At 31.3% G+C, this 60,948-nt stretch overlaps 8 protein-coding genes across 8 annotated transcripts; 3 read left to right on the top strand and 5 right to left on the bottom strand.

Moving 5' to 3' along the window:
* Nucleotides 1–1,659: 1,659 nt before the first annotated feature.
* On the bottom strand, nt 1,660–8,275 carry LOC113402705 (zinc finger protein 569-like). Its single transcript, XM_026643013.2, has 13 exons — nt 8,042–8,275; nt 7,676–7,810; nt 6,847–7,443; nt 6,639–6,772; nt 6,180–6,492; nt 5,815–5,948; nt 5,444–5,518; nt 4,796–4,925; nt 4,467–4,600; nt 3,795–3,897; nt 2,903–3,016; nt 2,333–2,446; nt 1,660–1,969 (listed from the first exon to the last, which is right to left on the bottom strand). The coding sequence occupies exons 1-13, from the start codon at nt 8,147–8,149 to the stop codon at nt 1,709–1,711; spliced, it is 2,352 nt and encodes a 783-aa protein (XP_026498798.2). The 5' UTR covers nt 8,150–8,275; the 3' UTR covers nt 1,660–1,708.
* A 481-nt stretch (nt 8,276–8,756) lies between these two features.
* Nucleotides 8,757–11,073, bottom strand: LOC113402744 (snRNA-activating protein complex subunit 4). Its single transcript, XM_064218763.1, has one exon. The coding sequence runs from the start codon at nt 11,037–11,039 to the stop codon at nt 8,808–8,810; it is 2,232 nt and encodes a 743-aa protein (XP_064074833.1). The 5' UTR covers nt 11,040–11,073; the 3' UTR covers nt 8,757–8,807.
* A 988-nt stretch (nt 11,074–12,061) lies between these two features.
* Nucleotides 12,062–18,742, top strand: LOC113402745 (DNA mismatch repair protein Mlh1). Its single transcript, XM_026643055.2, has 11 exons — nt 12,062–12,404; nt 12,503–12,566; nt 13,277–13,476; nt 13,884–14,154; nt 14,716–14,872; nt 15,211–15,294; nt 15,492–15,634; nt 16,339–16,889; nt 17,161–17,297; nt 17,791–17,916; nt 18,403–18,742. The coding sequence occupies exons 1-11, from the start codon at nt 12,292–12,294 to the stop codon at nt 18,702–18,704; spliced, it is 2,148 nt and encodes a 715-aa protein (XP_026498840.2). The 5' UTR covers nt 12,062–12,291; the 3' UTR covers nt 18,705–18,742.
* A 606-nt stretch (nt 18,743–19,348) lies between these two features.
* On the bottom strand, nt 19,349–26,737 carry LOC113402743 (DNA replication licensing factor Mcm6). The gene is made up of 14 exons (XM_026643052.2): nt 26,585–26,737; nt 25,921–26,344; nt 25,301–25,492; nt 24,848–25,020; nt 24,519–24,642; nt 24,277–24,415; nt 23,857–24,014; nt 23,597–23,749; nt 22,903–23,208; nt 22,590–22,768; nt 21,967–22,082; nt 20,533–20,664; nt 20,179–20,324; nt 19,349–19,516 (listed from the first exon to the last, which is right to left on the bottom strand). The coding sequence occupies exons 1-14, from the start codon at nt 26,674–26,676 to the stop codon at nt 19,400–19,402; spliced, it is 2,451 nt and encodes an 816-aa protein (XP_026498837.2). The 5' UTR covers nt 26,677–26,737; the 3' UTR covers nt 19,349–19,399.
* Nucleotides 26,738–29,078: 2,341 nt separating this feature from the next.
* LOC113402747 (glycerate kinase) lies at nt 29,079–31,981 on the bottom strand. The gene has a single exon (XM_026643057.2). It carries the CDS (start codon nt 31,904–31,906, stop codon nt 30,443–30,445), a length of 1,464 nt encoding a protein of 487 aa, XP_026498842.2. The 5' UTR covers nt 31,907–31,981; the 3' UTR covers nt 29,079–30,442.
* Nucleotides 31,982–32,763: 782 nt separating this feature from the next.
* Nucleotides 32,764–34,951, top strand: LOC113402746 (telomerase reverse transcriptase-like). The gene has a single exon (XM_064218751.1). It carries the CDS (start codon nt 32,769–32,771, stop codon nt 34,902–34,904), a length of 2,136 nt encoding a protein of 711 aa, XP_064074821.1. The 5' UTR covers nt 32,764–32,768; the 3' UTR covers nt 34,905–34,951.
* A 47-nt stretch (nt 34,952–34,998) lies between these two features.
* LOC113402742 (transferrin 2) lies at nt 34,999–42,368 on the bottom strand. The gene is made up of 15 exons (XM_026643051.2): nt 42,161–42,368; nt 41,847–41,969; nt 41,126–41,287; nt 40,539–40,672; nt 40,023–40,189; nt 39,628–39,772; nt 39,264–39,461; nt 38,832–38,931; nt 37,873–38,055; nt 37,441–37,611; nt 36,989–37,158; nt 36,641–36,784; nt 36,321–36,508; nt 35,685–35,844; nt 34,999–35,512 (listed from the first exon to the last, which is right to left on the bottom strand). Exons 2-15 carry the CDS (start codon nt 41,946–41,948, stop codon nt 35,242–35,244), a joined length of 2,295 nt encoding a protein of 764 aa, XP_026498836.2. The 5' UTR covers nt 41,949–41,969; nt 42,161–42,368; the 3' UTR covers nt 34,999–35,241.
* A 703-nt stretch (nt 42,369–43,071) lies between these two features.
* On the top strand, nt 43,072–45,103 carry LOC113402711 (cell growth-regulating nucleolar protein). The gene is made up of 2 exons (XM_026643021.2): nt 43,072–43,459; nt 43,725–45,103. The coding sequence occupies exons 1-2, from the start codon at nt 43,332–43,334 to the stop codon at nt 44,887–44,889; spliced, it is 1,293 nt and encodes a 430-aa protein (XP_026498806.2). The 5' UTR covers nt 43,072–43,331; the 3' UTR covers nt 44,890–45,103.
* Nucleotides 45,104–60,948: the final 15,845 nt, after the last annotated feature.

Genomic DNA, 60,948 nt, shown 5'->3' with positions numbered 1-60,948 from the left:
ACATGATTTTATTTTTACATATTCAATCAAAGTTAACTAAATAATAATACAAAAATGCATTTCTGTTATGCTTTGTTAATACCAACTTTTTCAAAATATTACATATAATACCTATAATTATACACCGATCAATAATTTATGGATTAACATAAACGAGTTTTTTATAACTAACAATAAAGTGTTTAATGAGATTTCTTTAAGAATAATACAAATTATTAAAGCAAGATAAGATAAAAATGTTTGCAATGGGTGTACATGTATTGTATAATATAAACCATAGTGTTGCATTGAAAAACAAACCCGTTGAGGGTTTGTCTTAATGTATTAAACATGTGTTGAACATGTTTAATATTAAAGTCGAAAAATATCTCTTTCTTATTTTATTTCGTTTTGATATGAGAAAAAAAAAACAATTAAGATGTTACTGAATTTTTAACACAAATAAATTAATAATTAACAAAAGTAATTTTATGACATTTTTATGTAAACTCAAATTGTTTTAATTATTCCTTAAAAACCTCAAGTGAGGAATGAGGAATCAAATAATACTAGTTGTACAAACATATCAACGGAACAAAAGTAATAATTCTTCACAATCTAATAATATCTTTACCACAGAAATATTTATCAAATACTTAGATAGCCGCGTGACATGTTAGTTAAAAATACTGGTGATAAAATTGTTTGCGTGTGGTTGGTCGAAAAGGATAGCAAGATATAACAGATTCTCAAACATGTAGAATAGAATAAAATCAGATCCAATAAAATCTGAACACGTGTTCTACGTTATAGAAACAGATTAATATACAGGGTTATTGGTATTTCGACGTATTCCCGTTAAGAGGTGATAGGGGTGACTATTTGCGATAATTTTAACCCCCATATGCATGATGCAAAAGTGAACTATTTTTGAATTATCGCGTTTTTTAGATTTTTTCAAAATAAGTCAATAATGCAACTTCAAAAATGTATTTAAAAAAAAGTATCAATTAAAATCTACTTTTTTCTTCTGATTTATAAAAACGATTAAACACTGGATATTTTTCAATATTTAAACAATAATTATCGGTCCAAAAAATGTCCATTACAGTCCAAAATCCAATAATCCTGTATAAATAAATAATTCAAAATAATTTCATTAGTATATTTAACTATTTAATAATTATTATTTTATAAACGCTATATCAATCCACTCTTACGTTTAACACGATTTTTTCACTAAATAATACTAGTCTTAAGTTACATGTAGTTAAACTTAATTTCTGAATCTTATTTTTCTAATAAAATGCAATTTTAAATTAATTATTTATAATAGATTGTTTGTTGTCCATTTCTTTATACATAGTGTTATGTAAACGAAAAATATATATATTATATTCATCATGTTTTTGTTTTAAGTGTTATTAAAACAACTTTGAGTTGTCTTAATATTTAGGGTCTGACTTCTCCTTCCTAGCAAAGCCTTGCGAATGACAAAACCATTTTGATATATATATATATATATATAAATGTACATATATTATCTTTCTCTCTATTGGATTTTACTGTCATTTTTCGACTTGCGAACTTCGAAATGGTTAACAAATAAAAATATTACAAAATTTTTGTTTCTCTTTTCAAACATCATCTCGATTGACCCACTAATATGGATATAGACATCCATAGTTCTAATTCTTCACCGCGATCGAAACGGTTACTGCACTTAGATCTAAGTCCCGCAAACTTTGTTGGTGGTGTCGATGTAGGCGCTGAGGTAGTTCCCGTGCGCGGAGTCCAGCGGCAGCTTGTAGCTGGGCGCGGGAGACGGCGGCGCGGAGTCCAGGTCGCGACGCCGCTTGCGGTTCTTCTTATTCCAGGGCGGGTACGGGATCTTCAGGTGCACGGTCTGCACGTGCAGCTTAACCGTGTTCTTCTGAGAGAAGCGACGATTGCAGTGCGGGCACTGATATTTCTTTTCGCCGGTGTGGACCTGGGAATACGGAACACAATTAAATTAAATAGTTACACTTCAAAATGACACAAGATTTTACTAGCGGTAAAACATAATTATCAGTAAATATACAATGTAAAATGTAAAGTATATTTTTTGGTATTGGTTTTTTTAGGAATGGTGTGCACTTATTTCGAAATACTTCTAAAATAAATAATATGTCAATAAATAGAAGAGTTTTAAACATTTACACTAGAAAATCAATATTTTATTTAATTTCACTGTGAACATCTATAATATTTTCTTTGTTATTTTTTGCCCAAGCGAAATGTTGAAGGGACTGTAACTTCTTCATTTTCTTTCATGGTCTTATTACAATCTCAGTTTGAAGATAAAACTCACAACAAGATGTCGATCGCGGTTATTCTGCATACTGAAGCGTCGGTCGCAGTGCGGGCACGAGTACGGCTTCTCTTGAGTGTGCGTGCGCATGTGGACTACGAGGTTTGCGTATTGCTGCAATGAAAGTATTTACTCTGTATTCGTGTTTGTTAATTAAAATTATAGGTTTTGGTTAGGTCTTTGTCAGAAACTTTAATAACGTATATTACAATGTATGTTTCATAATAACTAATATATAATTTATTCAGAATCTATGGGTTATGAAGGACACCACCCTTAGTGATTAGTCTAATACGTAGTGACAAGATCGTCCATACTTTGTACTGCACAAAGTGTTATCTACTTGTTATAGTTATGAAATAGAGTATAATTTTTATTGTATTTAAATTATTCTTTTTTCAAGATTTATAATTAATTTAGTAATTTATAAATTATTTCCAACAAAATCAATACATCATATTTAACTATTGAACATTTTTCATTCAAAACCATATAGAAGCATATTGAATAATTATAAGACACATTAAAGTAAAAATTAAATATGCAGAGTTGATGATGTGAACCGCTCACCCTGGTCTTATGTCCGCAGATGTCACACATGTACCGTTTGAGGTAGGGCGCCCCGGGGTGTTCGGCGTCGTAGTGGCGCACCGCCTGAGTGTCGTTCAGCAGGTACTTGTTACACTGACAATTTTGAACAGTTATGTGACATAAAATATATGTTGATAATGTGCGCTTCAGCAAAATAATACTAGTTATTGACTAAAAAATCTACAAATTGATATTTAAATAATTATATGTACAAATTGATTCTATGTTTTGTTTATATTTGTCATAGTAAATGATTAAAAACTAAATTATGCAAAAGATCAAAGGTTTCTGTTATAAGACCCATTACAATAATAAATAATACGAGCAAATAAGGGACTCTCCGTTGTGTGTGTCCAAATTGGAATCAATCGTATGTCACTTTAATAAAATAAAAACATGCATTAACGCGTCGCACATACCTCACGTGTCAAATATTTTTTTTTTTATAAAATTATTATTATTAGTATTTGCACATGGGCCACCTGATGACAAATGGTCACCACAGCCCATAGACATTGGCACTGTAAGAAATAATAACCAATTCCTACATCGCCAATGCGCTGCCAACCTTGGGAATATGTATGTTATGGCCTCTTGCTTTTTGGCGGTAAGATATGTAGGTGATCAGTGGGTGGTACCTGTACAAAACATTACCACCAAGTAATTCTGCCACCTGCATAACTGAAATTATTACTAACCCGTATTGAAGCAGCGTGGTAGAATAAACTCGAGCTTACCAAAGCCGAGCAATAGGATTTACAGGCTGCAACTTTTAATTGTTTTGTTAGGTGCTTAGATTCGATTAGCGTGACCTTGAACATGTGCGCAGAGGGTGTGTCGGTTGTGTCTCTAATGGCGGGCGAGTACTTACGATGTCGCAGTGCGAGGAGGTGGCGCGGCCCATGTTGACGACCCCCTTGTCCGTGAGCCGCGCGCCTTCCCCCTCCCCGTCCAAGCCCAGCTTTGTGATCGCTCTGTGGGGGGGGACCGCCAACCAAATTAGATATATGTACTTATTTATTACCACGTTATGTTTTTTGCTATCTGCGTAAATTAGCGGTATCTGTACAAATTGTTATGTATAACAACATTAAATTTTAAACTAAGTTAGTTATAGCATTTAGACTTATATCTGGTCCCATGCCACTAAAATAATGGAAATACGGGCCATTATTTAAGGCCCCTTAAAATACTAGAAAAAAAAACAACAACATTATTATTGCCAACAGCTAATAATATTATTACCAACTGCCAGTGTTGGCAATAAGTTTTCGGTGTATTGACGAATAAATGGAATGTGTCAGTTTTTCGTTATAAATTGGTAATGGCGAATATGTTTTTATTATTCTGACTTTAACACAAATAAAGCAAATATAATCAAATAGGCCTCTTAAAGTTACATGTTGTCATGTACGAACAATCAATCCAAGTATAAACATGAGCATGACACTCCAAATACAGTGCCAATATGACACTAGGGTATGTGTAAAATATTGTCTATGGTACGTAACGCATATGGTCATGAACCCCTAAATCAACTGACCGGTTGGTGTCAGCGTGCTTGTTGGAGGAGCCAAGATGAGTCGCGAAGGCATCGTCATCTCGGAACTGAACTCCACACTCGGCGCAGTACAGCGGATTCGATGTGTCCACTTTGCCTTCGTTTTCTTCCATTTCCTAAACAAAATACAAAAAAAATACTTTAAACAACAAACTATAAATTAAAGTTTTTTTTTTATGTGATAGGTGGAAAACGAGCAGGAGGCTCTATTACTCTACTGGACGAATATACAGAACGAACAAATGTTAATAAATAATACACACAATATATATTATACTTGTTTCTTAAATGTAAACTTCAACACTACTGACCTCCTTGCTATGAGTCTTTAGTTTGTGTATGTGTAGTCCGGTGACGCTCACAAAGCTGTGACCACATAAATTGCAAATGTTCGTTGATGGATGCATTTTACGGATATGCCCAAGCTTTGTAGACTCTTTACTGAAATTATTATTTTAATTTTTAATAACCCGCATGCATAGAAATGGTTTTTCTTACGACATTAAATGTTGTATTTAATTATACAAGATATTGAATATTATTGTTAATATATAAACTTTCATGCAAGTTCTGACAGGTAATGCTCATTTCAATGGCAGGAGTACAAATATATAAACAACTTTGACCTTGAATTGACACTATGTCAAAAAAAAAATACAAGCAAAAAAAAAGCTAAGGTATTCATTATAGATTTTTGAATAAATTACGTCTTGAATATCGGCGAATTTGTTATCAGAATTTTGGAAGTACTATATTATAGTTGATATAAGTAGTTAATTAGAATACAGTTGCTTTATAAATATAATATATACATATATATTATATATAGAATTTATACGAAAACAAGCATAATTTTTTTTTACGCATTTATTGCAATAATAATATGTTGGTACTCTTATTATTTATTAAACTTTAATTAGAATGAAAATAATATTATATTATACAAAATCGATACTTACGAAAATTCTTTTTTACAATGAGGACATGGGTATGTGACTTTTTTATGCCATCTGTAATGAACTTTAGCTTGACCCCTGGAAATAGAGACTTTGATAAATATATATATATGTACTAATATCGAAAAATTATTATAAAATTTTCAAGTTTAGTTTACAAAACAGACAAAACACATTATGTGTAAAAAAAATATTACTATAAATTAGTATCAACTCTTTTAAGATAACTTTTGAAAAAAATATTTGTGGTGAATTAGACAAAAACTGATATTAACAATTTCAAACAGGGATGCAATGCAAATTTGCCATGCTTGTGCGACATTGTGACAAAGCACTTAGTAATCATCATGGTAAAATAAAAAAAATTGTGCTACCTGTTAAAACAAGTGTAGCCACACATCTGACATGAGTATTTGAAGATATGACATCTAGTCATGTGCTTGTACATCTTCCCAGTACTTGGATAGCATATTTTGCAAGCATCACACTGTAACTTGCCAGAGAGAGCCTGGAAATATAAACATTTAACATTAAACATTATATATCTAAATATTATGGGTTATTCCTTATAAGTAAATCTTTATTTTATAAATTAAGACAATATAATGTTTGAAGTAAATAATTTAAAAATAAAATAATCAATCCAATTCTTATTATAATTTAAAAAAAAACAAATTACAAATATTAACAGGCAAGAATCTACGTGATAAAGACTACTAATAAATAAATAAAAACTTACAGGATCATGTTTTTTTAAATGTGTTTCAAATGTTGTTGCGACTCTAAATCCTTTAAAGCAGTATTCACACTTAAATGGTGAATCAATGTAGTTCTTTGTTTTCTGTCTGTCTCTCACCAAAGCATATTGTTCAGCCTGGCTTATGGCAGATTGGATGGGAAAATCATGTGGCACCTCCTGCTTCGTTCCCAATCGACGTATGGCAGACTTATTTTTTCTACCGCCCTTAGTGACTCTGGCTGTCCGAGACCAACTACCCTTGTTGGAAATCTCTTGAAAATGTCCCCAGTAATAATGTCTTTTTGCCGAATGTCTGTAATATAAAACTGACTATAAATTTAAAAAATAAATTGTAGAATTATAGTTGTTGTTGCTGCAAAATATTAATGATATACAACTAAGTTTCATTGCATTCTGTAACATTATATACAAACATAATGTATTTAAATATTTAGTTACCTATCAAAGTTAACTTCTGGGCACTTCTTACATATATACTTGTACATATGTTTCTCCGTCATGTGACTTTTCAAAAGCAGTTCAGATCTATAATAATATTTGCATAAAATACAGAAGAAAGTACCATTTATACTCTGAAAATGAAGGTATTGTACACATTAATACTTTGGGATATTTTTAAAGCTTATGTCGTATGAATATGGTTTACCATTTCATGCATCCTCATGTGTGCTTTCAGTCGACATTCACTATTGTATGTCTTCCCACAAACTTTGCATGAGAACTTGCCTTGTGCAAGCAGTTTATAGACATCAACGACAGCCTTAGCCTCTTTCACAGATATGGGTAAAATAGTTGCATATTCTTCCTCCAAATTCATACTGGCATCAGCTTGCATATCTATTTTATCATTACTGTCAATTTCAATCTGTGGTTCATCACAATCATCAAAGTGGTTATCAAAGAAACTGTCGTCGTTTTGTTTTGCTTCCAGGTCTGTGCTTTCCGTTGTAAAAGTTTCATAGTTCTTCAGTATAGGGGGATCTTCCTGTTTGATATTTTCTTCTAAGTCAATCCACAGTTTAGGCTTTTTGTTAGGCACTTCATATATTAACCTATCAGATGTAGTTCCATATTGAGTGATGGTTATGTTTTCTTGATGTTCTAAATCAACATAGCTTTGTTTGACTGATTTATGTTTTACATTTTCATACTTAGTTCTTGCATGGTCTGTAGCAAGATAGGATAGAGTGGGTTCAATGTTTAGCACACTTAAGTCTAATTCTTGAATTATAGACTTTGTTATCTGAAAAGGGAAGATTCTATTAAATTTTTTCTTTCAAATTTTATATTTATTAATTTATAATTAGTAATTATTTTTCGAACATAAAAAACATTTATTTTATGTTACTTAATTGGAATTATACATATGATAAATAGATACTTTTAAAATAACTAAAATGACCTAGCAAATAAAGTTTCGTTCCTAGCAAATATTTTTTTGTCAAAATGCCATACAAAATATTGTTGCTTCTCACCTTTTTATCACGACCTAGGATTTCCTGTAATGCATAATATGTACGTTGGCATTTATCACGAAACTTTTTAAAGTTTCTTACGTATGCCCCACACTGATAACATAAATACTCAGGTAGGCCATTTTGGCTACGAGTCTGAAATTAAAAACAAAGTTTAAAAAATATATTTACAGTTAAAAACCGACTTATAGCTAGTAGATTTCGCTTTGTTACTTAAACTCCGCGAAAACAATCTTGTAAAAAATTTAGAAAATCGTTGAAATTATTAAAGATATATAAAATAAGAATTACTGAAAATAAATGAAATATATAATTTTGGGTTACAAAGCTCTAAATACAACCTACAACAAATCAAAAACTACATACCATTAAACCAGATACTAAATTATATTCATGTCTCAGTGGACCTGTGTTCATATTAAACAATTTGACGTCAGTTTTCAGGCACACTGTGCATGCTTTTATGGTAAACATAGTGATTTAGTTTATAAACTATTTCCTCATTTTACTTCATTAAAATTAGTCCTTAGATGTTATCTAAATTATACCAAACACCGAATCCAAATATTGAAACAAATTTAGCAGTCAAAGGTGACAGATGACAACAATCAGAAATTTAAAACTTGAAGTTTCAAAGAGAATCACAGATACAAATTAATATAATTTTAAAAGTAAAACAAATATAATTAGTAAAATTTGCTGGAAAAATTGCGAATCTTCGGATAACATTACCATGTCTTCGGCCAATCGTCTCATCAACAATAGTAGTATAGATTATGGTTAACAATAAATTTAACTTAAGATACTTTTGCAATCTATACTAAGTGCTTTACACAGTAATCGCGCGAATTTTAAAATTTCATTATTTATTATGAACAAAATAAAAATACACTAACATTTTTATTAGACACATACTACTATTAAACGTAATAGAGTATTTTTTTCTGATATTAAAAAACATTTGGTTTTATAAAAAGAATATAATTTGAAATTGTAATTCTATAAAACAAAACACTTAGATCCAATTTCTGAAAAATTTATTCAACTTAAAATTGTAATTAATTCAATCCTTTATTTTTACAATGCTACTTGTCTGTTTCTGATAAATATGTTTTTCGTTTTTCAACATTTTTTAATTTGTTGACATAGCAGAAGCATAATCTTCCTTATCAAATACTGGATAATTTTCGGCATAACTTTGTGATAGTTGTCTTTCTTCTTCAGTGAATGTAATAGATGTGTCTGGATGTGTATTTGAAAGTAACATCGGCCATAGGAATAAGGCATTGAATCGCTCCATTAAGAGAAAAGCTTGCACTTTTAACATGACATTTCTTCTCATAACTACATTTATGTTTATTGTGTCTGCATGTTGTGTTTTAGTAGTAACATACGACATTAATTTCTTACACCCTGTTATGGTCGAATAATGTGGTGGAAGAACATATGCTAAAGGACCTAAACAGACATTTCCCCAAATGTCAGGACTTCCACTTATTTCTATACTAGTTTCTGTATTTTGTTTGGAATAAGACTTAACTTTTACTGTATACATTTCATGTTCTGGCTCTAATAAATCTCGATATTTTTTACCATATGAACTGTTTAAAAACTTTTCATTGTTCAATTTTGCCCTTAACAGAATAAGTATTTTACGTAAGTTTGTCACATTGCATTTTCTGGTACGACTATTAAAATTATCATCTGAAGAATCTGGTTCTTCCTCATCCAATTCAATTTTCCTTGCCTCTTCCAATTTTACACTTTCTGTGACAATATGAGCTATTATAGCATCTTCTATTACATTTTCTGGTGAATCTTTTGTGACCTTTTTACTTTTCTTATCGGTCACTTCCGATTGTATTCTAGTTTTTAGACTTTCTATAGCTCTATTTAAGTCATCAGCACAATGTCCATGACCTAAGCGTCTTGCTCCGCGTCTCGGAGCTTTAGCAATATCTACATTGGGATTTCTTCTCATCCATTTAGATAATGTTAAATACCTCGCTCTTATATGCACTCTGTCTTTTCCTGGGAAATATGGAGCAATACTGGAATAATTAGTGATTGTATCTTGATTTGCCATTAGCTGGACAAGTTTTCTGTCCTCCTCTATTGTCCATACTGTTGATATTCTTTTTTTAGCTAAGACCTGATACCGGACTCGGCATTGTGTCAAAGAACGGCCCGGAAGATACTTTGTCATCTTTTTAAAGTTTGGACCAAAATTTTCAAAACAGGTTAATATTACTGCATCCTCTTCTGCTAAAAATCTTCCTTTTCTATGTTCACACATCCTTGAATATTTATTGTAGATTTGAATCTTAGTTCTGTTCTCCATTGAAGCTGCTACTTTACCCCATGGTATATAATTATCTTCTTTATAATATTCAATTAATCTTTTCAGGTATTCTTCTTCTTCTTTTGTCCATTTTCTGCCTGTGAATGTATTAATCATGTTTGTTCGGAAATAGACAAAGCACTGGTAATTTGTTCTACCAGTTTTTAACTTTTCAGCTATCTTGTCCCAGTTTTGTAGTTTTTCATCATAAGCAACTTTTTGTAGTGTTATATGCTCAGTTCTACTCCAAACATTTTTATTTATACTTGGATGAAGAAATAACTTCCAGAGAGATCTATATTCCTGAGCACTGTGTCTATAATTTAATTTATTGGCAATGTAGTCCCAATCATATTCATCTTGTAACGGTAGTGCTAAATCTTTTAGTGACATTTTGTTTACACAATCTATTTCTTTTTTTATTCTTGCAATTGCCTTATCATTTTTGTTTTCTTGAACTTTATTTTCACGTTTCAAGGCTGCAATTTTGGATTCCAATTCTTTTTTTCTTTTTACTTGAGATAGTTTAAGTATTAGCACCATAAACTGACTTTTATCTTTAACTGTCCATCCAGGAACAGATACAATATTTGAAAAGTCATACATTTCAGATTTGTTCATTATTACAGAGTCATCATTATCTGGAGCTGGAAAATTCGACCTATCTTTAAAATAAGGTTTTCCACAATTGACATAACGGAATGTCTCAACTTTATCAAATTTGTCATTCCAGTCTGTACCCTGTATATCGCTTAACTTTTGTCGACACTCACGCAAACGAGATTGTAACATTTTCTCTAGTCTGGATAACTTTTCATCACACATTTTATTAAGAGCTAAAGTAGTTTCGATTTTTGAATACTCCTCATATTTAGAAGAAAAACTGCAGAAACTTGTTGCACCTGTTGATATTTGAGAAACTGATGCACTTGAGCAAGGTTCATCATCAATTAAAACTGCATTAAGTTGCTCCAAGTCTTGAATTTCATTTTCTTCGTCACTCTCTTCTTCAAAGTCATACATCTTATTTTATTTTTAATTACTAGCGTGGTTTTTACCCCAGAAAATTCTATTTAAATTCTATTAAAATTCTATTAAGATAATAATATATATTCTATTGTTAGAACTACTGTTTTTAAACGTCGATCAGATAATTAAGTAATAAATAATTTATAATCAAACCACTGTCCACATTATTAAAATGTGCAATAAAATAAAGGATGAAAAATCGAGCTAATTAATAAATTCATTTAAAATCTTCTTTTCTCCAAGAATATTTTCAAAATGAGTTTGCTTTATACCTGATAACAGATAAAACACTAGGGAATCATTGGCATATATTCTATATTTCTAAGTTTTGCATTAACTTAATTTTATAGTGGACATAAACGTTAAGGGACTTTATTTTCTTTAGAAAACTTAAAACAAGGATGAATAAATGAATAATAGTGGATACTCTTTGCTACGATTGAGTTTAACTTTGAAGTTTGCTAGTGTTACCATCAACGTATTGTATTGTTCATGCATCTTATTTTCCCTGTATGGATTATTATATTCTTACGGTACCAAAAGTTTTTATATATATAACACCTATCCTAAAAATAGTATTTTATCATCAGAATTACAATGAAGAAATGAAAACTTTATACTTAGCTCTAAATGTACAAGCTGAAATATAAACTAATGAAATATTATGAGTAATACAAACCTTACTCTCATAGGTTTTAAAAATAGAGAAAAATTACTCTCTAAGAATTTTGCGTTATAATGTTCCTTCCAATTCCTTAAAATGTACATAGATTAGCATCATAGAATAGTAGAATTTTGACATTAAAAATAAATGATTTTGCTTTACGGATAGTCGGATAACCATAATATAGTAAATGACTAAATGGACAAAATCCTAGAGTAATCGTGTTATGAAATATTAACTCTTTGTTAAAACTATGCTGCGAATAAGGAAACGTTGGTCAAAATTATGTCTAAGTGACAATATATCTGTCAAATTTGAAAAATACGCTAATGGCGGCAAAATAAACCTTCGTACTTTTAGTAAATTGAAAGAGTAAGCATAGTGATTTTACACTCAATACTCATTAATTGTTATTGGCTTATTGGTTATTGGGAACGTAGTTCGTCCTCACCTCACTCCTCAGTCCTCTACCATATTTGATATTTCCTCAAAGCCGAAAAATTAACGATTTGTTAAAGGCAAATAATTCTGATGTACGCCACAGCCATATTTAAATAATAATAACAACATAAAAACTTAATAATGAATGAACCTGGTGTTATAAGAAAATTGGATGAGAATGTAGTCAACCGAATAGCAGCTGGTGAGATAGTTCAGAGACCGGCTAATGCTTTAAAAGAATTAATCGAAAACAGGTCTGTTGACAAATAGATCACAAATAATAAATAACAATATAACTTTAAATATACCAAGAATCTCAAAACGATTGTTTATTTAATATTTGTGATTTCAGCTTGGACGCCCATGCAACAAATATAATTATTACTGTCAAAGCAGGAGGCTTAAAATATTTACAGGTAATGTGATTTATTATTTAGAACTTGAGTAATTTAAATTGAAAATATACCTATATATTATTTATATTATATAATTTTATTTGAACTTGAAAGGAATCAAATTGGTAAATATTAAATGGAAATAATTTTATTTTTTTTTTCAATTCCTGATTTATAAGGTACACACTTGTAATTATTTTAAGGCATCTCACATTTTTGAAAAGAGTATGGCTTGGTACCTTGAAAGATCAATATTTTTTTTTATAATTAGCCCTAATAATAACCGTTCTCTTTGACTATTTAGTATTTAATATAAAAGTGAAATGTATTTAAATGTTGAGTTATATTCTAATTTATAATTGAGTTGTCAGAGATGGGCACTGTAATTAGTGGTAATGAGGAGTAAGACTACCTCGCTCAACAAACTTTCAAATTGCAAAGATACTGGGTGCCCTCAATTAGGTTGCCAAAACATTTGATTTAGTTATATGTTCTGTGAATGAGTGCAGTAAAACAACATTGTACATCTTATATAATTATCACACAACAATATTGTACTGCAGCAGAATTGTCCTGTAATGATATATATAAACACAGGCTTAGGAAACCTGCAAGTGTCTAATTTTACTGAATGTCACATAAGCTCCGAACCTAAAAGGAGAAGGAGCTTAGTCCAGCAGTGATGCATTTGCATTTTGTTAAGTAACTGCTATTTTTTTTTTTTATTATAGATACAAGATAATGGAACAGGTATTAGAAGTGACAGTCTGGACATTGTCTGTGAAAGATTTACCACTTCAAAGTTACGAGAATATGAGGATTTGCAGGCTATCAATACATATGGGTTCAGGGGAGAAGCCCTAGCTAGTATAAGTCATATAGCTCACTTGACTATTTTGACTAAAACACAACATGACAAATGTGCTTATAAGTAAGCTTAGTTTTCTTCGGATTGTTAAGAATTAAAAATTGATATAACAGCCAAGAAAAATAATATTAAAATAACTTAATTTTATTTTTCTTGAGCTGATATGGATATAGATTGTCTAATGGATTTATTATACTAATTATAATGGAATTCATAATAATTTGTTACCTATAACATCTCATATAACAATATATAATTTAAAATATTAAAAATTATAAGTATTTAATGTTAAAAATATATATATATATTTAACATAGGGTAGTTTACCTAATGAGTGTGTATATAAGAGTGGAATATGGTCTTTTAAATATTTTGAGGCAATGGAATAATTTTTTTATAAGTAAACTCTAGTTGTTTGAATTTTAACATTGAGATATTGGACATAAATAGTTAAAACTATTATTTTATAGAGCTTCCTATGAAAATGGAAAACTTAAAGGGCCAGTGAAAGCATGTGCGGGCAATAATGGCACACAAATAACTGTTGAAGATTTATTCTTCAATGTCATAGCTCGGAAAAAGGCACTCCGCAGCCCCAATGAAGAATACACCCATATAATGGAAGTGGTCGGAGGGTATGCAATACATAATAGTCATGTGGGATTTCACCTGAAGAAATTTGGTGAAAACACCGATATAAAAACTCCCATCAAGTCATCCGTAGTGGAAAACGTCAGAATTGTGAGTTAGATAATTAGAACTTCTCTTCTGAAATTCTATAATATCAATAGAACTCCTAACTTGTGAGATTATTTTTTAATTGATAAACGATACAATACGAAATGTCCGTGTCGTTACTCGGAGCCGACTGGCATCGCGTTGCCACGTTCATTAATGGCCAAAGTGAGTTCTATCTACTACGTAACAATGTTCATATTCCTCTGAATCAGCTAACCGCGCGACTGTAGGACGACGTAAGCACGCACTTCCAGAAAAGGACGCTTGCGTTTCTTGGTGATGCGTAATAAATAGAATTTGTACGATTAGCGAACACGTCAACGCGACGAAAGAGCGGTGGTAAAGTAAAAAAAATAAACCGGCCAAGTGCGAGTAGGACTCGCGCACGAACGGTTCCTTACCATAATCTATAAAAACGGCAAATGAAATCATGTGTTTTGAATGCCCCCGAGAGATTACGCTCAAAACCAAGGGCTTCAAGTACATACTGAGACACAGGAGTGTAACGACTTAAATTAGGGCTCCTACTGACATAAAAATTCAATTTAATTAATTCAATTTCAGATACATGGTAACTCAATAGCTCGCGAGCTGCTCGAGATAGAACTGACAGATCCAACATTAAAGCTGTCCCTTCACGGCTACGTGACCAATGTAAACTACTCACATAAGAAAGGCACCATGCTTTTATTCATTAACCATAGATTAGTCGATTCTCTTTGTAAGTAAATACTACATTTGATATTCCTATTATCTGATCTAAATCTATACTAATATTATTAATGCGAAAGTAACTCTGTTTGTCTATCTCAAGGAAGGACATGAGCTACTCTTTTATACATAAACGTACGACCGAGACCGTACGATGGGGGGGGGGGGGGTCATAACTCATGCGAAAAGCCGCGGGCGAAAATTAGCATTACATATTTGTTGAACGAACACGTTGAGAACTCGTTAATCGTAAATCAATTAAGGAATCGACTATCGCTGAAGCTACATACCATTAAGTTTGTATTCCGCTAAACATTTTTTAAATTTACCGACGATATTTGTTTTCAGCCATCCGTAAAGCAGTGGACTCTGTGTATGCGACGTATTTACCGAAAAACGCGCATTCCTTCGTCTATCTCAGCCTTGAATTGGGTAATTAATAAATCAATAAATATATTTTTTACTCCTTATATTAATCTAAAACATTTTTAGTACTTTAATAGTACAGAGAAAGTAGTGTGCTGGTAAAATCTCTTCAAGGGATAAGTCATGTCTTTTAAACTCAGTTCTCTTTAGATAAAATAAATAATAATTACATAATCGTATTAATAATATTTATTTTGTAATAGATCCAAGAAACGTCGATGTAAATGTTCATCCAACGAAACATGAAGTTCAATTCTTATACGAGGAGCAAATAATAGATAGAATAAAAACAGTCATAGAAAACAAACTGCTCAGCTGTAACTCTTCTAGGGTTATGTATACTCAGGTAACGTTAGCATTTATAAAGCTTCTTAAATCTTAAGAAGATTTACTGGTATGGTTTATCACATTGCATACATACGGGGATAAGTGACATTTTGTTAATTTAATTTCACGCTTAATATTTTCCGAGATATTTAAAAGTAACAAATACAGAAAATGTACAAATATTGTATAGATAAATGATAAATCTATTTTAGCTCCGCCCCCGCGCGTATTGGGAAGAAGGGTGGGGGGGGGTGCAGGTATTAGGTAGCCTACGCGTTAGGTCAGGGCATTATTATTATTTTATCTTATCATTACATTACACATTTATTATATTAGTAGGAAAACATTTATTATTATTACAAAGCCGAGCAGACGTTGGTCTGTTTATTTATTTTTAAAAATTGTCATGGCGATTAAACGGTTAAACGGTATAGCGTTATCTTGCGACGGGTTTCAGCAAAGCGGATAATATAAAACCTCTAAGAAAAATCACAAATATGTGGCGTGTGTGATATATTTGATCTTGAGGTTTTTCTTTCGTAGCTTTTGATAAATTTTAGACACTCCGTAATTTTACCTAACGCTTCTATATTGAATAAAGATTTTATTTGATTAGAGGAATTATCTAAATAGGTAACAGGATTAGGTACTTAGTTAATTATTGTCTGGGTTGAGAACCGCTCCCATATGCCTCTTATTAGTAACGTAATTTTAATACCTCAGGCCAGACTCCCAGGAGCAACAATGGTTGAAGAAATTGTTAAGAAAACAACAGATGGTGCAAAAGTATACGCTAAAGATTTAGTAAGAGTCGATTCTGATACGCAGAAAATCGACAAATTCTTCCGAACGGTATCAAAATCGGAAACTACAATAGAACAAGCCACAGACACACATAAAGAAACAATTAAAATTGACCAAGATATTCAACATACAGTTTTAGAGGGAGCAGGAGACGATCTAAATAATTCCTTATTCTTAGAACCTAGTGAGAGCAAAAGTAAACCAGAAGGAAATATCAAAACGGCTGTTGTAGACAGCAATATTACATACATAGACCCGAAAGAGTCATTCAAAACCAGAACATTCCAGTATGAGAGGGTCGAAACTAAATTAACAAGCGTAAAACAGTTGCGTTTGGACGTGGAAAATAATTGTAATATGAATCTCAGGGAAATATTGGCTAATTTAATATTCATAGCGTGCATCGACAGCCAGAGGTCGCTGGTACAGCATTCTACTAAGTTGTACTTGTGTGACACTACCCGTTTAACGTGAGTATACTTCTGACTACCGATAGTATTAGGTAGTTTTTACCGATAGTATTTATTACCTAAAGTCGACAGAAAGTAACACAGAATTGATCCAGTGTAAAACTACAGGCAGAAGGGGTTAACACCTTATCATCCAGGGTTGGTCTTGCATTGGTGATGTACCATCTTATGATGGTTAATATTCTTACATTACCAAAATCTATATTGTGTCCTTTTATTTGGTTCATTTGCAGTAAACTAATTGTAATATGTTTATATATGTATATTTTAGTGAGGAACTGTTCTACGAGACGATACTGTACGATTTTCAAAACTTGGGATTAATTAAGTTATCGGATCCTCTGCCATTAGTGGAATTATTCGTGTTAGGACTTAGCTCACAGGAATCTCAGTGGGACCCAGAATTAGGTATGTGTCGATTAATTAACGAAGTTTTATAATTGAAGATAGAAAAATCTTTTATTTATAAAAAATAAATAACATAAGCAAAAATTAGAAATCAGAAGGATTCAACGAATTCAGGAAGATTTTTTTTGTATACTTATTATTGTAACAAAAAAAACTATTTGAAACCAGCTCTTAGACTATTTATGAATATGTTCTGTTGCCATTGTATCTATAAAAAAACGAGATTTAAGGTTAATTATAACCAACTAGCGATCGCTCGCGGCTTCGCTCACGTTGAAGGGGTGGCTGTCAGGTGTTAGGCATGTATAAGTAGGTTAGGCTATGTCTGACCTTGGAGTTCCAGTTTGCTTCATACTTAATTTAATGTTATTCTATTAAGTGGTTTGGTCGTGAAAAAGTAACAGACAGACATACAGAGTTACTTTAGCATTTATAATTTTAGTATATATTACGATTGTAGTAATTAAGAATAAATAATTGATGTATGATTTAGGTGATAAGCGAGACATGGCGAAGCAGATGGCGGAGTTACTTGTGAGCAAATGCTCGATGCTTTTTGAATACTTCTCTCTACAAATCAATAACCAGGGGGAGCTATTGGCCTTACCTTTACTTCTCGGTAAGAATTATCTTTGTGCAGACGCGTAACTAGCCTTTTCCAATGCAAAAAAAAAAATCGGTTTTTTCCTCCCTTTTATCGGAAATGAACTGTGGACTCTAGGGCTTTCACGTTGGCAACATTGTATGAACAGTGCAGCCCGTAACTTCAGTAAATTCAATCGGTTTTTAATAAAGAAAGCGTCTAAAATCTAAAATGTCTACTAAATAAAATTTTAACACCGATTTTACTGAAGCGATAAGGATTAAAAATTATGATATCCTTATATTTATTTTGCTGTGCACTTTTCAAATAACAGATACTGTTACATTTAAAATAAAAACCTTCGTTTGAGCAATGTTTTCGATAAGGGTACAATTTCATGTTTCGTAAATTTTTGAGTGCCTTTAAGAATAAATTAATATATTTCATGAAAATTTAAGGATAAACGTGATAATGAAAAATTACAAAATATGGATAAAATTTAATAGTTTGCTTATCTTACAGACGGTCACACTCCGTTCATGGGGGCGTTACCCACTTACCTCGTCCGGCTCGTCACGGAAGTGAACTGGAAATCTGAAAAGGAATGTTTCGATACATTCAGCCGACAAACCGCCATATTTTACTCCCAACCGAACCCCGATACAAAAGAAGAGGCATTGAAATCGGAAATGTGGAAACAGGAACATATAGTATTCCCGGCTATAAGAAGAAACTTTTTGCCCCCAACAAGTTTCACTGGCAATGGAGCTATATTACAAATTGCAAGCTTATGTGATCTTTACAAAGTATTCGAACGATGTTAGCGTTTAAGTCAAAACTGTATATTAATTAAATAAAATTTATTCATAACTATTTCTCATTAAATCTTTGGAAATGATGATGGAACTAAAAAAAAATATGATCACAAAATTATATACAAAAAGTTGAGAAACATAGTAGCTCATACGTACGCGTGTCATAAGTGAGTTACACGTTACAAAAATACGTAGTTTTTCTTGCTTAAATAGGAAACGAAATGACTGGTTTTTCAGTTCAGTTACTACATCATATATAATTATAAATGAGACTTTTTTGTAACGCCTGATTGAAAAATCTACTAAACCCGATATACATAAAAATTACGTGTTTCGGGGGTTTTAGTGCATAATATTAGTTTAAGTTTTACCCGCTCTAAATTAAGATAATAGGATTGTTCAAATCAAATAAACGTTAATATTGTGAATAGACGAGGTTACGTCCGTGTTTATAATGTCTTGCGACGCTGTAGAACAGCTGTCAATTTAGTGACTCGTGGGAAGTATCACGAAAGTGACACACTGCGCCGGAAAACCTACTTATTCACAAACTGTGCTAGACGAAAAGTAACTGACTTTTTAATTAGTAGTTTTATTTATTAATAGTTAGGGGATAGTCCTTTTGTCCATGATCGATGGAATTAAACAAAATATTTAAAAAATCAATGATTTATTACAAAGTACCAGCTTTAAACAGGAATGAGTTAAGTGTCAACAACATAATTGGGATGGACAACCAGGAGCGGGTCATCTTCTACTTCTTGCTCTGATGACTTGCTTGATTTAAGGCCTGTTGTTTGCAGTGGAATTATTACTTGGTCCTGAAATAACACATTACACAACTTTAACAAATTACTACCGACTACCTATTACAGACTACCTAGTGCGAATCGATACGGTGAGTTTCGTCTGTAAAACGCGGGATCGAATGTCGAGTGCACGTAAAATAAATAAATCGAGGGACAGTAGTAGGGGTGAAAGTGACAAAGGTTGTGGTGACCAGTGTTTACGCAGCAAACGTACGAGAAAGGAGGTAGTCCGATATGGACACTTCTAATGCCGTCAACATCTACCCACAACCTTCAGTCTCATGAACAAGACATTCGTAGATAATGTCGAAATATCGAGCACCACCAAATAAAAATAAAAAACATGGTAAATATCCCGTTTTAAATACTTGTAGTAATAAAAATAACCATGTTAATTTAAAATTTAACAAATTAAGCAATGAATCGTACGAAATCAGAATTTTTGTGTTGATTACATACAACTAACTTATATATTTAATGATAGTTCAAATGTAACTGATAAACGAAACACCAGACAGTCACTAGTGGACATTATAATAGTTTAGCCGACGCTTTCACTAACTTATTACAAGAGATTACATTTTAATCAAGCAACATGAAATTAATTTGTAATATTCATTGCAGTATCCATTGTTGTTAGATCGCGTATTATAATATTTATCTCCGATACTCACATGGTACATGAGCCTGTCGATGACCTTCTCAACTAGTGTTTTCCTCTCCAGCAGTTCGTCTTCGCTTTCTATTTGTCCCTGCGCCACAAGTCGCTCCAGATACCAGCTCACAACGGCGCTCTTGTGCATGCCTGAACTTTCCTCGCCTAGAAGTATACGTATATTAGAAATCTATACTATTATAAACGTGAAAGTACTTCTGTCTGTTAAGCCACGGGTTCAGTTATTATTAAATAAAATAATTATTCGCCATTCAGAAAAAATCATATTGATCTGTGTTATATTACATTATATGTATGATTTTATTTGGACTTTGCCTGTACGACTGTACGACAACTGTACGAAATATTTTACCTTTTGATTCCGCTTCGACTTCTGCCTTTCTCATGAACACGACAAGCATGTTACTAAGAGATTTATATTCCTCAAACGATAGTGTCAATTTCTTCTTTGATGCTTGATCTCCATTAACTTGACTCTCAGAACCTACAAACATAATATGATTTGGTTTAGTTAAGTTTATAACTTATACACAGATACACAAATACACAAATAATTCTAGCACAGATAAACACTATAAAAAAAGGTTACTTTCTGCCGACTTCTTTTAAACCACTCAAAGGAATTTTATGGGTATATTCACTGATAGAAAGAGCCATAAACGAAGATTTGTAGATAGCGATTTTCATTATTAATAAATTGCACCTGTGCGCTACCGGGTAGGTCTCCAGGATACTATGATAGAAGATATGACGACACATTAATGGTCATGATATTTGTCATGTAAAATATATATTCTATGTAATCATTAAATATATTTAAGTGCGATGGTAAGACTGATCGTACTTTAAAGCAAAAGAAACAGCAATCATATTAAAGCCACATGATATCAAAATAGTATTTTGAACATAATTAGCTTATCATTTGATGTAAATAGTTACATGGAATAGTATATTTTTTAAATCTAAAGATATATTAATCTAGAATTATTTGTAGTGCATAACATATCAGAGTTATATGCAAATCCCATGGGATCATTTGTTTAACGTTACTCCTTCTTTGAGTGAAACAAAGTATCAACCAATTTCAGAAGAATTAGAGAAGTTGTACATTATACATTAATTACATAATACCAGGGGCGGCCTTAGGGAGTGGCGAACAGGGCTATCGCCCGGGGCCTCGCTCTTGCAGGGGCCTCGCGCAAAAATCCAAGCAAAATTGAAATAGATTTTTTATTTAAAACTTTTGTTTTGATCCATAATTATTTATTAAGGTTATAAAATAACAGTAAATTAAAATAAAGTTAGTTAACTAATTAATTAATTCAGAACATAATTGATAATGTCGCGCCTCGAAACACTTGAAGATAGGTTTTTTAATCGCATAGTTCCCGGCCCATGCTTTAATAAAAGATTTTAGTCTAAGGAATACGCCAACTACATCCATTTAAAAAATTATAATTTCTTTATTTGTTAACTTTGTAATTATTTAAATGTAAAATATTTTAAAAGTACACAAATTTTATTTATTTGTATAACTTTACCATCACTCGTCAAACATAACAAATACCTAAACCAAACAACCAGACCTACTTTCGAATCACATACATACTTTTCACCGAGGACAGGGGGCCTCGCAAAGACCTAACGCCCGGAGCTTCGCAATGGGTAAGGCCACCGCTGCATAATACACAATAGTTGTAATTTATGTATTTATTTCAAATTATTAAATGAGGTATAATGATAAAAATTACTTATGATATATATAGCAAAAATGCATGGTACATACTTGCTGTTGCACTGGATATTTCTTGATCAACATCCATACTAGGTTCATACTGTGGGTCTTCTTCGTCCAAATGTATGTCAGGTTGCTCGACGCGAATTATAGATTTGTTAAGTAATCTGAAAATTATAACTTAATCGTTTTTATGTCATGAAAAAGCCGTGTAAAATTTTCTTTTCAATGCAATCTCTGATTTCATCAGTCTGTAAATAAGAATGGAAACAGGAAAAATGATTAATGTACATATACATAATCTGTTCCAACCATAACAGGAAAAAGCCAAATAAACAACATTGACAGCAAATTGACACGATATCATTGGTCGAGGGCTTGATTAATCTATGATAGTCACTATGGGAGCGTTCAAGTATTATGTATTATGGTACTCTGGAAAAATTGCGTTTTAAATGTCGACGAAACTGGTATCGGAATTAAGAAAGTTAAATTAAAGTGGAAATAAGTAGTTAAGTGCAATGGTGTCGTATTATACATAAAGATATATTTATCATAAACTCTTAGTAGTGCAGAACATAGCTGAGCAATCAGCAAAGCGCATGAAATACGTAAATCTAAGGTCTGTTTATCTCTTCTCCATCTTCCATTGGAACAGGCTATAGCGCGCTCACCGATAGGCCTCGTGCACGTGGTGCGGCGACACGTGTCCGCTGCAGTGCATCTTGGCCATGGCCTCGGCGAGGCGCACCATGGACTCGAGCTGGCGCACCGTGATGCGCCACGCGCCGCCCGCGCCGCCCTCGCGCGCCCGCAGCGCGCCGTAGTACTCCACCAGCAGCCGCCCCGCCTCCTGCGCGCCCAACGGACGTTCGGTTTAAACGTACGTGCTCAATTCGCTCAGAAACAGAAGTGGTTTAACAACAAAATGATAAAAAAAAAATTGTGCCTAAACTCATTAAAATCGTAGTGTTCATAAAACTTTACCTCTGTAATGAGCGGCTTGAATGACCTCGAAAAAGCGATGTATCGCAGCAGGTCCTCCCTCGAGTACACGCTGTCGTAGGTCTCCTCCTTGTTACAATGGAGGTCTACGATTTTCCTTGCTATAGCGTAGTCGACCATTTCGCTGCTTTCGTCTATCAGTATGAAGAAGAGATCGAAACGGGACATGATCGGCGCGCTTAGTGCGACATTCTGTTGTAACGACTTGGCTCGGTCGTATCGACCGCCGATAGGGTTCGCTGCGGCTAAGATGGACGTTCTCGCGTTTAAAGTCGCTCGTACTCCTGCCTGAAGGCAAAATAATGTAGAATAAGATTCTATGGAAATCCTTTTTAAATATGTATTATATATATGAAAGCAATTTAACTCAACTAACGAATAGTTGAGTTAAATTGCTTGATTTTGAGTACAAGTCTGAAATTATACTTAATTCAACTCTTTAAAACATTACATCAGTACTGCAATGTTTTACTGTTAGTCGTCAAAAAACTGTGTACCTACCCACCACCTAATATCAGTAAAAATAGATTTTATAATTTTGGCGTGTCACCTATCGACATTTTACATCCAAATGCTAAATATGCTGGAGACTCTTGTAGCTAGTGATCTACAGCTACATTTACCGTAGAATTGAAACAATTTACATCATCAAATAAATAATTAGAACAAAAAATACCTTAGCTATAGAAATGGTCTGTTGTTCCATAGCCTCGTGGATAGCGACTTGATCGCTGGGGTCCATTTTGTCGAATTCATCGATACAACACACGCCATTGTCGGCTAACATCAGCGCACCCGCTTCTATAACGAAGTCGAAAGATTCCTCGTCCTGTAACAGAAAGATTTAGGGAATCGCGTCAATATATCGAGCACACTTCGTAGGGTATAAAAAACCGAATATAACAAAATCAGTCGAAACGAGAGAAGGGGCGGCACCTTGACGACGGCGGCGGTGAGGCCGGCGGCCGAGGAGGCCTTCCCGCTGGTGTAGACGGCGCGCGGCGTCATGGTGCTGACCTGCTGCAGCAGCTGCGACTTGGCCGTGCTGGGGTCGCCCACCACGCACACGTTGATGTCGCCGCGCAGCGTCGTGCCTGCCGAATGGTATATTCATATTTGAACTGACCATTTAAGCACACACTTTTATCTTGTGATACATCATAGTTTCTTTTTTGTTTTTTTTAATAATTAACATCAATCTAGACATTGTACACTAAATTGCTAAACACGATAACGAATGATTTACAAGAAGAAGAAATGAGATTAGGAAATTATCAGAATCGATTTGTTTGATATATTTTTTAAATACATATGTATAATCAATAACCAGGTTTTGTATAAAAACTGTTTTCTCACCTTCAATAGTAGTTTTTGCGACACCTCCAAACAGCATCAACAATATGCCTCTCTTGACTTCATTATTACCGTGTATACTCGGAAATAGACTTGTGATGAGATTGTTGTACAGGTTACGATCTCTTGACATTTCATACACCTAAAAATTTTAAATATATGTGAAGGTTCCTAGACATAGTGTCTTTAATGAACTTAGGTCAATCCTGACATCCATTAATCCAATCCAAACAACCAAAGCCTACCTTATCCCATTCCTTGTCTGTCATCTGCTTCCTCATATCTTCAGTGGTTAGATCATCAGTAGCTAAATCTCCAGTACCAAAGCGTCTTGAAGTAGCTTGAACACTACAGGCTAAAAATGCTGTCCTGTAAAAGACACTCTCTATCAGGGTGTATGAATCAAAGAAAGAATAACACAGTTTTAGAGGAATGAGCTTCAAATACTTGGTAGTAGGGCTTTGTGCAAGCCCATGTGTGTAGATTACCACAACACAATTACAATTGGTAATCTTTTTTTTTTCTGAAATAATTTATTCAACAGGTTTTACATTGGTTTTAAACAAAAACATACTTATAATGTAACTCTCGGACTCCTAAAGCCTTTAGTCCTTTAATGCCTTCCATTTGACCTTCATTAGCCATTCTTGTTCTTGTTGTGAGTTCTGCTTTAGCACCAGGTAAAGACAGAGAGCCCACATCTGGGACAACTATAAGTGTACCTGTGAAATCATAACGATCTCCTGCCTGTAATAAAACAGAACATTATATAATTTTTTAAGTGATTTAGTACTTCTCTCTATTGATAAAATATTGACATCCAATCTATGCCTAAATTAAAAGTTATTATTGATATCTCTGTTTGAAGTTATAGACTTTGACATAGTTTAACAGATCACCATGAATGTTTGTACCTATATGTATTTTTTTATAAAGAATTGGTATTTAAACACAGTTACTAAATAAGTATCAAAATACTTTAAGCCAGATATTTAAGTGAGCTTCTTCATTAAGTTTTAGGTATTACCTGCACAGACTCCACAGCCTCAGCTCTTAAAATAACTTCAAGTGAACGAGGTATGCATCCTCTAGGCAGCTCTGCCTGTGTCTCCTGAATGCGAATCTTTTGGAAGTCAACAAAAATGGATTTATCAGCATCCAGCATAAAACGACGACGATTCGCACATACAGGATTTCGACATATTGTTGGTATTGTGTACTGAAAACATCAAACAAATTACTTAATAATATTATAAGATAATTTTTAAGCAGTAATACATTTTTCTATGGTAAAAATATCATTGAAATTGTTCACTTCATATTTACTTGTCCACTATATATAACTTCTATGAAGTTAATTTGCTGCACGAAAATGTTTACATGTACATAAAACTATTGTTTATCTTACTAAGTATGTGGTGATTACATTGATAATTTGTAATATGTTGAATAGTAACAAAAATGTATTGATCACACTAAAATTCCCTTGAATATATGATAAATAACAGTATGTAAATAAAATTGCCTTTTCTAAAAAGTTATCAATACAGTAAAGAGTATATTTTTTAATGATTAATTATTTAGTAAATAAAAAAGGAGACATATAGAGAATTGGGAATTTACTGTATGAATGTAGTTATTACAAACCTTAAACTGTTGTTCAACATTTTTAATGACAGTCTGGCAATCCAAACACACAAATGTACCTAACACAAGTTCGGGGTGAACGGGATGTGTCCTCACAATCTGTCCTGATATCCTTATTAAGGTACCAATTTTGGCAGTTGTCAATTCTCTCACTTTATGCCGAGTTGGCACATCGACAAATGAAATATAGCATTCTTTATCTTGTAAATCTTTTTTCATGCTACTATCAGCGAGACTTAACACATAATTCAATATAGCCTGGTTCAAAAATGGGTATATTCTGTAATATTCTTCTATTATTGTTGTCGCTAAATTTTGATTATATTTCTCAACATCATCAAAGCTGACTTCTAATGTACTTAACTCTGGTTTAAGAAGCTCTTTAGCCTGTTTTTCATATTTGAGTTCATTGTCTTCTTTGAATCTATAACAAATATTAAATGCTTTTACTTTACCTTAAAACTTAGCTGTACATTAGCCACATTTGATAGTTTATAGATTCTCACTCCATTCTTTTACCATAGAAACTTTTTCGAAAAAATATAATTTCTATGCCACAAGAAATAATAAAACTTTGTGGCAGAAAATAGAAGAACATTAATTAAACACCTTAAAAATAACTCTCTTTAAATATTATTTAGTTAGAAAAACAAAAAGTATTTACTCTTCTAAAAAATCTTGAAACAATTTCTGGCACCGAACTCCAACCTCATCTTTAACTTGACTTTGAGTGGCATAAGTATCTGCTACATCCATGATTATGAAATCTTATTTTAATCTTTGTTAAGCTAATACTATAACTAACTGTTTAGTCCTATCTTAAACTCATGTACACTGAAACTCATTGAATCACACCGGTGGGGAATTATTTGTCTTTAATATACAATTGAAGAATTGTATTTACGAGATTTCACTTCCTACACGAAATCAATAGCCTCCGAATAACATTAATTTATTAAAAACACTGTATACTAATGTGAAATTGTGATTTTAAAATAAATTGTAACATGCATATGCAAAGAATTTAAGCTCTTTGAAATGACAGTTGAGTGTTTTGGCGGGAATTAGTTTCGTTCAGAAATATTATTGTATTTGCATCGGTCTCACAAGAATATACAAGTTACAAAAATGTAAAAATATCTTTATTTATTTATATATCTCGTAGATAAATTACTTTAAATATATATCATTTAATATATATATATTTATATATCATCCGCTTTAGTTTAATTGACGTAAAACTTATTTTTTTCTTATTTATTCTATTACGGGATGTCAATTTAAAAATATAGTTTACAGTCCGGTCACAACTTCACAGTTAATTTACCTCTAGCTATTAAGTTGGCTAGCTCGTGCAATGACAGGTATGTAAAATAATGTTACCTGCTATTAAACAATTCCCGTATGTTGAAAAATAATTCTCTAATAATCTTAAATTATAACATTTCAATTTTATAATTTAAGATTAATGATTATTACATAAAATTACAATTTTTATAAATGAATAGATTTGTACCAATATGCGTCATGGTATTATTCACCTTCCATCCACGGCATACAGTATATATAGTAAAAAAAATTCTAAGTGCGTACAAGTGAAATCGTTAAATGAATGGTGTAAATTATGTATAAGTGTAAATTAAATGTTGTAGGTTTATTAACTAAGGCTTTTTAAATTTCAGGTGTGTCTGAGAAAACCATCAGCACCATTACTAAAGAAGATGAAATTGCTGCTTCCACATCTTGAAAAATTAGCAGAAAATGCAGTAAATCTGACCGATGCAGCTTTCCAATCAATTGATACTGAGGCATGGCAAAACAATGTAAACATGTTCATCATATTAAAGAAAAACCAAACAGATGAATACGTAGACGATGAAATTGAAAAAAATATTATACAAGTAAACAATGGCTCGGATACTGAATCTGATACCAGTTCTGATTATTCGTTCTCTTCTTATGATATCCATTTAGATCATTCTTATTCTAAATAAAAGCTTTGACCAATCCGTTTTACTTATTACCAAAAAATAATTATATAGTTATAATAATATGTTTATGACTATACAGGGTTTAAAGGAGGAAGTGTGCAGTATAATAAAACGACTGATTTGTAGATAGCAGTATTGTGGAATGCAATGGATGAATGAGTGTTTATTTAGATAAATGTTTCGGGTATATATACAAAAGTTTCGGTAGCAAAAACGACCCCTTCCAGAGTCTAATGTTTCAAATAGGTAGTTTTTTTTGTGCATAAATGTGGTATGCGCTTGGAGTAGCCTGTGGAGTTATTTACGACGTAATGATGGCGTGCAGATGTTGTATACGATGGAGTGGCTATCTAGTGGCTAGCGTCGTAACGACAAACAGATGTGTTGCTACAAAGGGGGCAGGAGCTACAGGGGGGAGGAGCATTGGTACAGAAGTAAATAGTAATTTTATATGAAGGGCAGCTTGATATCTTTCTGCTATTACCACCAAATATTTCCTTGTCTATCACAAATTCCTAATTTTATACAAAGGATTTTTAGAAACTATCTATAGCACCACATTGCACAAGTTAGCCAACTTAACAGTCAGAGGTAAAATAACTGTGAACGGACTATAGTATAAATATACATATTAAGTAATAACATTTGTATTTTCTTCATTATGAAATTATCAACAAATTATATAAATAATAACCCGTGATGTCCAAGAAGATATACAGTTTTTGGGTTTTGGCTGGGTATTCGGTGAGCATGGAAGCAAAGAGCAGCTAGATAAGTTCATTATGATATTGAAAGCTCTTGGAACGTTTGTTCCGAGATCCGTCGGTGAATTGGCGCATTAAACAATATTTAATAAGACGATTGCATGCAGAGCTTATATATTTGCCTTTAAGGTTTATTGCTTTTCTCTTAATTATAATAATTGGAATAAAAAGTCATTACTTTATACTGTTAATGTATTTAATAAATTAAATCTATCGAAATATTAATATAAATATGATTTTCAATTTTTCACCATGGTATCGATGTTTAGATATTACAAGATAAAAATCGATATCCCTAAAAAATCATCGAAAGTTATTAATAATAATCTGTCATTTGTCAATTGTCATTGGAGCATGGTTGATATTTGTGATGTATATCTATAAATTAAACTAACTAAGAATATTACGAAAATATTTTTATTTAATAACAAATATACATAATTTTAAGGTTGTAGAAATTTATTAACAAAATATAATTTTATCTTCATTTACAATGACTGAAGAGCATATTGGTTTCCTATTTAATGCGGCCTCAGTAATTGCTCAAAAAGAAATAAACGACAGTTATGATAAGTTGAGAAGTTATTATTTGTGAGTATAATCCTTGTAGAAAAAAAAAGAATGTAATAAAACTCATAAATAATTAATAACTTGTAAATATTTTCAACAGAATGCGATGTAAAGAAATGACTAGAGGTTATGGATTACCTAAAAAGACGTTTTCTGAAAAAAGTAGATGTTCATATTGTTGTCTTGAGTGGGGCAGTAAGTCTCAAACAAAGGTAATTTTAACACAAATACTATACTACTAAAACCTAATTTGTTTATTAATGCACTGCATGTTTATATTCTATTTGATGTGACTATGTAGTTCTGCTACATTCTATAACATAAAAATTTTAAAGCTTTTAAAATTATTTAATGTTCATGATTAATTATTATGCAACATTTCATACACCTTGATTGCTGTTGAGGATATCAGATTTGTCAATATTATGTTTTTGAAATGCAACATCCTATCCAGCAGCTTAAACCATCACACTCCATTCATATGTTACAATGTTTCAGATAAGACCTTTTAAATTAAGTAAACGGCAAAGAAAAAGAATTCGATGTAATGTTAAAAATAAGGCACCATATAAAAGAGAATGTTTGCTTTATAGCAATGAAATGGTAAGTTTTATGAATATAATTAATGCTAATCCTATTTGTATAGAAATATACAAGCATAAAACATAAGAAGACAAGATAATTTCAGAATTACTTATTATTTGATTAAAATTGGATTAGAATAATGTACACATAATTTTTCTTATTGAATATATTGCACTAATTAAACTTTGCAGGAAAATATCTGTTCATTTTGTAACAAAAGTATAAAAATTCCTATATTGAAACCCAGTAAAACAAAAAAACTAATAGAGGATGAAAATGATGAAATGTCTGAGGATCTAGTAAAGCCTAAAATTAAAAAGGTAAAATTTAAAAAATTAAAAATTGACGAGAAGCTCCAGTCGGAAGTATATTGTAAATCCAAAATAGCATTTTCTTTAAATAAACAGAAAAACACCTTACCAAGTAGCGTAAAAGTTAAGGCAAAGATAATAAAAAATAGCAAGAAAAAAAAGGACAAATTTGCTGGCCTCTGTCAAACAGCAGTAATTGCAGCTACAAAATTAAAACAAGAAAAAGAGAAAGAGAATAAACTTAATCTCTTTCTTAAACCATCATTATAAAAATATGTGTATGTAATTGTAGTCTATTAAATTATGTTGATTTACATACTTTTTTTATTATGATTAAGTGTATATCCATCACATTAGTGTTTGTATGCCCTATAACTACATGTAGTTCACCCCTATTAAATTTTTTATAAAAATTGTAGGAATCATTATTATTTATATATATATCAACATCAATATTAGCTTCCTTACATTCAGAAATCAGATTTAAATGTCCAATAGCACCTGCAGCATCGGTAGGTCCATCAATACCATCAGTTCCGGCACTTAGAAAATATATTTCGTGATCCTTTAATTCATTACTTGAAGAGCTCAAAGCTTTCGAAAATTCCAAAGCTAACTGTTGATTCCTACCACCCAAACCCGACCCATTAACCTTGACCGTTGTTTCCCCTCCAAGTATTAAACATAAATCTTTTGTCCTAATTGAACTTACTTCATTAGTGTTTTCAGCAAAATTCAAATTGAAGCCTGGTATGTTTAAGGCTTTCAATTGACTCTGCAAGTTGTTGATGTTATCATTTCCATTTCTAAAATCACAAAATATTTTGACCAAGTTCACATATTCTTGAACTAAATCCCCTACATTACCAGTTACTATATTAGATAGTTCAATAGGTAAATAATTTAATTCGTAAGCCTTTGATGTAGCTGCTTTTATACTCAATTTGTTTGACCCTAAAATAATATTTTTAACTTTGTCATTTGGAAATGTTTTTGTATGATTTTTTTCTTCTAAAAGTGTTTTAATTGATAGGGGAATATCATTATATAATTTGAAATTCTTAATTATATTAATTGCTTCCATGGGGTTATCATCATGAAGAACAGTAGGTCCACTCGCTATCATATCTATAGGGTCACCAACAACATCAGATAGTATTAAGGTCACAATTTGTGCAGGTTGAGCATACATGGCTAATTGGCCTCCTTTTATATCAGAGATCCATTTCCTTACTGTGTTAAGTTCTTTAATATCAGCACCTGAGTTTGCCAACTTCTTTATTAATATTGTTTTTTCTTGCAAAGTAATTGGCTCCTTAGGTAATGATAATAGTGCCGATCCACCGCCTGATAGCAAAACTAATAAAAAATCATTGTGGGTTAATTTTGAAACTAAATCTTTTATTTTTCTGGTTGTTATTATAGCCTTTTCATCAGGCAAATTATCTTTAGCTCCTTCAAGAAATTGTATGTCATTATTTTCTGTTTGCTTAGTTTTTAAGCTTCCTACTGGTATACTTATAATACCTTGTTTAATTTTAGAATTTAATATATTTTCCACTTCAATGGCCATGTTTTGTACAGCCTTTCCTGCACCAATGACATAAACATTTTTATTTTCTAGGTTATAATTTTCACAACCTATTGATAACTTTTGTGTAATAGGACTATAATTGAGAGATTTTTTGATAAGATTTTCAGGTAGAACAGCTGATACACTACTTTTGAATATCTGCAGTAAGTCATAAAAAATAAGCTTAGACATTTTTTAAAATATATTCAATGAACATTCACTTTTACATATATTTACTAATAAGAGATAAGAACTGTAATATTCTAATTAATACCTATACACAATAATAATCAGAGAATAGATATGGGTACGAAATGCGGAAATGGAACGCTTATTTCGAATAATAACTCGAATAAATAACCAATCGATTTCGTATTTGAACAGTTTGTTCGCTGATCGATCGATTTTTTGTTTATCTGTGTTATGTACCTACTATTGTAACTTTCTGGTTTCAACAAAGCATAATATAGCTAGGGACTAAGAGTAAGATATTTCGTACTTTAAAAATTAAATTGATAGAAACTTTTATAAATGATAAATATAAAAAATATTCATTAATAAATATGTAAGTTTGATACTTATACAATAAATTTAAATATTTATAATAAAAAAAAACAAGTAGGTATAACATTTTGCAATTAATTTCAGTGAAATGTCACTCACTAAAATTAAAATCTTAAAATTGACAAATGAGACTGTTATTTGAATTTTGACTTTTGAGTCCAGTGATGTGACAGTTAAAGCGTTTCGTTTCTTTGGAAACTACGAGTATATAGTATACTGGCTATAGTTATTTTAAATAGACATGACAGATATGCTTAATAAATATATAGAAAATGTATTCCTTTAAATATTCTTTTGTTCTTATAGTATACAATAAATTATATAAATAAAATTAATTGTAAAAATATATTTGTTGTAACTAAAATGAAACGTCAAAACGCGAACGACACAAGTTTGGACAAGTCGCCGCAAAATTTGAAAAGAATTTACAATAGAGAGGTTTAAAAATCAAAGGTCGCACTTAACTAATGTTTATTTGTTTTATTGAGAAATGAATAATCCTATTTGTTTTTCTCAATACTTTGTGAATAAGCAAAATGTAAGGTCATTTAATAATGTATTAAATTCAAAGTATCTAAGAAGTGAAAATGATACTGCATTTCTTAAAAATATATTCGAAGATGAAAAATTAGTAAGTGAATTATCTACTGAAGTTAAGGAAATATTGTTTGAAATAAGGGAAAATGTTACAAGTTGCAGCAAACAAGATTTTAAAAATTATCTAGTAATAAAAGATGTTGAACATAGCTTACGAACAATTCATAAGGCTGATGTTCTGACAAGTTGTAGTAATGCCTTGGTTAAGGTAATCCCTTCCAAATTTTTTGGGAACAATCACAACAACAAAATATTTAGCAAGTGTACAAAACTTATAATATATAGCATGAGAAATCAATTCTTATATTTAGGAAATGTTATTGTTAAAAGTTGGGATTTTTCCAGATTTCCCTGGAACACTATTATTGACACACTGTCTCCTAAAATACTTTGCCATATTTTGCACTGGATCTTTAAAATTATTTTATCTGCAATAATATCTCTAAATTTTTATGTAACCACTTGTAAATTTGATAATGATGAAAATAAACTACATTTTTTTTTAAAGAATCATTGGCAAAGATTTTATGATATAAGGATATCAAATATGATTATTTCAAAAATTATTAGTAGATTTGAACCATATTGCATAGGCAAAAAGACAAAAACAAAATACAATCTTCAGGAAAGATTAAAATTGAAAATGTTAAAAAGAGAGATATCCAAATTGCATTTGGTTTTAAAATGTAATGATGATTATAGACCCATTGTTCGATACAAGAATGAATCAATTACTACATCAGAGAAATATAAAATTAAAGAAAGATTGCATTTTTTACATATACTAACTGGTAAAAGTTATGCAAAAATAGAGAGGCATTTCTCAGTTTTATATACAATGTGGATTAAGAAAAATCAACCAAAATTATATTTTGTTAAAACAGATCTCAGTAATGCTTTTGGATCTATCAGTAAGGAAAAGCTTTTAAAGATTCTTTGCGAGCGGCATGTAGAATTTCAAAAGAAAGAAAAATCATTGTACAAAAAAAAGAAATTTGCTCAACAATATAAAGAAATTGTAGCTGAACTTAGAAAGCCACTGTTAATCCGATCAGGTTCTACAATTTATGAGTGGAAAGAAGGTTTGGTGCAGGGATATAAATATTCTCCAGCATTATCTGAATTGTATTATTCATATTTAGATGAAATATATTTTTCAGAACATCTCAAAAAGGAAGATCATGATCTCAAGTTATTTATACGAGTGGTTGATGATTATTTGTACATAACAGATTCTTTAGAAGATGCCCACTTGTTTTTAAAGGCATTGTCTAATTATAGGAATGTGAACTTTATAAAAACATTTGTTAATTTTCAACATCCAACAATAAAATTTAGACAAGAAATAACTTTTCTTGGGTACAGCTATAATACTGCTAATATGGAAGTAAGCAGAGCAAATACTGTGTTTACTGGTGACATGTGTTATAAAATTAGCTTTTCAGCAGCCATTGGGGATTTAGGTAAATTTTTAGAAAATAGGATAGGGCAATCCGGCATTCAAATTAATGGTCACATTTTTAATTTTTATCACAACAATGAAGAATTGATATGGCATCATATTTTTGTAACATTGTGTCTTTCAGCTAATAAATTCTGCACAATATTAGCCCTTTATTGTGATGAGAAACAAATGTCACAATATTTAGCAATTTATAAAAATAGAGTAACTGTTAAACTTTGTAATAGTATTATAGAGACTTTGAAGAGGAACCGTCCATCAGATTTTATTTTTAAATACTGCATCAATCATTTTCGTTATTTATCTTTTAAAGCTCTGCTTTTATGCGCGCAAAAGACATCAAAATGCAATATCTTAGTTCCATATGTGAATGTTGAATTAGCCAGGAGTAATTGTATAAACGGGAAATGGAGGGACCACTCCAGTAGAATTTGTAAAAGTGGTAAAAGTAAAATGCAAGCAATTAGAGAAATATGTAAAAGAGCAGATCTTAAGATAATTATGAAAAAATTTAATGACTTGCCACCAGGTGTTCAATGTTTTAATCATAAGAAATTTTATCAATGAACTTATGTTAAATAAAAATTATTTAAAAAAAAAGTATATTTTTATTGTAAATAGGTATTATACATTCACATATAATGTTATTTAACACTTATGAGATTCATTTGGACGGAAAATCATGTAAATACAATAAAAAAAATGTCTAAAAAAGTTTTTGATTTTGTCATATCAAACATTTTTAAAGTTAATTCAAAATAAACTTAAAGCTTTATATATATTCATATTTAAATCTAATAAAGTACTATGCATATCAGGCACTTGGCTGGACGAAATTACATTAGATCTTATCTATTAAAGAAACCGTAATATCTAAAAAATCTAATTATATTGTGTTTTTTCCTTATCGTAATAATGCGACGACAAATAGTGCAATTGCAATCACGTGTCCGACCACTCCAGTTGTGTACGCCTTTGATAGAAAGTCTGGATCTGAAGCTATGTAGTAAGAAGCTTGTGGGGCGTCACACGAGACGATGCGAGCAGCTCTAGATAGAGCTTTGCCTGCTATGATTTCTGCTGAACGTTCGGCATGTGGAAGGGGCTTAAGGCGTACGGCCGCGTCGCTGAATATGAGGTCCGCGAATGGAGGTTGCGATAAGAACATGCTAAAGCTGTAACAATACAATAAATGTGTAAACTTAATTCATTTGATAGAAATGTAAATAAATTGTATGTAACATTTTTACCTAGAAAGGCAAATTAAACTTTTTAAGTGTCAGGGTAGATTTTAATTAATACTTCAATGAGTTATTTATTTTAATATAAACTTTATGTATAAAATACCTGAACTCATCAGATGCAGTTGATCCATAAAGCTGCTGTGCATACACCATGAGGTTAGAGTAGGTGTCAAGCTCGGTGTGATTGGCTCTACCCATCAACACTGAGCCAGGTACCTTGCCGAGGTTGCATTGTTTATATTCGTGCATTTTCGCACGAGTTCCTGTGATATATAATGTATTGTTTTTATTAATTAACAGTAAGTAAGAAGAGCTTAATTTTTACAAGTAATGGCCAAAGCACATTAAGTGTAAAATGTAAAATATATTTTGCCATTTGCCAAATCCTTAAAAAATTGTAAATATATTTGTGCTAAAACAGCACATTACTATTACTAATATCAACCATATTATGCAAAAAAGGGATATATTAAATAAAACAAACTACATCTGTTCATTGTATCTAATGACTAAAAAGAAAGTGTTATCATTATTGGCCCTTTTAGCACCAGGCTATCATTTGTATGAATATAACTCTATGATCGGTGTGGAAGGTGGAGCACCGGGAGTACTTATTTATCATAGTATGTTGATACTTAATACCTTTAAACTACGATAAGCACACATTTGGGCATTAAAATATCAACATGTGCGGTTGGATGATTATTTTTAAAGTTTGTCAGTAGGACCTGTAACTAACCGTCAGGACACAGCAGCTGCAGGTCGTCGGGCAGCAGGTCCCTGGCCCACCACTCGCGGCGCCGGCCGCCCGACACCTCGGCGGGTGCGCTGTGCCGCACGAAGGCCACGTCGCCGCCCCCCTCCACCATGCAGCGCAGCGCGCCCACGTGCCCGTAGTAGTCCTCGCTGGCGTCGCGACGGCACCGACTGGGAAGGCATTGACAGATATTTTTTGTTACTAGGATGTAGACTGCAGATAGATTCGTCCTATATCTTAGACAGATTTATAACTCCGATTATAGTTATAGTTATATTATATAAAAATAAAATAACACCTACCGGAAAGAAGCTCCGTGGCATAGATGGCACAAATTGTCATGAGGTACGGTTCCAGAATCCACGTATTCGCTGCTCAAAGCGCCGGGAGCGCAGGATTTGCTAAAGTACTGAGCGGCTGCGTGTGCGCCGTCACAGCCATAAGAACTGAGCAAAAATAAGTAAAACTTTAATAAGTCTCTCTGGACCAAAATATTTTAAGAAATAAAAATTATAATTTTATTACATCTCTTTAAGCAGTTGCTGTTTAGATAACTCATTTTGGTAGATTTTCAGGTATCACCTTATTTTTTAAATATTAAATGTATTTAAAATTCCTATACCGAAAATGTAATTGTATCTGTTTCTCACCGAATCCATCCGTTCGATATGAGGTAGGCCAAAGGATAGACCCATCCAGCGGCCATTCCGATACCGGTGTGGCAAGTGTTCTTGCCGCGTAAATATGTCAGGTCAGTGTCCGGATCTTGCTCTTTTGCGACCGCGACCGCGTAGTACCAGTTGTCCCCGCTCGAATAGATCTGATTTATTAAAGTGTATAAAGTTCTTATATTATGGTTCAAATTAATAAAGGCAAGAGTAGATTACGATAACATTTAAAATATGATAATTTTAGTCTTTCATTAAGGAGTAGTGACAGAAGAATATAATCATCCCAAGACAAAGTTGCTAACTTTATGTTATTGAGCAACGGTAATAAATATAATTTTGTCTACGCGCGAAGTCAGAATAACAAAGTGAGAGAGATAGAGCCTTGACTAGAAAGGGGAGTGAGAAAGGGAAGGGAGAGACGGCGCACTCACCTCCTGCATGAAGGGCACGAGCCGGTGCCTGTAGGCGGCGTGCAGCATGTCGGCCGCGTCGAACATCGCGAAGTCGCTCGTGCCCTCCGCGATGGCGCGCTCGCAGTGCCGCATGCTGTGCGCGCGCCAGCACACCAGCGTGGGCGACAGGAAAGCAGCTTTCAACGCAACCTACGAGTGACCATTTTATTTTGTAATATTTCATATTTGGAAGACGACCAATTGGCCACTTGATGGTAAGTTGCCAGCTTTGCCCGTAGAAATTACCACAACACTTTTAAAACACTCCTTAAACCGCGAATACGGCGTCAACCGAGTAAAGTTACGTCCTAGTGTCTGTGATATTAGACCGAGTCAGTGGAAAAATCACTAAATCAGACCTGACAAATACCCTTTAGAAAATATACAATGTTAGAAACAAAAAAAAATTACCCTCATTTTAACACATTTGTCCATCTCTTGGTCACTAGTGATACACAGTGTAGCTCTCTTCACGGGACAGTCCCGTATACCAACTACAGCTTTTTCGGCTTGATCTCCAACTAATTTGTTATTTAAAATGTGCTGTGCTGCTTGTTGGTCTTCTTTGAGCATCCGGAAGTTAATTGTGGCGTCCTGGATAAATGCAACAAAAAGTTTGATTTTTTAAATAAGTAATTATGTAAGTAAAAAGTGTCAAATACATACAAAATGTTTGCCAATACTTGAACAAAAAGTTATTTATTTTTTTATAGCTGGATGATGCAAAAGCAACATTAGATCGCCAAAATTGTACGCGTTATTTAGGGTGTACCCATGTTTTATTTATTTTCTCAATGTGGTATACAATAAAGTCTGGGGTAAAGTAAATCATAGTCAACAAATTGTATAAGGCAAGTAGAAATAATTTCACCAATTCTCTTCTCAGCAAGCAGAGAATATCTTTGGGGAATTCTAAAAAATTAGCGGCCATCACGCAGCAACGAAAACCAATGAAGTAGGGCTCAAAATTAACAATACTTCCAAGCTGGTATTGATATAGTAATCAATGGGATCCTATTCGAGCATGTTATTAAATACGTGTTTTCGAGACAAATAATATCTCTCAGCAATCAGATGACAAAAGAAGTAAACTTAAAAATAGAACACAACTAGCTGGTAGAAATATTGGTTGCGAGTTTGGTAGAAAGAGAGAATGAAGGTCTAGGGACATATAAAAAAAATATGTGTTAAACTTGTGTTAAAAAGGATAATCAGTACACTATATACCTTAGATTAAGAAATTATTTAAAACAGAATAATATTGTGGTATAAAATGAACGAGCTACATAATATCTTATCAAATTGACTGAAAACAGTTAAACTAATTCTTTTCAGGTAAAATAATATTAAGTATAAAGCCATTTATTTACCTGTACCAACAAGTCTGTAGTACCGTCAGACTGAAACAGTTGAAACGGTGACTCAATGGGATGTCCGGATGGATCTAATCTTTGTCTAAAAGGTGATATGCTGAAAACAATTATACAACTATAATATGTGTTTATATTATATTATTAACACCTAATTCTTACATGTTTTAAAATAGAAGGTATAGTAATTTTTTTAAGCTTACACTTGGTATATAACACTTATGATTTAATGAAAGAAAAATAAATATGATATGTACTTTACAACAAGTGAACTTAAAATATACTCTTATAATTGAAAGAGCTTAAAAAAAACTAATATACTTTTTAAGTTTTTCGGGTGATGATTATTGAGTAAAAAGGAAGCAATGTTACTGAAATTTTGTTATTTCATGTATATCCACTATAAAAAAATTATATTCAATTTTAACTTACTTTTCATTTGAAGCATCAAACTGTCTGTCTCCATTTTCTTTTCTATATGTATCATATTGGTATTTAGACTTTTCAGTGGTTGTTATCAAGTTACCGTATGGATCACGAGGCTGGTAATCCAGAGTGCGGTTGGATATCTTGTTAAATGGATTTGGTTCTCCATATAATTCCAATATCTTCAACAACAAGTTTTGGTATCTGAGAATTATTGAATTGTTAAGCAATATTTATGTGTTTGCACAATTATAAACCACTGAGTATGGTAATTAATATTTTCATTATATTTCAATGTTTTCAAAGCAAGAACACTATTACATTAGTTTTCTTAGTGTGAATAGATAAAAGAAATAGTGAATATATATACTTTTTCTTCTGCTTTACTGTTGCTGCACTACTGGTGACAATGGCGTCAGCAGGAACCCGACCCCAGTTACATTGTTCCCACTCTTGTACTGGCATTCGGGAACCATCTCTGCATATCAACTCGAAATTGTCTTCAGTCACACCACCTGATTGTACAATAATAATTAACAAAATATTAAAACAGCTGCATAATAATGTATGAAAAGATTTATATCATAAATATTCAGACAAAAACTCCAACTTGTCTTTGTAAAGATAAACAAAAATTTGATTTACATTTTCCTTGGGATTGCTAACACCTCTGTGATAATCACTACGCAGAGTTCTTTGAGATTACCTATTATTACTGTATTTATAATAAAAGATATGGTTTTAATTATATCACAAAAAAAATACCTAATATTTTATGAGACAGCAATGTATGTTGTATAGTTGTGTCACGTACAAATGCAATGTCTCCAGTGCCATTGGAGATTAAGCATCTCAATGCACCTTCATATCCAGCATGTGGGTCGGCTAATGTACACCGTACACCTGCTCCACCAACACAGAGCTTACATAACCTATAAAATAATTATATGTAAATAAAGAAGAAATTATTTTACATAAATTCTTCATTATAATGGGTTCAGTATAGCTATTTATAGTATAAATATTTACTGAGATTTTAATTGTCATAAAAAATTTAATAAAAACTTTAATTATAAATAATAAGAAAAATTTATTAATGTAAAGACTAAAAAACCTATTATTGAGGTGTGATTAAAGTTATCTGGTAAATAGCAAATACTGTACTTGTATTTATAAATGTAGTTCTGGATTTATAAAATGTATTAAAACATTTATCATTGTTATAATTAAATAAAAAAAATGATAATATTGTTCAATTACATATGAAAATAGGAAACATACTTATCAGAATTATCTCCAATAGGATTGTACATGTCTTTCAAAGAATTAGGAGCACATGATTCCCCAAAATATTCCACCGCTGATTTTACATGATTGTTACAGTCAGTTATCTTCAAGCCACCTTCCTTCATCAACTACAAAAAAAAAATATGTTTACATTTAAAGAAGGACATCAATAAAAAGGGTCTACTGTAACTAATTAATCTCTTGTTACCTTTAAGAGATTGAAACTGGTACAATCCATGCATCACAAAATGCCATATGAAAAATTTACTTGTACTTTTTTTTAATTAATGATTTTGTTGAAGTATTGTGTAATGTTTGTGACATCTTTGCTGAATGTTACAATACATGTATGGTACACACAAACTGATTTAGACAGATGCAAGTAAGCTACTAAAAGTTCACAGAAACAGTTTTTAGGGACAAGAGTATCAGTCAATTTACATAAATATTTTTCATTATTTTTATAAGTGTTGATTTTTAAATTAAAATAATAGGTGTGTAATTGCAGTACCTATATGTACTGAGGATTATATGCTAATTATATAGATATGAAGTTGATATTTAAAAAAAAAAATACTTACAGTGTGTATTGGCATGACCCATCCAGCTAGTGATCCAACACCCGGAAAGCAAGCTTTGGCACCTCGCAAGCCATGTAGGCCTATGCCAGGCTGAACATCTGGTAGGCCTCCTTTTTTAATGACTGCCACAGCATACTGGTAAGGTTCTCCTCTGCCATATAACTTTAAAAAAAAATGAACCTTATATTATCTAATTTAATTATTATCTATAATTTATAGATTCAGTAAATAAACTTTAATACGGTATCATATTGAATTTAGAAAAAAATTACCACTACACATAAATATTCGTATTATATTATTTTCAATCATTTGAATTAGACATTACTTGTAAATTTATCTACTAACAGCACCAATTCTGTTATTCTAACATTTACATAGAAATATATTAATGAAACAAAAATAACTTTAGATGGGAATTTCAGAATGACGATTGACTGTGATCCACAATTATCAACTTTATGATATAAATATAGAAAATATGGAGTGGATGATATTTAGACAATGAATAAAAGACAACTCTTTCTTTTCAGGTTGAAAAAAAATCTTTGGCTCTCTAATCTATAGTAAATATTGTACACTATATAATAACCTTTTACAATATTATCATCATCAGGTTATAGAACCATTAGAGTGAGAGAGGATTCTTAAAAGAAAATTTAATTTTCAAGGGAAAGGAAATATATTTTAGGACTTTTTATTGGCAAATTAACTCGCTTACCTCTTGAATGATGGGCACTAGGGAGTGAAATCTACCAGCAACATACACTTCACCTGCATCTAACGCCAATAGGGATGCTTCACCTCTATCTACCCATGTCATACACTCTTCTGTGTCAAATGCCTGTAATTTAGATTTTTAAAATACTTAAATGACCTTTGTTTGTTATACAACCTTAACTTTTCAAAATATACAAATAACACAATTTAATTATTGGGATGAGTACAGAATGTGTAACCCTAAATAGTAAAATGTTAAAATTAATAATTTTTAAATATTAATAGATAATAAATGAGTTAATAATCGTTTCTTACTCGTTTACATTGTATTTCAATATAATCCTGACCAAATAGGCCTTTGTCTTGCACTGAGATATTAGCTAGTTTTAAACACTTTTTTTGCTCAGGTATCGATGTTGTGCACCATGTTACAAAATCTTGTCCTTCTACTTTTGGTTGATATGAATTATCGTTGGCAATTGCCTCACTACCGAAGAAATTTGCTGCGGCAGAGGCTACAATTGAAATACATACGGTGTTATTAATATTATATTATTGTTATAAGTATCTCGATATTGAGTATATTAAAATGTATCAATAATGCTGTTTCTTTTAAGTAATTTATCACACAAAACAATTGAAAGTTTTGAAATACTAATACTATTATATTCATGTTTGTTCAATACTTACTAATAGTAATAACTAAAGTCAAAAATAAACAACTGTAATCAGAATTCATTTTCATTTTGTTTATTTTGTCATTGTTAGTAAGCAATTATAAAATCAAAGTGATATTTTGGACACACCCGAAAACTCAAAGCTTTAAAAAATTGTAAAGCGTGAAGTCGTTAGCTTAAATGAAGTATGAGTCAGTGTCAAGTATCAACTGTCAAGTAAGTGAACGCTCAACAACAGCCTTTTTAATTTTGTTTTTATGTTATATATATATATTTTTTACATCATTAATATTTATAATTTGTGATTAACTTTAAACTCTGTACAATAAAATATTTTGTGAATATAAACTAAAGTATTAAACTTTAGTTTATATTCCTTGTAAAATTGCAAGGTCCTGATACTAGGTTTATAAACTAGGTGTCTAACTATCTAGATAACTATTAGTATTAGTAGACGAATAAACATTTTTAATGTAATTGTTTTCTAGATGTAGGTAATATTTGAACATTTTCTACTACGAAAATGTCAAATGACAATTGACATTTAACTTAACATTGACATTGTGAAAATTTTCATAATTCGGTTCCGAAAATTGTGGCGTGTTTTGAAAAGCACGTGTGAATAAAAATCCAAATAAACATAAAACTGTTAATAAAAAAAAAATACCTTGAACTTATTACAAACATATTATTACAAATTGTTTATATAATTGAACTCGTCCCAAAAACAAAAATTTAGGTCGTGACATATTTCAATAACAAAATAAAATCTATTGTTTTGATTTTGTCCACTCGATTTACAAGTGAATATGGTTGTTTTTACTTGTGGCCATTGCGGAGAATCAGTTCAAAAGCCTAAGGTTGAAAAACACTACTTAACAAAATGCAGAAATAAAAATCCTAATTTATCTTGCATGGACTGTTTTAAGGACTTTTTGTAAGTATACCAATTGGATAATATAGACGTAACTTTAACGACCAAAGTATCTACGGTAAAACTATACATCAATTTTTATATCCGAAATGATGTAATTTTGTAAGAAATGTATGTAAATATGTATTTTTATTTTGATACACATTTTTAAAATATTTTATTCTTAATGAATCTAATATACATCAATATAAAAATAATTGACAGTATGAAACAAGTATATATCTATATTTAAATGTATTTGTAAATTAATATCACTTATATTTTTCAGAGGTAGTGATTATGAAGCTCATACAAAATGTATAACTGAAGAAGAACGTTACTCTGGAAAAGGATTTACTCCGAAAGAAAAGAAGGGTGAAAAGAAACAAAATGCATGGGTGGAAATGTTACAGTCCGTCTTAGATGAACAAAAGAATGCATCAGGCAATGTTTTGAGAATTATAGAGACTATAAGCAAGCATAATAATACACCTAGGAAGAAACCTAAATTCATAAACTTTGTGAAGAATGTTTGTGGACAAAAAACTAATCCCAAAGATATTGATCAGGCTTGGGACTTAATATCTGTGAAGTTATCAGAATTGTCAAATTTAAATTCACAGAACAAAAATAAAAATGAACAAGATAAGACTGATGTACCTAAGGTAAATGGTGCTGCTGGTAAGGGGCAAAATGGTGATATACCAAATGGTAAAAAACAAAATGGTGTTGCAAATCACAATGAGGAAGAAGATGAGGAAGAAGCTCAAGTTGAGGACAAAAAAGATATTGAAACTAAGAATGGTGATTCAGAAGAGCCCAATAAAAAACTTTCCAAAAAGCAAAGGAAAGAAGAAAAAAAACGTAAGAAGTATGAAGCAGAACTACAAAGTGCGGAAACTCCACCAGCTGAAGTGACCCAGGAAGAAATTCAAGTGCCAAAAAAAGGTAAGAAAAACAAGAACAAGATTGAAAACGGCCATGAAGAAGGAAATGGCCCTGTCGAAGGAAAAGATAAAAATAAGAAAAGAAAGAGGCAAGACACAGCAACAACAATAGAAGTTATTGAAGCTGTCAATAATGCTGATATAGAAAATGTGCCGGTTAAAGTAAAAGCCACTAAAAAGAAGTTAAAAATGGAGGGAGAACTTGCTACTGCTGAAGCAGATGAGAGCATTTGTCTTCATGATCAGAATGTTGCTAAAAGTGAGAATGAGGTGTCAGAAAATAATGGGAAATTCAACTGGCATGCTGTAATTATGTCAGTTTTACAGAAAAAAGGGAATGAACTTCCATTTAAGCGTCTTCAAAAGAAAGTTTTGTCTGAATATTCAGAATATACAGGGAATGAAGTAGACGATAGAATTGCCGATAAATTTATTAAAAAATTGAGAAGTGCACCCAATGTGAGGGTTGATAAAAATAGAGTTACACTACTAGAAGAAGATGAGTAAAAACTTTTTTAATACACTTTTATAAAACTATCAATTAAGGATTTAAGGCAATTGTGGTAAATAATTTGCAATGACTTACACTGCCTGAATATTATACTTCTTTTTCTCATAGATTAAGCTAACATATTATTAAATTTACTGCATCTCGATGTGTAATTTTCTGTATTTGTATATCCTACAAATTGAAGAAACCAAAATATATTGTAGATCATTATTTGACTTTTTATTTCAATTTGTCAGTCCTTCAACATTGTATTTATATTGACCAAACATATAAGTATTTTGTAAAAAATTAAACATCCTTATACTTATTGATTAATTAATTTCTTAGTCATATTTAACATTATTATATTATATGTTAAGTACGTAAGTGTAAGGTTTGATATATTTGTTTTTTAGTATTCTTTGTAGATACGTGATTATAAAGAAATGGTATTACATAGTCTCACTTTGCTCATATTATAAAACCACAATTTGTTGCAAAGTCATATTTGACCTTATCAAAAGATTCGCGTGTTCTAGCAACTGGGTCACCACCACTGTTCTTCAAAGCCATCTCATCTTCGACGAAAAGTCAAAAAAACAATGGTTATATTATATATATACAGCATACCTATGTAATTTTTATTAATATTTCAATTCTATTCTCGAGCAGTAGTAGTATGACATGACCGAAACATACCTTCACAAATTATTTGTGAACAAACTTCTTACGAACTTCTTCTTACGAACGAAAAACTTGGACGTTATGTACAGCTAGCTAAATTTATATTAGATTCAGGAAATATAAAAGCGAAAACAAATATTATTAAAAGTAGTTAAGTAAATGAGTACCTACTGATATTTTCATTTGATTCATATAAAATATAAGAGCTCGAATTGTAGAATTATATTTTCTGCCTACATTGTGGCACTAAAAATTGTTATAGTCGCAGTATATTTCGAGACAAACAAACAAAGAGACTAGAATAATTATTATTTACTAGTAATATTTCCTGGAAAACATCGACGTTGCACTCTCAAGCGCAAGGTACGTCGAGGAAGTTGTTGCATTACTATTTAAAAACGATGCACAAAAAAAGAAAAATCTCCTGATTTTGACACAATTTGTGTAATTTTTATAGTAAGTAGGTAGTAGTTTCTTGTAAAACTATTTATAAAACGAACATTTTTGGAATAAATATTGTGAATAATTTGAAAATTCTTTATATGCATAATAAGATCAGTAGGTAGGTATTATTTTTTACTTCTAACAAAATTATCGAAATTACGCCGATTTTAATGAATTTCTTAAAAATAAATGTTTAAATACAAGCATAAAAATCATTATTTTATTAATTTCAAGAATTATTTAATCATGTATCTTGATTATTTTAAGTTTTTGTTATAAAAATAGTCATATTTAATTAACTATATTCATATAACTTCGGTCACCATAAATATTTTTCAGTGAGTTGAAATTAGGTGATATTTTAAACAAAACTAATACCAACCCCTTAATTGCAAAATTATACAAAAAGTTATGAAAAAAACAATATAAGCACGTAATACATTTTCATAATAAAGCGTCGTCCTAAAATGCATGTTAAAAAGTGTGAAAATGAAGCTCGTTTTTATTTAGCATTTGTTCTGGTCCAACCTGCAGTCATTTGCGTTTTTACATCATTTCATAACATCTCTCGCTTCTCATTTGTAAATGTAACATTGTTGTATAGTAGGTACCTAATATTTTTGTATGTTACAAGTTTTCATAATTTATTTAGTGTTTATAATATTTGCATAATGTTCATTTTTTATTTTTATGATTAGTTTTAAATATAATGCTTGTTAATTTAAAAACCTTTAATTTTTTTATAATAAATAAATATGAGCTTTATAAAGTGTAGCAGCTCAATTAAATAAGATATTCGGTGTGATTGTAAACAGTAATAGTTGGTTTGATAAATAAATAAATAAAAGATCGAGATAAGAAGTCGATATTGTACTCTGAAATTTGCAAGGAGTTCTCATGTTTGGTGTGGTTTCCTCATAAGTACATTTTATATAGAAAGCTAAACAGATATTTTAGGGCACAAAGTCAGTGGCAATTCGGAAAGAAAAGTTAATAATCCTCAAATTACATACTATAATGATCTTGAAACAAAGTAGGTAAGGCGAAATCACAAATCGCTTTCCTCTTTTTGTAGTTCATTTGTGAAGAGCTCTTGTCGACAAAATAGAAATGTTCTTTTGTCTGATCTAATGTAATTTCCACTAAATACTTTATTTAATTAATTTGTAAAGTCGTAGCAAGATATTGAAAGTTTAAAGAGAAAAATATAATCAAGTTTGTTAAGACAGTCGTTATTATTTGTTCTAAGCTCGTTTATATTACTTATTGTTAATATATTTTTTTGTTTCTTTCAAGGTTGACGTAAAGAAAAATATTTAATTTACTTGTTTATCTACACAATTAAATCTCGCGATAAGCTTTTATATCATATTGTGTAAAATGTGAAATGACGTTATAAGTTAACATTAAAAGTTTATTTTTTTTTCTTTTAAGCGCATTTAAATAAAAGATTGTTTTTAGAAAGGGTTTTTACTTTTAATTTATTTTGAATATATAGAGTATTTTTTTGAATGTATTATGTTTTCAGGCCTTTTGCTCCATCTTAGGCTGCTTGTACATCACGTCTCTAGTGAATACGCAGCCTAAAGCGGAGATTTGAAGCTTAAACTGCAACAAAGCTCCAGTGCGTGTTGGCGCTTAAACATATACCAGAATATCATCCGACTCATGTAGGTTTCATCACAATGGTTTCGTTCACCGCCGATAACGAGGCGAATGTGAATATAAAATTCACGTTCTATTTTGATTAGTTAGTGGAAATAACTACTTCAAAAACAATATACTAAAATAAGTAATAATTTATAAAATACATTTATCGAGAGTAGCCTAAAATAAGATTAAAATAAAATTGTTTTTAATAGACACGAATCTTTTATAGAGCATAAAAGAAACCACAAACAATTAGTGCAACTAATCTTAAAAATAATTTCAACTGAGTTTTCTTTAATGTGAGCTTGAAATAATAAAAGCAGGTTGAGCGTATTACGTTGTACACGGTGTAATTAGCAACATTTCTCTTTATATATTTAATAGTTACCCGGCTTGGCTCCGCACGGGTAAATAAGGATTTTATCTTGTGTGTTTTTGAGACATAAATATTTGCCAACTGATCTATCCTCTGCTAGTGTATTTAATTTTATAATATGACTTTTAACACGTGTATATTTAAATATTTCTAAAACTACAGAATCGACGTGTCAAAGTGTTAATTTTATTCTCGATATAGGTACATAAAACATTATTTTGCTAGATTTCGTGTATCGGTTGTAGTTAGCGGTCCATTTGAAAACGTCGAGATCAAGTTTTTTTTCTCTGACTACTTTGACATGATCTACTCAAAACAATTTTAAAGTGAATCACTGACATACAACGCACAGCCTAAGCTAGCGGTCTAAGAGGATACAATTTTGCTCTCGAATTTTTAAAGGAGTTAAATTCGTTAATTTTGATCTTAGAAATATGGAAATCTGTTTGCCTGGAATTATGTTATTGCGTTCAAGACAGTTATTGTACATTTTCGAATTGTCGTCATCTAAAACGATGAAAGATTGTATGGAAGTTCGTTATTTTTGATAGAATGAAATGAAAATTTATAAAATTTGCAAATCTATGTATAGGCTTCTGTTTATGATTTAAAGATAGTTGTTACAGCGTTTATCACGAGAGAGAGTGAAATATTTACGAGGGGCTTTTTCAATGTTTGAAATCGGTATTGATTATGGAAATCGGTGTTTATTATTTTATTCATGAGTAAAAGATAGTTTGTATGATGTTTTTGTTCGTCTTCAAAAAGTCATCAAAAATACGTAAAAGTTTCTATGGAAGTTCGCAGTTTTTATTGTTAGAAATATGGAAGTTGGTGTTAAGAGCACTTATTCCAATTGCCTCTTGTCAATTTCTGTTATTTTTAAGCTTGTAGCTGTGTATACGTGTAGATATAATCATAGCTACTATAGTCTAGCCAATCCATATAAATCATTGTGATGCTATTACAATATTTATTCCGTATATATTTTAATTACATAGAAACAAAATGACATAATAATCATAATAAATTACTGAAATAATTATAAAATATAAAAAATAGTATGTAAAATACATTTGTTTTTAACTAATAATTTGTTAAATATCAGTAATGTTAATTATGGATTATTCAAAAGATGTTATTAATAAAAGACTAAACTTTTGTTCAGTACTGTTTGTTAAGTAACTTATAAATATTTGGCTCACATTCCCTTTAAAAATTTCGTGTAAACGGCTAATCCGGTATAAACGCTGATTAAGAGCTTTTGCCAAAAATAAAAATATATTATTTAGTTTAAAAAATATATCATTCAAATACTTTAATATAGCTTAACATTAAATATATATATGATATAGTAATACCTCTTTAAGAAATTTTTATTGAAAACATTCTTAGCGATTGTCTTTAAACTCGTATTTGAATAGTTAAAAATTAGTAATTTATTTTTAAAATCCACTTAATTTAAATTGCTTTTGTAGTGTTAAATGCAGTTTTGCACCTTAGCCTCAATAACGCCGTCAAGATTTTGGGACAGGATAAACATATATACGTTCTGAACTACATATATTGTCGCTTAAATGAAGAACTATTAAATTTATGTGAAAAAGTGTTTCATCAGTTGATTATATTGATATTAAAAATACTATCAATGATATCTTGTTTTTATATAGCTTTTTAGTAAGATTTTATAGCAGTTTCTTTAAATCAATAACGGGCTGACTTCCAATATTGACTCAAAGATTTCAAAATTCAGTTCATTGCAGAGAATGTGAAACCTTCTTCTCAAAAAGAGAGAGGAGGCGTTTGACCAATGGTAGTCTCTTAATAGGCAATTACTTTAGTTTTAGACATTTTTTTATTAGCAGGATTACAAATATGGTGTTTTTGCAATGCACGTTACCAAAAAATCTACTACGTAAGTGAATTCGATGAATTTATAAATAATATTTCTGTTGGGACAGTGAATTATTTGGCTTTCTCTCATGAAACCTACATCATATAATCATTAAATATAATCAGTAAAATAATAGAAACAGAAGTTCCGAATAGATTCAATTAGATTTTTGAGAAAACAAACAAAAAAAAGCTAACCTCTTTTAAATACCATTATCAATTTATCAATATGAAATAATCTCCGTATTTTTCTCTATATGAGGCAATGAAGTGACGGACATTTATTCTATTATGAAAAATAGCGGAATTTAAAAAGGAGTAGTTCAATAATTATTCCTTCTCTTGTATAACGAACAGCATATTAATCGATAATTTTGTTTATGGAACATAAAATTGAAAACTGCAAGTTTTTTAGAATATAGAATTTAATTTACAGAATGTTTTACTTGTAGATTGCAATAAGTATTAAAAAAAAGCAAAGTGTTAAAGTCTAAGAAAGTTCATTCAGTTAGAAATTAAAATATTTCCTATCGAATTTATTTAAAATACTTTCTGAATTGCCAAGCGCTAGCTAATTTGTAATATCGTACCGCTAGGAAAGAAATCTCAGTAAACATTGTCTAAAAAAGAAGTAGGTACTTCATTATTTTCAATTAGAAATAATTTAGTTACCAGTTTGATGATTTCCATTTCTAATGTATTAGAATCAAGAACAAGTATTGCAGTGAAAAAAATGTTATCAAAATACATTTATTAGGCATTTTCATTAATATATTTAAGTATATATCATTTTTAGTATCTACTAAAAAAGATGATATTTAAATAATATAATGATTATTTGTAAGCAGTATGATTATTTATTAGTATCTATTATTAGCACTGTGATTTCTCTCATTTTATTAGCCGATATTCGGGTTTTCCTATAATAAAAAAAAAATCAAAAATTTATGAAAATATTACGATTATATATATAAATATTATATTTTGTAGATTTTTTATTACAAACAAAAAAAAATATTGTCGTTATGTAGGTTAAAAACGTTATTGAGGATTAGATGGTACTTTATAAATTTTATTCGTCTTTGACCGTTGACACCATAGAACTATGTACAAAGGGAAGTGAAACCACATGGACCAATTAAGATCAAAGGATTTCCATATCGATCGGACTTTCCAATTTTAATCATTAGCACGACATTTAGACTAGACAACATGTTTTTTTGTCGTTTTCTACTTTAGCATAGCATCTATAGCATTAATAAAAGTATTTTTTTTAATTAAATATTAAAGTATTACGATGATGTTGATGATATTATCCTGATGAATTTTGCACTCGGCGGCGAATCACAGGGGAGACCAGCAAACTATGCAAGATTTATTATTGTGCACAAATGTGTGCAGAAACACAGGTGTACTCTCTAATAGAGTCCCTAGAGTTCAGACGCAGGGCGGAACTGAACGGAGTGTATATACTTCCCGCCCAGACTAGGCTGATTTTCTGATAGAAAAATCCCAATAACTTTTTGTCGGCCCGAACTAGGATTTGATGCCAGCGTCGTGATCTGTCGCCTTATCCACTAGACTAATGAGGCAGTAAAGTATTGTACTTGTTTACATTAACAGCCTGTACATTTCCCACTGCTTGGCTAAGGCCTCCTCTCCCTTTGAAGAGAAGGTTTGGAGCATATTCCAACACGCTGCTCAAATACGGGTTGGTGGAATACACATGGCATGGCAGAATTTCGTTGAAATTAGATAAATGCAGGTTTCCTCACAATGTTTTCCTTCACCGCCGAGCATGAGATGAATTATAAACACAAATTAAGCACATGAAAATTCTGTGGTGCATGCCTGAGTTTGAACCCGAAATCATCAGTTAAGATGCATGCGGGGCATCTCGGCTCTTGCTTATTGATTTGCAAAAGATTATCATTGAGAAGAATAATTCAGTGAGATTCCTTTGTCAACCAACATTGTTTACACTAAATTTATGTATTTCAAACAGTCTAGAAATGTAGAAGCGATAGTTTGATTATGTTATCTAAAAAGTAATTCGTTTTATAAATTCATGTAAAAATATTTTAGGAAAATAATGAAATTTTATATCCGAACATTTTTGAATGTTTTCTGAAATACTACAATACAATACAGAGTACAATGTCCCACAAGAGAATTGTTGACCCCGTTTATCCGGGTGACAATTGACTGGTAAAAGAATAATATAATGGAAATATATCGAAGTCGCTTTTCAAATTTGTCATTTGTAACCTGTCTATAGACCCATAGGTAGCAATATGAAACAGAACTGCCAAAAGTATCGAATATCATACGTATATATATGTCGGCGGGAAACTACGTATTTAAGAAAAACACCTGCCCGGAAATTATTATTTTAATAATTGAAAACTGTTCGATTTTGAAATAGTGAATTATGAGATGTTAAATTAGTTTGAAATATTTTAGCGTCCTTGAATAGGTGTTATATTGAGTGAATAATTCCCCCACACATATTTTTTATAAAAGGCCGGGCGTCGGTATTTAAAGGCTGGTTTGAGCCGTCGTCGCGTCGCGTCGAAGCGATCGGACCTTCTAAGCTTGGAATAAATCAAATTGCATACCTTCGACGATGGATAGAAATGCAAACCCTGACATTCGTGACGTAAGCAATGCTGACGTCATGTTTTTAAAAAACAAGCTAGTACAAGCATCTCTGTCATATATATATGTATTTCAAAGATTTTTATCTTTTACAAACAATTTATTGAATTGTTTAGAAATTATAATTCATATAACTTTGCCTAAACGTCAACTCGTACTGAAATAAATTGCTACTTACATAACCTTTTCTATAATATATTCGGATTTCCATTTTCATACCCATTTCACCCACGTTATGTTTATATCGTGAAATGTTTTTTTAACTATGACACGGTAGAGGTTGGAAGGGTTAATTGAATATAAACAGAAACTACGAGTATATATGTTCAAGCACTGTGATTCATACATAAATTAACTTTAACTAAGATTACTTAAATTTTAAAAGATAATTTGAAATGTCGTTTAAATGATGCATTGATTTTCTTGGATATATTTACTACGGACAGGTTTAACTATTGTTTGATATAAATAAATACGAAATAAGATATATTATCTTTAACACAGTCTTTGGCAAAGTGAATTAATTGACAATCTTTGAATTATTTTTAAATAAAACTTCGCCAGTCTGTATTCGTGTAGAAATGTAATGATGACGGACGATAGTCATCACCTTTCTTTACATATGTTTAAAAGTTATATACATAACAATTAAAGAAAAAGAGTAACAACGGAGCTATTCGAGAACCATCTAGAATCTTCATACCGAACGGGCGATAGCCTTTAATTTTATTTATAATATTAAATTAATATTAAAAAGAGGTTGTAGAGCCTATATAAATATAACTAAATTTTTGATTAATCGATTTACCATAAATTTAACTTCTTTTTGAGCGTCATTCTAATAAAAAAATCCATTAACCTGAATTATGCGTGGGAAGTGTTTTCTTTAGCATCATATATCACAACAATGGCACACCTACGTTATTAAACTATTATTAAAAGCTTGAATTAACACTAAAAAGCTTGAATGATCATAATAAACATGGCTCATTAACAATAAAATGCTGATATTTTTCCTCTTTAACTTCTGTTAAAACGTGCCCAGAGGCCCGGGGGCTCCCCTTTTAAAACAAAGACTCGCAAAATATTAAGTTATTTAGGATTCACCATTTCCAAAATTAAATTGATATAATGTAATTTATGAAATTAATGAGCTTTAGATAAAAAGAGGAACACAATTTACCTTGTTGGTAATAAACGAACGATACATAAAACTGATAAAATAGAAACGGACGTAGAGTAAATTTTCGTTAATATTTTGATCTTTACGTATCTCGAAACAATTATTAATAAATGATATTAGCGATATTTTAGAACTTGAACGAATTCTTTATACGTAATTTAAAAAAAAAATAGGCCTCACGTTACAGTCGCGACGGTAAAATAATTTATCATTAAAGAATATCAAAACCATAAATGTAATAAAATAAACGAATATTATTGTAACAAAATATAACAACGAAGTATTTATACTTTAGTGTACACTTTAAACTAGAGATGAGACGGATATTCGGTAACTATCCGGTATTCGGCCTATCCGGCCGTAAATACTATCCGGCCGAATACCGGATAGCTACTATTCGAATACCGGATAGACATCCGGCTGAATTAAAAAACTGAATAAAAGAAACATATTTTTGAGTAATTCTTTAGTTAGTCTTAGTATCACTTAACTTAAATATAACTAGTTTAATTGTAATTTTTTAATCAGACAATAGTAAGTTAATGTAATACAAAGAAAATGAATGAATTAGTACTCATACTAATTTCTCTGCATTGAGAGGTAGCAGGCGTTTTTGGCAAACTTTGTTAAATTTGGGTATTGTTTGGCATTAGCTGCCCACGAAGAATAAGGGTCGCAATTGCGATCGGCTAAGTTTCGCCGGATATCCGGCGGCCGGATACCCGGCTGTCCGGCCACATGGTCGGCCGAATATCCGGTATCCGGTATCCGGCCAAACTGCTATCCGTTTCATCTCTACTTTAAACACACAAGGGAGAGCGTTATGTCGTTTGCCATCATCCGAGTCATACGCGTCGGTCCTACTCCTCAGGCGTCCCAATACATTAAAATTTTAAACGCTATAAAAGAAGTATACTTATGTAAAATCCACTACATTTACGCCTTCATGTATTAGTCGAGGCGCGGGATATACCACTCAGCTACTAAGAATTTTTTGAATGAAAAACTCAATAACGTTATATTTGTCCGACACAGGAACTGAACTGGGGATCGCGGGATCTGCGGCTTTTAAGTAGCATTGGAGCAGCTTGGTGGAATTGTTAGTGCATAACTTATCCTTAAGAGAAGTCTTTAATTATGGAATTAAGTAGTCAGTTCATAATTGTAATTATCCAATTATTAAATATGTCAAGTACTGGCGTTTGAGTGAAAATATCGTTGAAAAGTTTTATAGCTCTCGTAGTAGTCGCTTCGTTTTGAAGGAATGAACACTTTGTTCTATGTGTTGTGTGTGACATTTTATTATACTCCTATAATGACACAATGTGTTATGATCTAAAGTAAATTGATCATCTCGTATATGCCATCCGATATTTACTTGTCCTATATATAATTATAATTCAAACGTATTCTGTAAAAAATCATCATCCTCCTGCCCTTATCCAAATTTTATTTGGGGTCGGCGCAGCATGTCTTCTTTTTCCATAATTTCCATACTTCTTCAAACAGTAAAGTAAAAAATATTAGATATCAAAATGTTTAAAACCTTTTTAACCTTGTCATTTTAAAACTATTTCCAAATTAGTGTTATTTGAAGATACAACAACATAAAAAAATCTAGCAAATCGATTACAACATATTATATAAAATTGAAGAAATAAATATCAGTGTTCTATCTAAATCCTGCGAGTAATGACTCGTACTGTGTAATAATAAAATTCAGCTGATATTATTTTTCAAGCAAATCGTTACTGCAAGTTATTTATAAAATTTTGTTATACGATTTCGTGAACTTTTTGGTACACATTTTAAATATCAACATAATGTGACGTATCTGTTTTAATTTTATCTAAATATATGCGACGTATACATATTGTGAACGTTCCATATCAATCGGATTATTATTTTTAGCGTGAATCCGTAAAAAAACGTTATTAGTATCGTTTTTTTTTATAAATATAAATAAAAAATAAATAAAGTGGACATGTAAATCGGTATTCAATTTTGTTATTAGTAAATCACGTGTTCGTTGAAGTTTATAACGTGGAGTATCTACTTTGAAACTGCAATAACTAAATTTTAAACTAAAACAGCAAAGTAAAAATTACGATGCAGCTCGACTCTGAAGGAACGGAAGTGAAATATTAAATCTTTAAGTTCTTAAAGTTTCTATCCTGGATTTTCTCTTGATACTTTACAATATTAAAGTGCTTGGAAAAATATGAATGCAACCTACTTTGACATATTCTTGGTCGTATTCTGTTGGGATTTTATTTCAACTTTATACCCCTAAGACGATAAATATAAAACAATAGTTGGTCAGTATTTATTGAAGTATGGGGACAATTGTCAATTCATTCAAATGATTTGTTAAATTATTCTGGTAGGTATTGGCCTGTAATGTGTCAATCAAACTATGTTTAGTTTATATGATATAAAACTTTTTAATATAAGAAGAAATACGATTTATGAATTTACAAAAGGGAAGAAATTTATAATCACAACGACACGTGGTTGTACTGGAAATATTTATAATTTTGATTTTTATATATTTGTTTCATTTGTCGAAAAATTGTGAACCGTAACATATCTACTGCTTATAATTTAACGCATTATTTTTCGGTACATTATAATCTATCGAAGTGCGTAATTTCAGTTAAATTATAAACACTAACCTAATATACAATTCCACCGTGATATATATAAGTCTTATATTCTTAATAAATGATATTCAAAAACATTCAAATTAATTCAATGTTTTGCTAAAATTAATTAGTTTAAAGGCCTGTCTTGGAATAAAATTGAATGGAAGCATTAATGGCTTGCCTTTGCCATATTAAAATTATGCCCGTTGAGATATAACTATTTATTTTATTTTCCTGTGTCTATTTCGTTTTTACTTTTATTATATAAAAGAGACGACAACAGACATCTATAAAACACGAGGTGCAATAAAAATGGTATTCTAATAAAAGGGAGGCGTAAATTTCTGAAGCAGTAATGCCGTTCGACGGAAACTCGTTTTCATTAGGCGTACATTACTTTTACGAGTTTGTTTTAATTTTGCTCAGATACATAATCTTATTTGAAGACGAGTCAAATTTTGATAAAAATATGGAAGGTTTGTTTTTATAAAGTCAGTATAGTCATATATTTTATTTTGTAATCAGAGTAATAAATATCATCAGACCCATTTCGGTCGAAGGAGGACAACCAATTACTCAGGACACAAGATAGGGCTATGACTGTGTGCGCAAATACAAGTGCAATCTCTATTCCCCACACTCATAATCTGATGGGACGGCAAATCCGAAGCGACCGGAAATATTGCAGGCGCAGGACAAACGACTTTACGTGCTTTCCGAGGCAAGGTGCTCACTTCCAACTTCCAAAGTCTGGGCTGTTACTAAGAGTTATTCGAAAAATACTTTAAGTTCTTATTGGCACGATCACCAGGTCGTCAAAATCCCAATTTGTTTTCATAACCGCCGTAAGAAATTTTAACCATTTTCTTTAACTCTCTAATGCGCCCCCGACCATTGGAACTTAGATGTTGTAGTATGTCCCTTGTTCAGAGTTAATTTATTTGCATTAAAGTCTGTAATTTATAGTCCTAAATACATATATTATTTATTACTATTGACTTAGTAAACATTTTGGTCTGCATAGAGCTTCGAAAGTTAAAGAATTAAAATTGATCATATTTTGTTTAAATTCTAAAAACTATATATAATATCATTATTTGTTTGCTTATCTTATTATAAATGACAAAATTGCGATAAGTTACGAGCAATGTGTCAAAAAATACACTGGTGTACATTATACGATTTGTCAACACGACGATGTGTTCAACACTTTCTTAACGCTTTTTTGGCTGTTCGTTGAAATAAACACCCAACTAAGTTAAATACCGACTTTGAGCAGGGATTATCTGCTGTAATGCTAAGGTTATATCTGTGGATAGATCTTAACAAAGTAATTTTCCTGTCACGTTTTTCCAACGATCCAATGGTGCGATCGGCGCAGTTTATCTTTACGCCACAGGTGTGATCGATACCTAAGCCTTTTAGCGTTTAAAATTTTTTAACTGAAAGTTAACGCACCGAACTGAACACAAGTGAATCAAATTCAATAAAAAATATATATTTATTTTACTTAAAAACTATGAAAATGCATAACAAAAAATATCTTTAAAAATATTCTCCAATCCGATGGTGACCACTTTCCATCGGGTGACCCGAACATCAAATACAACGTTTTAAAAGAAAGTTATAAATATATACAGAGATTTTAGCTTGTCCAAAAATAATATTTATCTTGGTAAGGGTTTATTGCATATAGAATAATGTAAATAGCTTGAAAACAGGGAACAAACCGTTGCACACCACAGTATGTAAATCCTCTGACGTTATCTAACCGATGCGGTTACGGGGATAATACGATAAACATTTCAGTTTATATCGTTCTATTTTTAAATGTAAATTCATCCTTCGAAATATTATACTATATTTTGAATATACGCTGACATTTTATAACACACTGGCTCGCTTTGATGTACGTTAATTTATGTACAATAATCTATATATGATACGCAATACGTATTATACAAAAAAAACTTCCGTGATTCACGCGCCTTAAAACGCGAGGACGAGTGCATGTGCCCCGAAAATTTCGGATGTATACACAGGGCCAGATTAAGTTCTAGAGGACTTTTCAATGATTGATTTGATTAATTTTGTATTAAAAGTTGTGTCTTAATAATACACTGTAAGTTTATTATATATTTAAATGTATAAAATAGGGCACTAAAACCTTTGAAACCTTGCATTGCGCCGAGTAAATCCGCTTCACGTAACCCGAACAATGCGGTTTCGGGTATAAAACGATAAATTTACCAAATGGGATTTTTAACGTATTCCTTGAAAAGAATCGCATTACATTACGGATTTAAAGTGGAAATAGATATTTACGTAACTATGTACGATACTAGCGTCGATATTATAATTCCTTTAAAAAAAGTCATTTAGCCAGCAATGTTGAAGTTGTATACAAGAAGCGTGAAAAATATAAAAGAATGAACAAATATAATAGCTGCTGTGCAAAGTTTAATCTCGAGATAAAAACGCGCTTACAGTTTGCTTTATAATTATTGCAGACCATCTTTAAGTCGTTTGATCGTTTTGTAGAACTTTTCTTAAAGCCTTTGTGTATTTCAACTTGTGGAGTCGTGTGGCGTAAATCCGCCCCGATAGTTTAAATTTATTTAAATGTAAGATATCTATGGAGAGACAGAGATAAGATAAAGAGTATCATTATTCTAAATCGCATAATGGAAGCAAATAAATCTCAGTCGATAGAACACGTAGATCGTAATCAAATCGAAATCGTAAAGATCGTTAATTTAACTCTCGGCAAGTCGGATGAAATTCTACCCCTTGTAGTCTACAAACTTGGAGTAGCGTGGTGGGATCAGAAAATCAATTCTCCTTTAGAAGGAGTTTCCGAAGCAATTGGACATTAACATGCTATTGTATTTATCTTCTAGGTGTTATTAAACCAATTCGCCAATCTATAAACAAATGATTATAATGATCAATTGAATGGTATCACAATTCTAGAATCAATAAAAATATATAAGTCTTCAAAAATAGAAACTAAATTATATGTTTTTAAATGAAACAGAAATGAAAGTGTAACTAAAATGTAGAATAAAACTAGAGTTCGATAAAATCGAAGCAAAGTCCATTCTGAGTTACATGTAATTTAATACTCTAAACGGCAATTTATCGAGTGGAAAACGACTTGTCATTTTGTACACATTTATAGTAATTTTCCCCGTGTTTCGTCTTTTTCTTTTGAATAAATTGTAACGTAATGATGTAACGAAGTACACGCGAACAGTAAACGATGCTATTATTAGGAATTATTTAATGTTGTGTAATTTTTTATACAAGAGGGCTGCTGTGATCTTGACGGTATCTTTCGGTAGAATTCATTCCGAAGCGATGGCAGCTCCACGTTAAAAAATGTTAAATGACGAGCCTAAAGTGCTCGTTATGTTATTTTAATATTAAGTTTAGCTAAATTATATATTCAAACTAGATAGTCAAACTCTCGTTACTATGTATTTATAATTGTAACCAGAGTTGTTTATTATTTTGGACTTATTTTGGATTACTTTGGCCTATCAAGAAGAATGGTGAAGGGGGCATAAATGGCGACTACTATGGAGATTATAAAGATCTTAACATAGTAATGTATAAGAGATAGCCCTATTATGTCCAGTGTTGCTTAATTAAAAATATCAAAAAGTCCTAATATAATATCAAAAAGGCAACTTCTAGACTAAATCTAAATCTAAATATGGATAAGCAATAACCCTTACAACAATGCGTAATTTTTATATAACTAATTGTTTCGCAATGTAAACCAAATCTATAAATAGCTGTGTGGTATAAAGAGCTTACGTAACTTGCCTTAGGGTAATTTTAGTACCTACAAAGTTTACACTAGAAGTAAAATTCGATATGAATATTAGTAATACTAAGTTAAACCTCTTGTGCACTTTAATACTCTTTAAAACTATCTAGGTATAACGATTTTAATGTATGTTAATGTGGATAGAAAATTTTAAACGAACCATATTAGCGATATCCGCCAAAGCTTTTCCGATGCTAATTTAAGCAATTTCAGGCATATTGAACGTATAAGCAGAGTTTCTATATCCATTGCAAAATGCTGTATACTGAAAGTTATCCATACATACTTATGCTAATTTATTTTCTTTTTGAGTAGGAAGTGGAAATATGCAAATCAATTATAATAATTTGATCAATTGAAGATTAAATTATCACAAATGTAAATTAGTAATACATCATTATTTGATAAAAAATATATTTCACTGTGGAGATATTCTGTTGTAAAAGTAAAAAATTAGTACTTGGTAGTAGGGAATTGTGGAAGCGCGTCTGGGTAGGTACCATCCACTCATCAGATACTCTACCGCTAAGCAGCAGTACTCAGTATTGTTGTGTTCCGGTTTGAAGGGTGAGTGAGCCAGTGTAACTACAGGCACGAGCGACATTACACCTTACTTCCAAAGGTTGGTGGCGTATTATATGGGCGATGGTGAACACTTACCATAAGATGGCCCATTTGCTCGTCCGCCAATCTATATCAGAATAAAAA

This window comes from Vanessa tameamea, chromosome 24 (genome assembly GCF_037043105.1).
Source record: "Vanessa tameamea isolate UH-Manoa-2023 chromosome 24, ilVanTame1 primary haplotype, whole genome shotgun sequence".
Taxonomy (NCBI): Eukaryota; Metazoa; Arthropoda; class Insecta; order Lepidoptera; family Nymphalidae; genus Vanessa; species Vanessa tameamea.
This window is presented reverse-complemented; position numbering and strand designations above follow the sequence as displayed.

Bases quoted from the DNA above. Each gene is read 5' to 3' on its own strand.
- LOC113402705 (XM_026643013.2), bottom strand. From the start codon at position 8,149: ATGTTTACCATAAAAGCATGCACAGTGTGCCTGAAAACTGACGTCAAA. The intron at 3,898-4,466 runs GTCAGTTGATTT...CCCCCCCCACAG, and splicing joins AAGCACGCTGACACCAACCG to AGCGATCACAAAGCTGGGCT. The intron at 2,447-2,902 runs GTGAGCGGTTCA...CTTTCATTGCAG, and splicing joins TCTGCGGACATAAGACCAGG to CAATACGCAAACCTCGTAGT.
- LOC113402744 (XM_064218763.1), bottom strand. From the start codon at position 11,039: ATGTATGACTTTGAAGAAGAGAGTGACGAAGAAAATGAAATTCAAGAC.
- LOC113402745 (XM_026643055.2), top strand. From the start codon at position 12,292: ATGAATGAACCTGGTGTTATAAGAAAATTGGATGAGAATGTAGTCAAC. The intron at 12,567-13,276 runs GTAATGTGATTT...TTTTTATTATAG, and splicing joins GAGGCTTAAAATATTTACAG to ATACAAGATAATGGAACAGG. The intron at 15,295-15,491 runs GTAATTAATAAA...ATTTTGTAATAG, and splicing joins CTATCTCAGCCTTGAATTGG to ATCCAAGAAACGTCGATGTA.
- LOC113402743 (XM_026643052.2), bottom strand. From the start codon at position 26,676: ATGGATGTAGCAGATACTTATGCCACTCAAAGTCAAGTTAAAGATGAG. The intron at 24,015-24,276 runs GTGAGAAAACAG...ACCATTCGGCAG, and splicing joins CGCAAAAACTACTATTGAAG to GCACGACGCTGCGCGGCGAC. The intron at 19,517-20,178 runs GTGAGTATCGGA...GTGTTATTTCAG, and splicing joins TCGACAGGCTCATGTACCAT to GACCAAGTAATAATTCCACT.
- LOC113402747 (XM_026643057.2), bottom strand. From the start codon at position 31,906: ATGTCTAAGCTTATTTTTTATGACTTACTGCAGATATTCAAAAGTAGT.
- LOC113402746 (XM_064218751.1), top strand. From the start codon at position 32,769: ATGAATAATCCTATTTGTTTTTCTCAATACTTTGTGAATAAGCAAAAT.
- LOC113402742 (XM_026643051.2), bottom strand. From the start codon at position 41,948: ATGACATGGGTAGATAGAGGTGAAGCATCCCTATTGGCGTTAGATGCA. The intron at 41,288-41,846 runs GTAAGCGAGTTA...TTTTTTTTAAAG, and splicing joins TAGTGCCCATCATTCAAGAG to TTATATGGCAGAGGAGAACC. The intron at 37,612-37,872 runs GTAATTTTTTTT...GGTCACTCGTAG, and splicing joins ACAAATGTGTTAAAATGAGG to GTTGCGTTGAAAGCTGCTTT.
- LOC113402711 (XM_026643021.2), top strand. From the start codon at position 43,332: ATGGTTGTTTTTACTTGTGGCCATTGCGGAGAATCAGTTCAAAAGCCT. The intron at 43,460-43,724 runs GTAAGTATACCA...TATATTTTTCAG, and splicing joins GACTGTTTTAAGGACTTTTT to AGGTAGTGATTATGAAGCTC.